At 36.3% G+C, this 72,089-nt stretch overlaps 2 protein-coding genes and 1 pseudogene across 8 annotated transcripts; 2 read left to right on the plus strand and 1 right to left on the minus strand.

The window, feature by feature from the left end:
- Window positions 1–22,455: 22,455 nt before the first annotated feature.
- On the plus strand, window positions 22,456–24,769 carry LOC127118554 (pentatricopeptide repeat-containing protein At4g33990-like; annotated as a pseudogene).
- Window positions 24,770–32,764: 7,995 nt separating this feature from the next.
- Window positions 32,765–42,164, plus strand: LOC127118572 (pentatricopeptide repeat-containing protein At1g31430). 7 transcript variants are annotated; one of them, XM_051048795.1, is made up of 7 exons: window positions 32,765–34,649; window positions 36,863–36,956; window positions 37,030–37,152; window positions 37,289–37,338; window positions 39,094–39,305; window positions 40,145–40,270; window positions 41,589–42,164. In XM_051048795.1, the coding sequence occupies exons 1-3, from the start codon at window positions 32,836–32,838 to the stop codon at window positions 37,096–37,098; spliced, it is 1,977 nt and encodes a 658-aa protein (XP_050904752.1). In that variant the 5' UTR covers window positions 32,765–32,835; the 3' UTR covers window positions 37,099–37,152; window positions 37,289–37,338; window positions 39,094–39,305; window positions 40,145–40,270; window positions 41,589–42,164. The 7 variants fall into 7 exon arrangements, with proteins under 7 accessions (XP_050904752.1, XP_050904745.1, XP_050904769.1 ...); XM_051048788.1 differs by having other exon boundaries at window positions 39,222–39,305; XM_051048812.1 differs by lacking the exon at window positions 40,145–40,270.
- Window positions 37,980–44,103, minus strand: LOC127118562 (lupeol synthase). The gene is made up of 15 exons (XM_051048778.1): window positions 43,791–44,103; window positions 42,187–42,372; window positions 42,017–42,106; window positions 40,953–41,150; window positions 40,785–40,869; window positions 40,533–40,699; window positions 40,133–40,435; window positions 39,763–40,005; window positions 39,521–39,676; window positions 39,372–39,418; window positions 39,130–39,273; window positions 38,788–38,965; window positions 38,625–38,705; window positions 38,442–38,525; window positions 37,980–38,350 (listed from the first exon to the last, which is right to left on the minus strand). Exons 1-15 carry the CDS (start codon window positions 43,983–43,985, stop codon window positions 38,219–38,221), a joined length of 2,289 nt encoding a protein of 762 aa, XP_050904735.1. The 5' UTR covers window positions 43,986–44,103; the 3' UTR covers window positions 37,980–38,218.
- Between the last annotated feature and the right edge of the window lie 27,986 nt (window positions 44,104–72,089).

Raw genomic sequence — 72,089 nt, forward strand, 5'->3', positions numbered from 1 at the left:
CAGAATTGGTGGCCTGTGAACAGATCCTCTATCTCTCTCCATAGTACCAGAAAGTATCGTCCCTAGATCTCACCCAGAACCAGAGCAGGATGCCTGCTCTGATACTAATTGAAATTCTGGTATCAAATATGAGATGTTGAAGGTAATGTCACGACACTAATATCTGAATAATACAAACAGAATAAAGATAAAGAACAGTAATGCAAGAGACACAAGCAATTGTTAACCCAGTTCGGTGCAACTCACCTACGTATGGGGGCTATCAAGCCAGGAAGGAAATCCACTAAAATAGAATCAGTTCAAAGACTCTCAGTAAACAACACAAGTTACAGTCTTTTCACCTAATCTCTACCCGTGTGACTTCTACCTAAGAACTCTTAGATATGAGATCCCATCTCACTCCCCCTCAATCACACCAGTGATATTAAACAAGAATTACTTATGAAAAGAAGACACTCTTCAAAGACACACACTTGATCTTACTTAGCATCTTCAATCAAGTAGACACACACTCATGCTTAAAAGCTTTGAGTGACAAATTACAACTCACAAATTAGACCAATTCAATCATCAATGGATGAATTGAATGGCTTACAAGTCACACGACCACACAAGACTTAAACCCTTATTCTCTCTCAATATTTCGCTTTGTATTTCTTGTGTGTCAAATCAGGTTTTCCATGTCCTTTTTATAGAAGCATTTGGCTGGGCTTGAACATCATAAAACCCTAAAACTATGTTCCTTTTAAATCTTCTCACGGCAGTTGGTTAGATCTCTTTGGAAAATAAGTTAAATCTTGTTGTAATCATTGATTGATTGCGTTTGCAATTAACTCATCAATCAAACATAGATTGCCATTAAAAGCGCAATCACATAACACATAACATTCAGACTGAATGTTCTGTGTACAGATGTCATGACATCGGGTCTGACATCCTAGAACAATCCTGCATAATTCCATTTTAAATATCCAGCAGGTACATAATATCTTATGTTAAGACATTACATGTAACATCTTGTGAACATTCTTTGTTTTACCAAAATTACTGCCAACACTTAGAACCAACATATTACATCATTATTCCATACATACATTACATCATTATTACATGCATATATTACATCATTATTCCCTATTTAATTAAAAAAGTTTCTAGAAGACACTCACACTCTTCGCATAATTCTTAAACTATAATTTCTAGAGCCTATAAAGAAACCTCATTTCATTCACAAATGACATCAATAATCACTCACAAGAACAAGTCAATGTTTTGCACAAATTTCTCTCAATTTTCAAGTCACTTTTTCATTCTTCTTTATTTAGGCAGACTTTTAATTTTTGTGTATTTAATTTTCTTTGCATTATTAATCTTGCTACACTTAATTAGTACCTTAATCATCACCATTTTGCATAAAAATTCCATTGATTCAAAATCAAGAGTTTAAAGTTTTCTTGAACCTCCATGAGCAAAAGTGATTAAATGTGGTTTAATTTTCGTTTATTTAATTTTCTTTGATTTATTATTCTTGCTACACTTAATTGGTACCTTAATCATCAACAATTTGCATGGAAACTCCATTGATTCAAAATCAAGAGTTTAAAGTGTTATTGAACCTCCATGAACAAAAATGGTAAAATGCAAATTGATGCTTGTTTTATATAAGTAATGTATCAGATAACTTCCCAACATCACCCAAAGCATGAATCCATGATTTGTTTGTCATGATGGTGGATAAAATGACTGAATCAAGCAAATATATGTTGTTGTATTTTGTTATTATTTATTTGTTGATTTTAAACATGTTATTGTGTACGTGAGATCACATAGATAAATTTTCATTATTTATTTGCTTAATTCCATGAGAAATTGTGAAAGCTATGATGTTTTTACGATTTCGTTGAAATTTTTTTTCTTTTATTTTTGTTGCTACGAGAATAGTAACTAAAAGCGGGGTTAGGAAAAATGAAGTCTCCCCACACCCCCTGATTGCTCAGCGTACCCTGTTGGAGCCCCTTCCCTTGGGCCTAAAGCATGTTCCTAGTTATATCCCTAATTTTCAGTTTGTTTTTGTCTTTTGTCTTTTTATTTTATTTTTTTATTTTTTTATTATTGCTTTATTTGTTTATTTTTGTATTTTCTTTTTATATTTCCTTTTATTTTCTTTAGTTTTTTTAATTATTTTACCTCTTGTATTGATAATGTGTCATCTCCCTTTTATTATTATTTTTATTTCTTTTATTATTATTGCTTTATTTTAGTTTACTTTATTTCTTTTAATTAATGCATGATTGTTAATTCAAAAAGATAAAATTATCTTTAAAATTAACCTTTCAAAAATACTAAAATCAAATGTGCTTGATCAACATCAAGTGCATTTTTCAAAATCACACAAAAACATTTTCAAACCAAAATCAATCGCTTAACATCCATTAGCCTTCACAAATAAAATAAAATCAACTCATTCCACAATCATTTTCAAAATCAACTTGGTCATCCTTTTTTCTCGCCGTCGCACGATGATCATCAAACTTTTTTTTAAATGAAAGGTATTTAGTCTCGAGACGATGTAAGACAACACTTTGTCCACCTGAATGTGTGAGTAAGCTAGCGACGTTTTCCGCGAATGTTGATTTATAAATCCATTCTGTCATGATGTAAACGTTCCCTTCTCCACTTGTTTTGGGTATTAAGCAATGTTGTTTTGTCGATTGATACAAAGTAGCTTTCGCTAAAATCGACCAACAAATAAATATTTTCTATCTAAAACTATGTAGCCTTGAGTTCTCCATCGCATCTGGAGATACGTAGGAGCAAGACCCGTAATCTTGTCAGACACATTAATAAAATACTTTTTTGCGACCCCTTTTCTTTTCCTTTAAACTTTTCTATCACTCGAAGAAAACAAATGACATAAGCTAACATTAAATCACATGTTTAACTAAAAGGTTCCCGTTGAGTACAACAGACGTGAGGGGTATTAATACCCCTCCCTTATGTAGTCGACTCCCAAACTCAAATATGGTTGCGACGACCATGTTCTTTTCGAATGTTTAATCGATATTTTCCTTTTCCTTTATTGGATTAAATAAATTTCAGTGGCGACTCTATTCGAACACATTTTCCGTGAGCTTGCGATGCTCTTCGCAAAGGATCATATTTTTGAGGTACGACACCGACTAATTTATAGAATTTGGTGATGTGGGTCTAAGCATCTTCATGATCAAGACTGGCTAAATAATCGGAAGTAGTCTTATCTTCATCTTTGCTTGCCCATCATTTGTAGGAGTTAAGGCCATGTGAGCTAGTCGCCTTGGATTGTTATGACATGACATACTTCCAACTAATGGAGAATTTTCGTTGACGGTATTTATGTTGTTTTCTTCACCCTCGACCATGACTTTCTTTTATTGTTGAGAAGAGTTTAAGGTAGAAGTTCCTTTTTGTTGCTTGGATAATTGTTAGCGTCTTCTGTTCTTAATGATGTTCCTTCAGATCGTCCTCTCAATCTCTGGATCAAAAAGAAGTTGATCTTCTAGAGTTTTACCTCGAATACACAAAATTCAAAACCTAACCACACAAGTGACCAACAAGATAGGTAGAAATATATGTATAATATGAAATGTGAAAAATTGCTTAAACGAATAAAAATTGTCGCAATGCTTTTAGTATCTAAACTCCAGTCCTCGACAACGGTTCCATTTTGATGCTTGCAGTATTCAACATCAAAAGAAAGTATTTGTTTTATCGTATCCACATGGACTAATGCGATATTAAATGTCGTTCAATAGTTGATAAGGTTTAAGTGAGAAGTTGTCAAATTGTTTGTTTTCATAAAGTATGTAATGTAAAAATGATAAATAAAAAGTGATGTTTCAAATATGAGAAAGCTTGTTGAGATTTCGATTCATCCACCAATAACACATGTATTCTTCCAATCAATTATATAGAGATTAGTCGTTTAATTAATATTATCACGTATCGCTCGTCGACAACATTTATGTTTAAACTCCTGATGAGAGTTCAACCGTATTATTTAATCGACGATCTCTCAGCCTTATAAACAATACAATAGCATTAAGATTCAATAGTCTTGTGAATGTTAAACTTAAATATATGTCTAGAGTTTAACATCTAACTGATGGTTATCCTAGATCGAGAAGAGTATTTCTCAATAACAGTTTGAATCTAGAAGTAAAACAAGTAAACAAGGATAACATCAATATCAATAACTGACAATATCATATATAATGCCATGATAATAATAAATACATATGGTATCGATAAATTACATCCAATCCCAACAAGAAAGAGATTTAGCAACTTATAGTAGCTTTGATTACAAATGATAAGAAAGGAATATGGATGAGCATCAATGACGATTGATGCGTATCCAACTTGCATTCTTCAAGTCTACTTTTCTCTCTGTCTCTTTCTCTCTTGTTGATCTATTTCAATCTAAAAAATGTCCAACTCCCTAAAATGAAATGTTTCTGAAATATATATAATGGTCTTACCATACTGCTCACGCCTGGAAAGTTGTGGCTTCGCCTAGAGAGCCACATTTCTTCACTTTGAAGTCTTTACCAGATCAGCATCTCAAACCTTCATTTCTTGCTAGGCGAGCTTCCTCGTTGCAACCTCGCTTGTCGATAATGGAGCATTTTACTACTGGAAAGTTTCTGACTTGTCTTGCCTTGCTCTCGTTGTTGCTTCGTTGGGCTAGATGGCTCACTTAAGGCTCGCCTGACGAGAATACTGATGTTTTGATTATGTTTCTCCATGCATGAGACTTGCTAGATGCTTGCTCGGGGAGATCTTGCCTTGGCCTTGCTAGAATGCTCGCCTTGTGTCATACGGTGAACTGGACCTTATTGGATTTGTAATCGCAATGTCGCGGTTAGCAAGAGTCGCCACCGACTTTTCTTTTATCCCATAAGGAAAGGCGGAAAAGAACAGGAAAGACCTTAATTTTAAATTCTTAGGTTCGGGAGGTACTTTATACAAAGGGAAGGTATTAGCACCCTTTGTATCCATGGTTATCCATGGGCTCTTAATTGCTCAATCATTTATGTTTTCTAGTTTGAAAAAGGTGGTTGAGAAAGGTGTGAAAAATGTTTTGCAAAATGAGAATTTAACTTTGTAATGATTCTTGCATGAATGTATACAAAGTGGTTATCTCGTTTTAATTTAGAAAATAGTTTAGAAAAATATAACTCGGCAATGATCCTAGTGCGGATGTATGCTAAGTGGTGATTTTCCAAAAAGATGTTTGAAAGGTGTGAGGTGAAAAGTATATTTTTTGGTTATGAATGAGCAATTAAGGTTATACCTGTCCGAGGTCTTTCCGGGCGTTTCCTATCCTTATGAGGGTAAAACTGTCCTTACTATTGAGAAGTAAGTAGTTTTATCCTTGGGATGTAGAAGGGTCATCGTAGGGTCATCGATTGGTCATTGAAGGCAACAGTTGTGAGGATACCTTAGCATTCGAAGGGACTATCATCATTTAACCGTAGGCTACACCGAAGGGTCATCGAGGGACAAAGTCGTATTTCCGAAGGCAACATCCGAGGGACTATGATGATTTAACCGAAGGGTCTTTGCTAAGGATATCCCACATTCGCGGGGCATGACCGTAATATTGTAATCGTGGGGTAATAAAGAGAGGTCCGATATCATTTATTTAAAGTCCATGTTTTACGTTCATTAGGTAATTATGGTGATACCGCATTAAATCGATACATTAAAATCAACCCATTAAGGATCACTACATTGAAATTAATTAGGCAATCAATATGAATCTTCACATTAAAGTGAAACAATTTAGAATCCATCTCCATGAAAGCTTCCCATGCATAAAGCGGAGTACCTAGCCGGTTATTTCTTCGGAAGTATGCTAGCCTTTACACCATGAACACACGGATTAAAGCATCGAGATAAAATATAATTGGAAATTGCACCATAAGATAAATATAACAGCCAGGAATTTAAGCCAAATAATGCAGAATCATCATTAGGTAAACATAAAATGGGCAGCAAGAAGGCAAAGCAGCCCCTGGCCCGGTCGCCTCTGCTTCGCCTAGCGAAGGCTCAGCGAAGGCTCGCTGCGGGCTCGCCTAGCGAGGAGCTAGCGAGCGGCCACGGATTTGAAATTTGAGAACATTAGGACCTCAACCTGCAGCATGGCTTATGGCATCCAACACATAATTAGATGGTTCAGTTTCACAATATTCAAGCACATTTAAATTCTCATGCAAAACTCCAAAATATTTATGAATTCAATTATAATATCCTCCACGAATTAAGAACATGAAGTGATACCATATGCCAAGTGAGAGTACAAAACGATATCACATGCAAATTAAGACACTAAAGTGGTACCACATGCAAAATAAGGACACAAAGTGATAATCATATGCCAATTAAGAAACTAAAGCGATAATAGTGAGGCAAACCTGTTTGCAAATCGAGTTGCAACCTTGAATTGGCGAGCCGGATTGAGTTGGGCGACGGTAGCTTCGGAGCGGGTAAGCGGCCTTCAGGGTTTCCGCCTTCTGAACTCTTTGGACCAGCAGGGTTTCGGTGCTAGGGTTTTCTCGGGATCTCTGTGTGAGTGTCTCCGGGTGAGTGAGTCCGTCTCTGTGTCTCTTTTTCGTGGCAGAGGAGCATGTATTTATAGTAGTGGTAATGGTGACCTAATGGGCTTAAAATGAGGTCCAAATTTTCAAATTCTCGCAAGCTTCGCTAGGCGAAGGAATCACTCGCCTAGCGAGCAAACTAGTTCTGGGCTTTTTTGCTGGATCTGGTGCTTCGCTGGGCGAGTGGCATGATGAAATGCTCGCTAGGCGAAGGAGTTGCTCGCTTAGCGAGCAAGCTGTTTTGGGCCGCCTGTGGGTTGGGCCTGTTATGAGTGAGCTTTTGTCCATTTGATATCAGTGCCTTGCAGAACAAGTCAGAGGGTCTTGGAAAATGCTTTGTAATGTCAACGGGCAAATTTTGGGGTATGACAGCTGCCCCTGTTCAATATTCTTGAACCGAGAGAGTTAGAATGGCATGTGCCGTTCGTGGTCTGGAGGTGAAAGATTATTGAACACTAGAATGCCCCGAAAATTTGCGCTTGTCCATTAGTCTTGATGGAGATGGGCTTAGAGATGCCATCCAGGAAACTTGATGAGGAGATTTCCCGATTGTGTCGTACGTTAGACGATATCTGGAGACATGGGTGTCACACCGGGTCGTACATAGACCGTATAGTGAATCATCCATCATGCTGTTGACTTCGCTGGGGAGTCAGAGTACGTTATACACTGCTGGGGATAAGGGATCAGAATGGATCGTATATTAGACCGTGTCCGAATACCAGAGTGAGCTGTTCATTAGGCGGATGACTTTGCTGGGGATGAAAGATCAGAATGGATCGTACGCTAGATCGTATCTGAGTTGCAGAATGAGCCGTACGTTAGGCTGAAGCTGCTGAAAAGGGAGTAGTCGTATACTAGACTACCATTCAGGAATGTACCTGTCCGAAGGTAGCACCTGAGAAAGGGAGTAGCCGTATACTCGACTACCATTCAGGAATGTACCTGTCCGAAGGTAGCACCTGAGAAAGGGAGTAGCCGTATACTCGACTACCATTCAGGAATGTATCTGTCCGAAGGTAGCACCTGAGAAAGGGAGTAGCCGTATACTCGACTACCATTCAGGAATGTACCTGTCCGAAGGTAGCACCTGAGAAAGGGAGTAGCCGTATACTCGACTACCATTCAGGAATGTACCTGTCCGAAGGTAGCACCTGAGAAAGGGAGTAGCCGTATACTCGACTACCATTCAGGAATGTACCTGTCCGAAGGTAGCACCTGAGAAAGGGAGTAGCCGTATACCAGACTACCATTCAGGAATGTACCTGTCCGAAGGTAGCACCTGAGCAAGGGGAGTAGCCGTATACTAGACTACCATTCAGAAATGTACCTGTCCGAAGGTAGCATCTGAGGAGATAAAGGTCTAACTTGGTCGTACATTAGACTGTATTTGCAGAATCTGACTTGAAGGTCTAACTTGGTCGTACATTAGACTGTATTTGCAGAATCTGACTTGAAGGTCTAACTTGGTCGTACATTAGACTGTATTTGAGTGGTATTTGAAGATTTGAAGGTCTAACTTGGTCGTACATTAGACTGTATCTGAGTTAATGAAGGTCAGAATGGATCGTACGCTAGATCGTATCTGAGTTGAAGGAGCCATGTGTTGAGATGAATCAGGGTGGACCATATGCTAGGCAGTACCTGAGAAGTGAAGGTCCAACTGGGTCGTACATTAGACCGTGTTGGAGTAGTTGAAGATCAGAATGGATCGTCCGTTAGATCGTATCTGAGTGGAAGGAGTTATATGTTGAGCTGAATCAGAATGAACCGTATGCTAGGCTATATCTGATAGTATTTGTATATGTTGTATTTGCAATGAATATTTGGGATGGGCTTATAGATGCCATCGTTAGGAGGATGTCAGAATGGATGTTGACATGGAGCAGATCTGGAAGATGTATCTGAAGAAGAAAGTAGTCGTACGCTAGGCTACACCTCGGAATGTACCATATGCTAGGCAGTATCTGAGGGATATAGTTGAATCTTGAATGTAATTGATAAAGATGTCCGTCTGAATGGACCTTTGTGTTGGTCGTATCAAGAGGATAATTAACCTGAAAAATAAAGTTAGCTTCATGCCATGTCATGATGCATGAGAGGCAAATGTTGTATGCATGCGTGTGCCGTGAAATGATGTGATGGGTGAATTATGCATCTGGAATAAATGCGAGCATTGTATGCATATATATGTTATGAAATGATGTAATGTATATGATGCGGAACGAAAATTGTATGTAGGTATGTGATGTGAAATGACGTAATGAATGCACTATGCGTCTGAAACGTTCTTCCAGGGGACACTGGTCGGAGACATTGGTATTGATGGCCCTTTCTTAGCTGGGGGATGTGTTCCGTCCAACGGGGCCTGGCTGGGGATAGACGGGATGACCTTCCGGTATGGCGGTGTCGACCTCTTCTGGGGAATAATTGGCGTTGCCGGGGAATCGAATTAGTAACAGCCTCCTTGGAAAGCGTGGTTAGACCTTCTCCTCGATCCTGAAGTCGTGTAGTAATTGCTATTGCTATTTTAGGCATGCATTTTTGTAAACATTGGTCATATTCAAGTGCATAAGTCAATTCAAGTTAAATCTATGGACGTTTACGCAAACAAAACAGAAAAGGTAAAAACAAAAGCATCTTTTTGGAAATGAAATTGTATTGATGTTGAAAGAGGGCCTATAAACAGGCAATTTGTGTACAAGGAGACAGAAATCCTAGTAAGAGGAAATTGTCAAGACAACAAAAAGAAAGCTATGCAGAAAAAGTCCTATCGATTCTAATTCCACCACTGTCATTATGTCTTCAAGCATCTCATCTCCTGCTGTCGGATAGAAGTGATTGGCTTGTTCAGTCCCTGGAACTTGGTTGAAGCTGACAGAGAACGGGACATAGTCATACGCTTTTACCCCTAATTTTGCCTGGACCGCCTTTTCAGGTTTTCAGTCCACCGGGATACCCCTTTTTGCCCAAGCCGCCTTCTCAGGTTTTCGACTTGCCGGGTATACGTCTTTATATATTTATCCCTAATTTTTGCCCGAACCCTTTTGGTTCGCCGGGATGCCCTTACTTTTGCCTAGGTACGTCGACCTACCGGGTCTCTTTTATGCGTAGTATTTTTTAACTATGTCCGCGTTTACAGGATGCGGGAAGTCTTCGCCATCCATTGTAGCAAGTATCATGGCTCCACCAGAGAATACCTTCTTAACTACAAATGGCCCTTCGTATGTGGGAGTCCACTTGCCTCTGGGGTCACCTTGTGGTAGAATGATACGTTTGATCACCAAGTCGCCTACTTGATACACCTGTCTCTTGACTCTTTTGTTAAATGCCCGGGTCATGCGCTTCTGATATATCTGCCCGTGACAAACAGCCGCAAGTCTCTTCTCGTCAATCAAGTTTATTTGATCAAGTCGAGTCTGAATCCATTCATCTTCGTCTAAGCCCGCCTCTTTCATGATTCTTAGAGAAGGAATCTGGACTTCCACTGGTAAAACAACTTCCGCTCCGTAGACTAAAGAGAAAGGAGTTGCCCCTGTCGAAGTGCGTACTGAAGTGCGATAACCATGGAGAGCAAATGGTAACATCTCATGCCAGTCTTTGTACGTTACTGTCATCTTTTGTATGATCTTCTTGATGTTCTTATTAGCAGCCTCCACGGCGCCATTCATCTTTGGCCGGTACGGAGAAGAATTATGATGCTTTATTTTGAACTGCGTGCAGAGCTCAGTAACCATCTTGTTATTCAAATTAGTACCATTGTCAGTGATAATTCTCTCAGGGATGCCATACCGACAAATAAGACTATTCTTGATGAACCGTGCCACTACATTCTTGGTGACAGAAGCGAAGGAGGCTGCCTCTACCCACTTTGTGAAGTAATCAATAGCGACGAGAATGAAGCGATGTCCATTAGAAGCCGTAGGTTTAATCTCTCCAATCATATCGATGCCCCACATTGCAAAGGGCCAAGGAGCTGTTAACACGTTCAATGGAGCAGGAGGCATATGTACTTTGTCCGCATAGATCTGACACTTATGACAGGTTCTGGAATGATGGTGGCAATCAGCTTCCATGGTAGACCAATAATACCCTGATCTCAGAATCTTCTTGGCCATTGTATGTCCATTAGAATGAGTCCCAAAAATACCGTCATGCATGTCTTCCATAATCTTTTCTGCTTCCTTTTTATCCACACAGCGAAGCAGAGTCGAGTCATGATTACGTTTGTATAACACTCCATTACTCAGAAAGAATTTAGCGGAGAACTTCCTCAGGAATTTCCTGTCATTGATGGATGCCCCTTCAGGGTATTCCTGAGCTTCTAAATATCTTTTTACTTCGTGGAACCAAGGTTTTTCCTGTACTCCCTCGGTGTTAAGTTCATAACAGTATGCTGGTTCATCTAGTCGCTCAATGGTGATCCTGGGAGCTTCATTGTCCCATCTGACTCTGAACATAGATGACATGGTAGCTAATGCGTCTGCCAACTGGTTCTCCTCTCGTGGAATATGTTCAAATGTTATCTCTTCAAAGTATGGGATTAATGTCATCACCCGCTCTCGATAAGGGATGAGATTTGGATGTTTAGTCTCCCATTCTCCGTTGATCTGACTGATTACCAAGGCCGAATCTCCGTACACACTCAAAAACTTGATTCGCCGATCTATAGCAGCTTTGAGTCCAAAAATACATGCTTCATACTCAGCCATATTATTGGTACAATGAAAACATAGTCTAGCAGTGAGAGGTGTATGGTAACCTCCGGGAGAAATGATTACAACCCCAACACCATGGCCCAATGCATTAGAAGATCCATCAAAGACCATAGTCCATCGGGATCCCCATTCGGGTCCTTCATCTGGTTTAGGTTTTCCATTATCAGTAACAAGCATGACATCCTCATCTGGGAACTCAAAATTCATAGATTGGTAATCGTCCACCGCTTGATGAGCCAAATGATCAGCTAGCACGCTTCCTTTGATTGCTTTCTGGGTAGTGTACTGGATATCGTACTCTGTTAAGATCATCTGCCATCTCGCTATTCTTCCGGAGAGGGCAGGCTTCTCGAACATGTATTTGATGGGATCCATCCTAGAAATCAACAAAGTGGTATGATTCAACATATACTGTCTTAGTCGGCGAGCAGCCCAGGCCAAAGCACAGCAAGTTCTCTCGAGCAGTGAGTATCTTGTTTCACAGTCGGTAAACTTTTTGCTCAGGTAGTATATGGCATGCTCTTTTCGACCAGACTCGTCATGTTGCCCCAATACGCACCCCATTGAATTTTCTAACACGGTCAAATACATGATTAGAGGTCTTCCTTCAACTGGTGGTATCAGAATCGGAGGTTCCTGGAGGTAGTTCTTGATTTTGTCAAAAGCTTCTTGGCATTCGTCATTCCATATCATTTCTTGATTTTTCCTCAGCAATTTGAAGATGGGTTTGCAGGTAGCGGTCAAGTGGGAGATAAATCGAGCAATGTAGTTCAAGCGTCCCAAGAAACCTCTGACCTCCTTCTCCGTACGGGGAACTGGCATTTCTTGAATAGCTCTTACTTTAGCTGGGTCAACCTCAATTCCTTTACCACTGACAATAAAGCCCAAGAGTTTACCGGATCTTACCCCAAAGGTGCATTTGTTCGGATTCAATCTCAACTTGTACTTCTTCAACCTCTCGAACAGTTTGTATAAATGATCGAGATGTTCCTCTTCAGTATGAGATCTGGCTATCATGTCATCCACATATACTTCTATCTCATGATGAATCATGTCATGGAACAAAACCACCATAGCACGCTGGTACGTTGCCCCGGCGTTCTTTAGACCGAATGGCATTACTTTGTAACAGAAAGTGCCCCATTGCGTCACAAACGTAGTTTTCTCCATGTCCTCAGGTGCCATCTTAATCTGATTATAACCCGAGAATCCATCCATGAATGAGAATACTTTGTGTTGAGCGGTGTTATCTACCAGAACATCAATGTGCGGGAGTAGAAAGTCGTCTTTGGGACTTGCTTTATTCAGGTCTCGGTAATCTACGCACATTCGCACCTTACCATCCTTCTTTGGCACTGGCACCACATTAGCAACCCATTGAGGATAGGAAGTAACGGCTAGGAAACCGACATTGAATTGTTTCATAACCTCGGCTTTGATTTTCTCAGACATTTCGGGACGCATGCGGCGAACCTTTTGCTTGACAGGACGGCAGTCTTCCTTCGTAGGCAGCCGATGCACCACTATATTAGTATCCAACCCAGGCATGTCTTCATAAGACCAGGCGAAAACCTCTACATAGTCATGCAACATCCGAACCAATCTTTCCTTGACACTGCTTTCCAATCCTGCTCCTATTTTGACTTCTTTTCTGTCTACCTCAGTACCCAGATTTACAATTTCGAGGGACTCTTCATGCGGCTGTATAGTCCTTTCCTCTTGCAGTAACCTGGCAAGCTCTCCAGGGACTTCACAATCTTCCTCACTTCCATCTTCGGCTTGGTAGATTGGATTTTCAAAGTCATAATGAACAGTAGCGGAATTATTGTCAATAGGATCCAGAGTGGATACGGATCTGCGATTTGTGACGTGAGTGTGTGTAAGAATGTATAGCTTGTTTGAAAGACGACAGGAAAAATAAAGAGCGCAACATTTGAATGCGAAAATGTCCATTGATTTATTGAATATGAAAATATGCTTATGAAATGACAAAACCCTTAACAAATTAGCTATTGTGCCCCGGGTATAGACACAATGCTTTAAGAAGTTCAATTAAAATTTGCAATGCTAAATAGACAATAACAATTACTCCTGACTAAAGGAGATCGGGATAGTGTCTTCAGCCTTCCAATTATTGAGTCCGTCGCCAATTGTTGGGTAGATCCAGCTATCCAGGTCGCAATCACTGTCAGCATCCTCTACAGCATTGATTTGATCTTTGACCATCTTTTCAGAGCTAAATCCCAGACCAGATTTATCAGACTTGTAGGGTATGTTGATCAGTTGACCCCAGCCAGTACAGCCACCATCTTCAACCGCAGCTTGAGCGTCCTTCAGGGAAACCATGGCAGGAGAAGCTCGAATAACCTCAGGCACAAGGGGAGTCGGCTTAAGGACAGGATTGGGCGGAGGAACCACTTCAAATGACTGATACGGAGTCTCGAAGAATTCACCATCCATCTCGACATATCTGAAGGTATGCACACTACTGACAATGTATTCTTCTTCCCCACACACAGTGACAATCTTTCCCTCTATTGGATATCTCAGCTTTTGATGGAGAGACGAAGCTACAGCCCCTGCCCCATGAATCCAGGGGCGTCCCAGCAAGCAGGAATAGGCGGGGCGAATGTTCATTACATGAAAGGTAGTGTTGAAGACTTGAGGTCCTATCTTGATAGGGAGAACAACTTCACCGTGGACAACACTCTTCGCACCATCATAAGCCCGCACCACAATGTCACTAGGTTTCAGCTCAACGCCCTTGCAGTCAAGTTTCTCGAGCACGGCTTTCGGTAACACATTCAAAGAAGAGCCATTATCGATCAACACATGAGACAAAGTGATTCCCCTACACTCAATGGAGATATGCAGGGCTTTATTGTGATTCTTTCCCGCTGGTGTCAGGTCAGCATTGGAAAAACCTAGGCCACCGTCGACAGTCAGATTAGCAACATAATTTTCGAACTGATCGACGGAGGTCTCCTGAGGTACATGGGCAGTCTTCAGGAATTTTATCAAGGCATTGGCATGAGATTCAGAAGACAACAACAAGGACAACATCGAGATTTTGGAAGGAGTGTGCCCCAACTGCTCTACCACATCAAAATCACTCTTGCGGATGATTTTCAACACTTCTTCCATTTCTCGTTTGGCAACGTCTTCAGTAGTATCTTCGACAGGTGTCTCTGACTGAGAAGGGTTGACTGGTTCCTTTCCTCGGTTTTCGGGAACCGGAGGTGAGATCTCTGGAGAGAAGATCCTTCCGCTTCGAGTAACTTTACTAGTCCCAACAATGTCATTAGGATTAGCAGGATCACCAACTTGCTTTACGCCATGGACATAAACATCACCTCCATAATTCCACGGAATAGCTTTGCTTGAGGAATACGGGATCGGGCCAGGTGCAGTAATGATCAGGGGAGCTACTCTGGGCTCAGCAATAATCTTCACAAGGTATTCTGGGAGCTGGAACCTTGGACCTTGCAATCACAGATACTTCTTCAACAGGGTTTTCCGTCTTAGAAACCCTTTCAAAGAGAATTGTACGATCGTCCATCAGCTGTTGAATACCATTCCTCAACTTCAGACAGTCCTCGGGCCGGAGTATGCAGAGATTGCAATCTTCAGTACAACCTGGAAATAAACCAGCTCGCAATAAATTCCTCTTTATGATCGGGAGAGGAGATGTTAAGTCCGCTATAGTAGTGATGAGAGAATCGTCATCGAGAGCATTAACGGCCTTGTCATGATTAGGCATAGGAGCAGTGATGACATTAGGAGTCTCCGGAGGCTCGAACTCAATTTCCCCAGCATCGATCATGTCCTGAATCTTATTCTTCAACAGCCAACAATCGTTTGTATCATGCCCGGGGCTATCGGAGTGATACGCACACCTGGCATTGGGATTATAACGAGGCGAAGCAGTGTTGACATTTGCAGGAGGACCTCTGAGAGTGATTAGGTTTACCTTCAGCATACTTTGCAGTGCTTGTGCTAAAGTCATATTGAGCTTGGTGAACTGCCTTCTTGGTCTGTCTTGTCTTTGCTGGAAGTTTTGAGCTGGCGGGGCTGCGATCGTCACTGCTCCAATGGCATGGTCACCGATTTTCTTATTATGATGCTTTTGACCATACACAGCATTCGATTCATTCTTCCCATGGTAGGACTTTTTACTGCTTGTAGAAGTAGCTGCCTGTAATTTTCCACTTCGAATGCCGCTTTCCACCCGTTCACCTGTCAGTATAAGTTCAGTGAAACCTGATGAAGAACTCCCCAGTAGGTGGCTGTAGAATGGGCCAGTCAGGGTACCCATGAACAGGTCTACTAATTCTCGGTCAGTCATAGGGGGTTTGACTCTGCCGGCCAAATCTCTCCATTTCTGAGCGTATTCTTTGAAGCTTTCTTTAGATCCCATGGCCATATTCTGCAACTGCAGCCGAGTAGGTGCTAATTCAGAATTGTACTGGTACTGCTTGTAGAAAGCCGTTGCTAAATCAGTCCAGGTGCGGATGTCAGAGCTCTCGAGCTGATAATACCATTCCAACTGAGTGCCAGATAGACTCTCTTGGAAGAAATGGATCCACAGTTTCTTATCAGTGGTATGCGGCTGGATCTTTCTCACATAAGCCCTTAGATGCATCTGAGGACAAGACGCACCATCGTACTTAGTGAAAGTGGGGATTTTGAATTTGCGAGGAATGGTCACATCGGAGACCAGACCCAAACTTTCGAAATCCAGACCAGGTGTCTTCTGACCCTCCATGGCTAGCATGCGTTCTTCCAGCAATTTGTACTTATCATCTCTTGGAGAGTACTGTTCATTTTCATACTCCTCATCGTCATCCTCAGGGTTAGAGAAATCAACATTCTCCTCCTCTGAATCATTTTCCGCCCCCTCTTCTGGACCATTCGGGATTCCAAATTTGATTCCCGTAGCCTGTCCTTTACGCCTTCTGCCCGGGTTAATGAAGCTCACAGCTTTCTTGTCCTTCTTCTTTTCAGCCAAAAGAGCCTTCAGCTCCTCCTGCCCCTTGGACAAGCTCAGCATCATCTCCTTGAATTGAGCATTCTGAGTCTGGAGATCTTTGACAGTCTGTTCGAGATCCATTTTTCTGTTTAAGAGGCAGACCGTGAGAATATGGTCCTTTAGAACACCTGTTATGCGATGTTATGTTATGCGATGCAATGTATGAAATGTTTTCAAGGACTTTTGGAATTTAACTCCGCATAAATCCCCAACAAGAGGGAAATGTTTTATTGCTACTTTTTTTTTTGATCAATGTTCATTACAAAAGGAATAATAGTAAAAATACAAAGCTCAAGTCTCCCAGGGGCGACTTCTTTTCGGGCGAAGATATGCATTGAGTCTTCGTTCCTCATTAAGCTGACTAACACTTTCTTCCTTTCTGCATTGAACTGAGCTTCGAAAGTATCTCTCTCTTCTCTCAACTGGGTCCAGGATCTTTTCAATTCCTCAACATCAGTAGGCATATCTGGATAAGGAATGATCTGGGAAGTAGCTCCTTCGGCCTCTGATTCAACAGTCAATGGTCCGACTGCAAGATATGGCATGACAAGTTCGCGAGCTCTGGCGCGCACCCATCTGAGATAAGGCTCCATAGGAATAGAATTTTCTTTCCTAAATTGCTTCTTTTCACCATGCCCCACGCTCGTACAAACCTTTGGCGGAGACCTTGAGAGTCATTGTCATAGTCAAACACTGTACCTTGAATAATCATTTCATGTGGACCATCTCTTCGAGCATGCCCAAACTGACGTAGGGCTAAGACAGGATTATAAGTAATACCTCCCCTTATCCCCAGGAGTGGTACATTAGGGAATTCTCCACAACGGTCGATGAGGGTGACGTTTTCTCTGAGATTGGAACACCAACGGATGTCTGAATGGGAGAGTGCCATTGTCCTTTGAGACCATTTCAGATTTTGATCATTCTTCAAGACTGATTGAGGGAGGTGCGAAATAAACCACCTGGACAACAAAGGTACGCAGCACATGAGAGTCCCTTGCCTCCTCATAGTACGAGTGTGAAGGGAATGCAAGACATCTCCAAGCAAGGTAGGCACAGGATTATGTGTGAGGAATATCTTAATAGCATTCACATCTATGAATTTGTCCGGATTAGGGAATAGCACCAAACCATAGATTAGCGATGCTAAAACATCTTCAAAAGCATGGACATTCACAACTTTTAGGAATTCTCGGGCCTTACTTATCAGAAATTTGGCAAGTAAACCTTTCGTTCCACTCCTTGTTACCCAATTGGTCTCAATGTCAGATTTTGTCATGCATAAAGCTGCGGCAACTTCTTCAGACTTTGGCATCTTTTCTAAACCACTGAAAGGTATTTGGTCCAGGATAGGTATCCCGAGCAGCTGGGAGAATTCTTCTAATGTGGGTACCAACTGATAATCTGGGAAAGTGAAGCAATGATGTTTAGGATCGAAGAACTGGAATAGGACTCTCATCATATCTTCTTTGAAACCAGTGGTAACTAAGTTGAGAAGATGACCATGTTTCTTGTTGAACTGAGCATGATCGGGAAGTTCTAACACCAAATCCTTGAGTTGAGGAGAGATCGTTACAAGATTGATCCGGATAGTCTTCCTGGAAGCCATAACCTGTTCAACAGAGCAAAGCTAAAATCCTAAGTCCTTGAAATGGTTAGTATGATGCCATGATGTTATGATGTTATGATGTTATGATGTTATGATGTTATGCAAACGCAAGCATGTCACACAACAATTATTCCTAGGTTTTAAGGCTTGCATGAGTTCCATAGGTAAGTACCCTCCCCACTGAAGTTTGGTTGGTTCAACCTGTCCTAGAATAGTAACCGGGTTCTAGAAGGATCTCAGATCATCGACCTTTCTTTAAGTCCACTTCAGTGCAACGCCAAGTGGTTGACCGAAGCTTCCCTAAAGTCCAATCTCAAAGAGCGTAATATCGAGTATCAACCAACCTCAGTCGGAACCGAAGCCAGTTATCTCACTACTTTCTAATGGCTAGGATGAGTCAATTAGGGTTCTAAAGGTCTGGTTAATGCTTTGATGACACCACGCGGAAGCCAAATTTTTCCTCAAGTAACATGAGGAACATCAGGACAACCAAAGTGTCACATTAACCGTAGCTATCATTTTAACCATTCCAGTATACGCCGGATAGTCGCGATGATCTATTGCTACTTACCTAAGGTACACTAGATCCGGGTGTAGGATCTTTCACTCAAAGCCCCCTTAAAAGAAGGAACAATAAAACATAAATGATTTTTTTTTTTTTTTTTTTTATTTTTAAGATGGACCTCTCTTTTTATTGTCCCCAGCAGAGTCGCCAGTTCTGTCATACGGTGAACTGGACCTTATTGGATTTGTAATCGCAATGTCGCGGTTAGCAAGAGTCGCCACCGACTTTTCTTTTATCCCATAAGGAAAGGCGGAAAAGAACAGGAAAGACCTTAATTTTAAATTCTTAGGTTCGGGAGGTACTTTATACAAAGGGAAGGTATTAGCACCCTTTGTATCCATGGTTATCCATGGGCTCTTAATTGCTCAATCATTTATGTTTTCTAGTTTGAAAAAGGTGGTTGAGAAAGGTGTGAAAAATGTTTTGCAAAATGAGAATTTAACTTTGTAATGATTCTTGCATGAATGTATACAAAGTGGTTATCTCGTTTTAATTTAGAAAATAGTTTAGAAAAATATAACTCGGCAATGATCCTAGTGCGGATGTATGCTAAGTGGTGATTTTCCAAAAAGATGTTTGAAAGGTGTGAGGTGAAAAGTATATTTTTTGGTTATGAATGAGCAATTAAGGTTATACCTGTCCGAGGTCTTTCCGGGCGTTTCCTATCCTTATGAGGGTAAAACTGTCCTTACTATTGAGAAGTAAGTAGTTTTATCCTTGGGATGTAGAAGGGTCATCGTAGGGTCATCGATTGGTCATTGAAGGCAACAGTTGTGAGGATACCTTAGCATTCGAAGGGACTATCATCATTTAACCGTAGGCTACACCGAAGGGTCATCGAGGGACAAAGTCGTATTTCCGAAGGCAACATCCGAGGGACTATGATGATTTAACCGAAGGGTCTTTGCTAAGGATATCCCACATTCGCGGGGCATGACCGTAATATTGTAATCGTGGGGTAATAAAGAGAGGTCCGATATCATTTATTTAAAGTCCATGTTTTACGTTCATTAGGTAATTATGGTGATACCGCATTAAATCGATACATTAAAATCAACCCATTAAGGATCACTACATTGAAATTAATTAGGCAATCAATATGAATCTTCACATTAAAGTGAAACAATTTAGAATCCATCTCCATGAAAGCTTCCCATGCATAAAGCGGAGTACCTAGCCGGTTATTTCTTCGGAAGTATGCTAGCCTTTACACCATGAACACACGGATTAAAGCATCGAGATAAAATATAATTGGAAATTGCACCATAAGATAAATATAACAGCCAGGAATTTAAGCCAAATAATGCAGAATCATCATTAGGTAAACATAAAATGGGCAGCAAGAAGGCAAAGCAGCCCCTGGCCCGGTCGCCTCTGCTTCGCCTAGCGAAGGCTCAGCGAAGGCTCGCTGCGGGCTCGCCTAGCGAGGAGCTAGCGAGCGGCCACGGATTTGAAATTTGAGAACATTAGGACCTCAACCTGCAGCATGGCTTATGGCATCCAACACATAATTAGATGGTTCAGTTTCACAATATTCAAGCACATTTAAATTCTCATGCAAAACTCCAAAATATTTATGAATTCAATTATAATATCCTCCACGAATTAAGAACATGAAGTGATACCATATGCCAAGTGAGAGTACAAAACGATATCACATGCAAATTAAGACACTAAAGTGGTACCACATGCAAAATAAGGACACAAAGTGATAATCATATGCCAATTAAGAAACTAAAGCGATAATAGTGAGGCAAACCTGTTTGCAAATCGAGTTGCAACCTTGAATTGGCGAGCCGGATTGAGTTGGGCGACGGTAGCTTCGGAGCGGGTAAGCGGCCTTCAGGGTTTCCGCCTTCTGAACTCTTTGGACCAGCAGGGTTTCGGTGCTAGGGTTTTCTCGGGATCTCTGTGTGAGTGTCTCCGGGTGAGTGAGTCCGTCTCTGTGTCTCTTTTTCGTGGCAGAGGAGCATGTATTTATAGTAGTGGTAATGGTGACCTAATGGGCTTAAAATGAGGTCCAAATTTTCAAATTCTCGCAAGCTTCGCTAGGCGAAGGAATCACTCGCCTAGCGAGCAAACTAGGTCTGGGCTTTTTTGCTGGATCTGGTGCTTCGCTGGGCGAGTGGCATGATGAAATGCTCGCTAGGCGAAGGAGCTGCTCGCTTAGCGAGCAAGCTGTTTTGGGCCGCCTGTGGGTTGGGCCTGTTATGAGTGAGCTTTTGTCCATTTGATATCAGTGCCTTGCAGAACAAGTCAGAGGGTCTTGGAAAATGCTTTGTAATGTCAACGGGCAAATTTTGGGGTATGACACCTTGCAACCATGCAAAAGCTCTTATTTTTTGCTTTGTGTTTCTATTTTGGTGACTTGTGTGAATTTTTACATAATAACAAAGAGATCAAAAGGCACCACACATATATGCATCAAAAACTTAATTTTATGCAATACTTGGGGAATTCAATGATAAAACACGTTAGTTTGAGCCTATAAGTGTCAAGTTTTCATGTGGATAAATACTATCTTTTGGCACTTATCAATACCTGATGTGTTGGAACTTAAGAAGATGATTTTGGAGGAGAGTCACAGAAGCAGTTTGAGTATTCATCATGGGGCTACTAAAATATACCAAGATCTCAAGAAGATATTTTGGCGGTTAGGGATGAAGAGAGATATTGCGCAGTTTGGGTACTAGACTGAGGTTGAGTTCTGCCTATCATCCGCAGATAATGGTCAGACTGAAGGATTATCTAGTCTTTGAAGGACTTATTAAGGGTTATGTCTTAGATCAATGTGGTGCTTGGGACAATTATTTTCCATTGGTTGAATTTACGTACAATAAAATCTACCATTATAGTATTGGAATGACACCATTTAAAACTTTGTATGGTATTAGGTGTATGACTCATCTGTCTTGGTATGAGCATAGAAATAATGTTCTACTTGGACTAGAGATTGTTCAGCAGACTACTAAAAAGGTGGCGATTATCCAAGTGAAGATGACGGCATCGTTGAGTAGACAAAAGAGTTAGCACGATAAGTGGAGGAAGGATATTGAGTTTCAAGAAGGTAATCATGTATTTCTGAGAGTCACTCTTGTGACTGGTGTTGGACGTGCAATGAAGTCTAAGAAGCTTACTCCTTGTTTCATTAGTATGTATTAAATTACCCAACGAGTTGGATATTTTACCTACATAGCGGCCTTGCCCCCATCTCTTTCGAATCTGGATGATGTTTTTCATTCATCCCAGCTTAGGAAGTGTATTCCCAATCCATCTCATATAATTCAAATGGATGATGTGCAAGTGAATGATAACCTAACTATCGAGGCATCACCTATAAGGATTTATGATTGAGAAGTGAAACAACTGTCATACCCCGATTTTGGCCCTGAAAAGTTTTCCCCATCAATCACTCGTTTGCATTCTTTCTTCATTCACCTTCATATCCTTCATTCACGTTCATGTTTACTATTTCATTTTTTTTTCTTTCCACGTTTTTCACATTCCAAATTTACATTCATATTTTCTTCATTCACATTGAAAAAAAATTCCATTTCATATTCAAGAATTTCCACATACTCATTCATAGTTTGATTACTTCGTTCATTCATTCAATCATAATCATCCATGTACATGGCATATGAATAACTTATAATAAAAAAAAACATCTCATCACATGAATACATGAAGTTTCTAAGATGCAAAGAGAGATCCTTGTCTTGCTAAAAGAAACACCAATTTTCATTCATTGCAAATCATAGATTATCCAAAAATACATAATTTACAAAACTGGCACTAGTTTCACAGCACAAGTTTATGAACTGTCTTCCAGTTTTCTTCACAAGTTTATGAACTGTCTTCCAGTTTTCTTCACAAAAAATACATAATTTACATTGATCATAGGTTATATTCAAAATGGTCTTGCAAGTGAAGCAATTGATGCTTACAACATGACGAAAGAGTGTATAAATATAATCCCAAACCAAGGGACTTGGGTGAGCATTATACCAGCATATTCTCATGTTGGAGCTTTGCAACAAGGAACGAAAATTCATGGGAGGCTAATAAAAAACTCTCTCTACTTGGATGTCTTTGTGGCTACCTGCCTAATTGACATGTATGGAAAATGTGGGAAGTTGGAAGATGCAATGTCTTTATTTTATGAAATTCCACGGGAAACTTCAGTTCCTTGGAATGCCGTAATATCTTCTCTAGGGGTTCGCGGCCATGGAGAAGAAGCTCTGCAACTTTTCAAAGACATGCTAGCTGAAGGTGTGGAGGCAGATCATATTACCTTTGTATCTTTGTTGTCGGCTTGTAGTCATTCGGGTTTAGTTGATGAGGGCCAATAATGTTTTGATATTATGCAGAAAGAGTATGGGATCGAGCCTAGTTTGAAACATTATGGTTGTATGGTTGATTTGCTTGGCAGAGCTGGATATTTGAAAAAAGCTTATGATTTAGTGAGAAGTATGCATGTACAACCAGATGCATCCATCTGGGGTGCTCTTCTCTCTGCTTGTAGAATACATGGAAATGCAGAATTAGGTACATTAGCTTCAGAACGCTTATTGGAAGTTGATTCGGAGAACGTTGGCTATTATGTTTTGTTGTCAAACATCTATGCAAATACCGGAAAATGGGAAGCAGTAGTTAAAGTAAGATCCTTGGCCAGAGATCAAGGATTGAGGAAAACACCTGGTTGGAGCTCTGTTGTAGCTGGCAGTAAAGTTGAAGTCTTTTATACTGGGAACCAAACTCATCCAAAATATGCTGAGACATACAGAGAATTAAGGGTTTTGAGTACTAAAATGAAGAATCTTGGCTCTATTCAAGACTATAGTTTTGTCTTACAAGATGTTGAGGAGGATGAAAAGGAACAGATTTTGAATAGTCATAGTGAGAGATTGGCCATTGCATTTGGAATTATCAGTACCCCACCAAGAAGTCCAATTAGGATATTTAAAAACTTGCGTGTTTGTGGCGATTGTCATAACACAACTAAGTATATATCTAGAATTACTGAGAGAGAAATAATTGTGAGGGACTTAAACCGTTTCCATCATTTTAAAGATGGGATTTACTCATGCGGTGATTACTGGTAAAAGACGTTAATTTATAGAAATATGAAATGATTTTGTCGTAGTACACCAGATATGCATTAATCAAAAACTTTCTGAGGCAATCTCAAACACTTTTTTCAACAACTTTCGGCTGCTTCATAGCTACATTGAGTTCAAAGCAAGATAACTCAATCTGTTCTTCATCTCATGTTGCCACCTTTATCTCTCCTTCTCCTGAACCACTTCCTCTCCTCACTCAATTCCCCATTTTTTTCCACTATTTTCTTCTCCACCAAGGTCTCGTTGTTATGTCAAAAATGGAGCAGCAACGTCTTAAGAAACAACACAACAACAACAACAGGACCAAGAAACCGAAGAGATTCAACATGGTCCTTTACCCGTAGAACAACTTCAGACATCTGGTATAGTTACAATTGATGTTAAGAAGCTTGAAGATGTGGGTATTTGTGCTGTCGAGTCTGTTGTTTATACTCCCAGGAAGGAGCAGTTCAAATCAAACTCACGAAAATCAGAATCGGCTTATCATGTTGTCACAGACGTGGCTATACTGAGGTTTATGGTGGAAGTATGTTGGGGTCCTATGCTGGCTGCATTCAGTGTAACGCTTGACCAGAGTGATGACAGGGTAGCTACTTCTCAATCCTTACAGGGATTTCGACATGCTGTGCATATTACTGTTGTGATGGGCATGCAGACTCAAAGAGATGCTTTTGTTACATCTGTTGCCAAATTTACTTATCTCCATTGTGCTGGAGATATGAAACAGAAAAATGTTGATGCTGTCAAGGCAATAATATCAATCGCCATTGAAGATGGTGATCATCTACATTGAAGCATGTTTTACGATTAACCGTTCTTCAATATGCTCCACACCATCCAGTGTTATCCCAGCTACACTTTGTAAAGCCATTGAGTGTACAGACGGCAAAGTTGAATCTGTCAAAAGCCTTGAACCTATGTCAACCCCATTGGGATATGTGTCAACTCCATCCAGGCTGATGTCTGCCACACCTGCCTTGAAGCCACCTAAAAGGCATTTAATGACCCCTGAAGAAAATTTTGCAAGCTCACCGGACAAGTTGGTTGAGCGCCCACCTTCATCGAGGTCATCAAGGTCATCATGATTGTTGAAATTTGACACTCCAATGGAAAATGGAAATGATGCTAGCAGATACTCTTCTCCATTCGATTAGGGAAAAAGAAAGAATGGCAATAGAGGAAAGGGATCCAGCCATTTCACAAGCTAAGAAACGCAAGAAAATTATTGCCAGTCTTCCCAAGCTCTTCAACATGATTCACATGATGTTTCATTCTAGAAACCGTTCTGTCATCACAAAAGAGGAGCTGGTCAACACATTAATCTCAAGCCACTGTGATATTGTTGATAGAAGAGAAGTTGAAGGACAACTCCATCTGTTGTTAGAATTAGTTCCTGAATGGATTTCTGAGAAATTGGCTTCCAGTGGAGATAAGCTGTTGGTCTCTGTAAATAAAATGTTGAGCCCTGAATCCATAAGAGCATCACTTGAAGAAGCAAAATGAGCAGGAGAAACCCCTATCACTGAAGGATATCAGTAGCCTCATCATTCTGTTGAAGCAGGCTTTATGGTAGCTACTGTGGTTGCTGCTCGACGATATGATGCAGTTGTCACTGTTTTGATTTGTAATTCTCCTGCAAGCATCAAAAACAATTGAAATTGACACGACCACGTATTCATTAATTCAAAAAAACACATATTCAAGTGAGTTACAGTGGTGAATTGTTTCTTACCAACAGTGAAATTTTGGAAGTGAAGAGAATTGAGAAGGGGACCACAAGCTGAATATGGACAAAAACTTCCCAACCTCCGTACAGACACTTCCCACTACTCTGAGACTACACAGCAGGAAACACAGCAGAGGAAAGAGATTAATGGCATATAAAAGGAGGATCACTGTTCACAAAAAACCCTAGAGAGGATTGGCGGCTACCATTCAGAAAAGAAAAGGAGAGAATTGAAGGCAACGCTTGTCTACATTCACCTGTCGAGCTCGCCGCAACCGGTTAGCTTCCGTTCCGAGTTTTATTTCTATGTTTCGATTCTGCTTTGCATCCTTCCGAGGAAACCATGGTTGTTTTCTAATTCGGTTTCATCGAAGCCTCCATGTTTGATTTAACAATACCGTCGCCATGTTTGTTTGTGATGTTATCTGGCTGTTAAAATTGATGTTTCAAACTAGAAAGAAAAATATCGCTGGATGAAGATGAAAATGTTTATAAGAACCTGCTACTTTTTTTTAACTTTGTGCTTTATTTAAGAGTTTGGTTCATTTTTATCTTATGTATTAGTGCTTGAGTTTATACAACAAGGATGCTTGTATGGCTGAGTTGGTAAAGGGATGCATTGGCAAGCCTTTGGTCTCGGGTTTGATACCTTTGTGCTTCACTTTGGTTTTAGTTTTTTTCACTTTACTCAATTTTTAATCTTTGATTGATTTACGATCTATTTTATTATTAATCATTTGTTTTATTTTATTCTCCCTTTTCAACTTTAGTTTTTATTCTCTCGCCGTTATTTTATTTTTATTTGTTAAACATCGATTTTAATTTATGGATTCAACAATTTCCATGTTGTTTATCCATGATTATTTTTATCGATACATCGATAGTATTTCGCCGCGTTTTGATTAATCACATATGACATTTCAATTATTGTCAATATGAGCAAACCGGCTTTGAGCACATTATCTAGATTTCCTGTTTGCTTTTTTTTTAATCTCCATCTGCCTTGCACGTCGTTGCATTATGCGATTTTGATTCGCATCCTCGCATCCCGATTTTTATCCGTGCACGTCCCAATGTTGTTTCTTTCAACTTAATTTTTAAGTGTTTTGTAAATATAACTTTTTGTGTTATTTATTTTCTTCATATGGCTTACTCTTGGGCCTTCTTACAATGAGACAGTTCTCTTGCACTTACACTCATACATTGCATTATTTGTTGCTTGGGCCCGATTTAATTATTCCAATACTTTGAATCCCCATTTGACAAAATGTACCCCATTCCCCCGATGTGTAATAATTTTACTGTCTTATTTCTTTATTGCTTGACTGTTTAGTTAGCTACTAACACAAGAATAAAATCAACCATTTCCAAAAAAATCAAAAAAATAATGACTCGATCCAATGTCGAGTATTTTCTCAATAAACAAATCAATCCATTTCTTCCCCCCATTCTATTCCATTTCTTTCAAAAACTTCATCAAATGCTTGATCCAACGTCAAACCATTTTCATAATAAAAAATCAAAAAAATATTAATTCATATTCAAGACCTTTTCAATAAAGATGGAAATGGAACGTGGTGTATACCGCGCACTCCTGAGACTAGGATTCGAGACGGATGTCTCGCTCATCCTAATTCTCGCCATCATCCAGATTTATCTACTTTGTTTTCTCTCAAACACTCATTCAAATATTTCTCTTAAACGTCCATCAATGCTTGATCTAGTGTCAAGTCATTTTCACAACAAAAACTCAAAATACTTAATTCCTATCCAAACACTTTTCAATAAATATGGAAATGGAACATGGTGTATACCATGCACTCCTGAGATTAAGATTCGAGGCGGATGCCTCGCCTATCTTAGCTCTCGCCATCATTTTAAATTGTCAATGCGATTTCTTCAAACCCTTTCTCAATCAAACCTCAAAAACACTTAATTCTTATTAAACATTTTTGCAAATAAGATGAAAATGGAACGTGGTGTATACCACGCACTTCTGAGACTAGGATTCGAGATGGATATCTCGCTCATCCAAGTTCTCGCCATTACTCAAAACACATCAAACCAATCAATTTCTTTTTCTCGCCGTCGTGCGATTAACCCTTCAAACCTTTTCTCAAACGAAAGGTACTTTGTTTCAAAACAATGGAAGGCAATGTTTTTCCACCTGTTTTGGGTAGTCCAACAATGTTTTCGTCGATTTGACACAAAGTAGCTTTCGCTAAAATCGACCAACAGACAAACATTTTTCTACCCAGAACTACGTAAGCCTTGATTTCTCTGTTGAGATACGTAGGAGCAGGATTTGTAAATCTTGTCAGGCCCACTAATAAAAAAACTTAGATTTAGTCCTTCGTCAAAAATCCAAAAACATTCTCCTCTCTTCCATTCTTTCTTTCCCACCTAATAAATTGAAAAGCCTAACATTTCAAACTAACACTAACGCACACAACTGACCTAATGGTTCCCGTTGAATACAACGGACGTGATGGGTGCTAATACCTTCCCCTCGCGTAATTGACTCCCGAACCCTGATTTGGTTGCGACGACCAATAATCATTGTCGTTTTTGTCTTGGGTTTTATTGATATTTCCCCTTTCCTTTTTAGGAATAAATAAAGTTCGGTGGCGACTATGTTCAGTCCATCATCGCGAGCGTGCGATCGCGTTTCGCTAGGTCGTATTCCCATTTTTTTCAATGAGGTACGACAACAACTAAGAGGTAAAAAGATTGATTTGGTAAAGGTTGTTTGGGAAGGATATGCTAGATGGAGCATGATGTAGGAGCTAGAGAGCTGGATGAAGGAATCTTATCCAGATATATTTTCGCCAGCTAATTTTCGAGGGTGAAAATCTTCCTAAGTTGGGAAGAGTTGTAACACCTCAACTTTAAGTTATTAATCTTATTTAATTATTTGAGTATTTTTATGTGTGTTGCTTGATTTATTTAAATTTATTATAAATTATTTTAATTATTTTGGTATTTTGTGCGATTTAGGGTATTTTAGTAATTTAATAATTATTGAGAATATAGAGTATTTGAAGACGGAGAAATAAAATTGAATTATTAGAATAATTTAAAATATTTGGAATAATTAGTTGAATAAAATAAAATGGTTATTTTATAATTATTAACTAAATTAGATTTTTATTAAATAATTATTTTGTAAAGTTTTTATTTAATAGAATAAAAGTGGTGCATTCTTTAGAAAATAAAATAATTATTGAGATTATTTTATTAATTATTAGAATTATTAGTAATATTGTTGTTGATAAACACTTATAGTTAATTTCTTAAAGGGATGTATGAGTGAAAAGGTGTAGAGACCAATTGAAGTTTTAGGGTTATATTTAAACTATTGTGAAGGGATTTGAGGGTACGGAGAAAAAAGTTTACAATTTGGGAAAACGATTGACCGTGAAATGGGGTTTTGGAACAAAGCTTTGAGAGCGACCGTGAGGAACGTGAAGAAATTTGTCAAAACTTCAAATTTCGAGGTAAATGGGATATTTGTTTTACTTATAGGATGATCCTAAGCAGTCAGGATAATGAGGGGTCATTAACCTCATATATCTGTATTTCGTATTATACGACCTTTGTCCTTATTGGTGACCCAAGGGGGTTGGCCAAAACCCCTAAAGCCACTTATTGATGTTTTACTATATAATTTTGTTGTTACAATGGAATTACGAATGAATATGTGATTGTTGTGATGCCCTTTTGAGGATTTTCTGATAATTTGTGAGTTACATGATTACTATGATATTGTTGTTATGATTTCTGAACTTTTGGGATTTTAGCAAAATTTGGAAATTTTATTGCTCTATCTGTTCTGGTGCTATCTTGTTATTTTGGTATGTATCCTAATGCGTAAGTACTAAGTATATTCAAACATGTCAGAAAAACATAATTTTCTTAAAAAAAAACTTAACAAAAAATCGGAAAAGTTGATTATATACTACACAACGAGGTTGTACGGCAGGGTGGGGGTGGGGAGGGGGGGGGGGTGTATGGGGGGTGTATGGAGGTCCAGTGAGGTCAGGTTCATAGAGGAACCATGACGGTATCATGTCTAGAGAGGGACACAATTTAGAGAGGAACCGAAGACAGGGACAATCAGTAACATACATTTGATTCCAAAACTCCGGTACAACATGCATAATTAGAGGAGAAGTTATTGCATTCACATTTGCATTGTTAATTGTTTGGTTGATGTTATGTGAAATTATATTACTATCCTGCTGTCTATTTTTGCCGCAAACCAAAATCTTGCCAATTTGCAAGATAAATTAACTATTTAGGTCTATTTAAAAATACTAACTTTTTTATTTAAAAATATTATTTTCATTCGTCTCAAAATAAATGTCTCATTTAAAAAAATTATTTGTCCTAAAGTTCTAATTACTTTAGCTTATTAATCCAATTTTAATTTTTGTTTTTATATCGTACCTTCTAATTAATACTCTTAATTAATTATTTTTAAGATTACATTAATATTAACTTGAATATACCAATGATTGGAGATAATTTAATAAAATTACTATTCTTTATTTTATTTATTATATTTTTGTTAAATCTATATGTGAAAGTATCAAATATTATATTTATTTTGAAAAAGGACGGAGTAATATAAAGGCGAAAGTATAAATTTATTTACTTATTTTTTATTTTGAAATGTTGTACAAATATCCAGTAGGAATAGTTGCTATTGTAAGTTGGAAGATGACTCTATAGTTCTCTTTCTTATTTATTTATCTTTTGTTATTAGATGAACATTGCTCTGATTCTGTAACATCAGAGAATGAGACGTTATTCGCTTTGAGTTGATGTTAGATTTTGTTTATTTCTTTGAGTATTTTAATTGAACAAAATATTTGAAGTTATGCCATCATTTGAATTCCATTGCGAATATGTTGACGTTATCTATATAAGGTATGTATGTTTGTTATAGTAACATCCAAAAATGTGATTTTCTCTTTTATAATTAAGAGATGGGGTTTAGGATGTTACACCCTCCATCTCAATCTTGATTACTTCCCAACATTGCACCTCTTGTCCATCTCTTAAGTATATAGTGTTCTAAAATTAATTTTATGTTCATGACATCTAGAGCTTTCAAAGTATGATTACATAAAATGCCACATGTCTCAAATTTAGGATAAGCATAATAATTTTTTTACTCCACATAACCCCATACTACTATCCTTTCTTTTGTATTGTCATAATTTGTGACATCATAGAAACCTCCTTTCAAATCCTTTACGTAAGGGTCTTGATATTCTTCGTACTCCTTTTAGAATTCCTCAAAAAATCTTGGAATGTAAACATTTCTGCCTTGTATGAGCATACAAGTCTTCTTTATTTTCAGTTTAGACAATTTATGTATCGACTCGTATTCAACTTCTAACTCATTGTTCCGTTTATCATTGATAATCCTTTTAAAGTGAGTAAAAAACTATACCAAATTTAAATCTCACTTCAAATAGTTTTTCAAATCAACATTAAAGCTTTCACTAAATTAAATAGATCTCATACCTGTCGTGTATGTTTTTCGAACATAAATCCATGCCTATTTTTCCTGTAATTGAAAAATTGTATGCAACCACAAATCTTCCAAAATATTATTTTCAACAAGTAAAGAATTTCACGTATTCAAAAGTTCACATTCCTCTTCGTGTAGATCTATGCATACTTTAAAATCCAAACCGAATTGTGAACTATTTTGATATAGGTGACTCATGTGCCTTAAAACGTTATGTCTTATATGCCAAGTGCACAATCCATGAAATGATTTTGACATAATCAAGGAAATAGCCTTAGCTACTGTTAAAGTTCTTAACTTCTTTTTTCCTTCCGAATCATTTGTTAAAATTGATTCCACTTCAATTAATATGTATGAAAATGAAATAAAAAAACATGGATAATTTTGAACAAACAAGGAGTCCATCGCATGATAATATATAACAAAGATCAAGATCATTCATTTATAATAAGTGGTTGGAGTGCTATTGTTAAATACTACTCTCTCTCTACCGTTCATTTATAAGTTTCACTTTCTTGAAAAAAAATTATTATTTTTAAATTTTCATTTGCAATGTTCAAAGTAATATTAATTGCTTTTTTATCAAAATTACCCTTAAGTAATTATTACAGAGAGAGAGAAAAAGTAAAATGAATGTAATAAATAATTAATGATATTATAGATAAAAGAATAATTATTATTTGAAAAGTAATAATAATAATTAACTTTATTGATATTTATAAAAAATAAAAAAATGACACTTAAAAAGGAACGGAAGGAGTACAATTTACTAGATATTGTCGTTTTTCAAGTAGGATATTATGGTGACAATAATTTTGGAATACAAGATGTTAATCTGGTATCTTCTCACGTTGAATTATCATAGTTTCATAGTCGATATCTCTACCATCACAACATATATTCATTTGATATTTCGCTAACCCCTATTAATATTTTATTACCAAAATTAGTTTAGTACATACTATTTAGTTTTTCTTCAATTTATTGAATAAATATATTTAATTCTTACATAAATTTAATTAGTTTAGTACATACTATTTATCATTTTCTTCAAATGTAAATGTATGAGTGTATTTAATTCTTACATTTTTCTATTTTGTCCCTATTTTATTGTTTTGGAAATCGTTATAAACATACAAATATAAATAAAGTAGGGGTATATTTGGAATAGTGACAACAAATATAATAATCATAGATGACTTTTGTTTATATTTAAGATTATTAAATTCTTTTTGTTTCTAATATTTAAGACCAGAGAAAGTATGTTTTAATCGTTATAGTTTTATTCTTAATAATATATTCGTCTTTAAATTATGATTTCCATGTTAATTTCAAATGGCCTTTCATACATCACGTATTTTACAGCCAATTTGTTTTCTTTTTTAATGAAATCGTTTACTTTTACATTTAACTTAAACATTCAAGAAACAATAAATACCGATAACACGCGAGCTCGTAAGCATACACAAATCAATTACTAGTAGAAACGAACACCAATATCTCGCCAATTTACAACATAAACTAACTATTAAAGGGTCCGTTTGTTTTGACTTTTTTAAAAATAATTTTTATAATGTTATATATTTTAGTGTAAAAAAAATTTACAAAAGAAACTTTTTATAAAAGATTCAAATAAAAATTTTGTTTGAATAGTTATTCTTAAAATATTATTATTTTTAGTTGATTCAATAGTTTATAAAAAATTACTATTCTCTATTTCATTTATTATTATTTTTTTAAATATGTATGAAAGTGTTAAATATAAAAAGGAAGGAGTAATATAAAGGCGAAAGCATAAATTTATTTAGTTATTTTTTATTTATTCTGAATGAGTATTGAGAAAGTGTGAATCTCAAGTCCATTTCCAGTGACTGTGCCGTTTGTGATGAAGGGAACTTGTATTTCTCTTCTCAAAACCTGCAAATCATTGCGGCAGCTGAAGCAGATTCACTCTCTCATATTCTCCAATGGTCTCCAACAAGACAGAGACACCCTCAACAAGCTCATGGCTGTTTCCATTCAACACTTTCACTATGCACTTTCAATCTTCAATCACACCCAACACCCATCTTTGTTCACCTACAATCTCTTCATCAAAGCCTTCTTCAAAAGGGGCAGTTTCACCACATCCCTTTCTCTTTTCTACCAACTAAGACAACACGGCCTCTGGCCTGATAATTACACCTACCCTTATGTTTTAAAGGCCATTGGGTGCACGGGAGACGCTGCTCAAGGGGAAAAGCTTCATGCTTTTGTCATCAAGACTGGTCTTGACTTTGATGCTTATGTTTGTAATTCCTTGATGGAAATGTATGCTCAATTGGGTCGTCTTCCTTGTCTCCGACAACTGTTTGAGGAAATGCCTCACAGAGATAATGTATCTTGGAACATCATGATTTCAGGTTCTGTTAGGTGTATGAGATTCCAGGAGGCTGTTGAAGTTTTTCAGCGGATGCGGATGGAAAGCAATGAGAAGCCTAGTGAAGCTACTGTTGTGAGCACTCTAACCGCGTGTGCAGCGTTGAGGAATGTGGAGGTTGGCAAGGAGATTCATAGTTATATTGAAAAGGAATTGGATTTTACAATCATAATGGGGAACGCATTGTTGGACATGTATTGTAAGTGTGGATATGTGAGAGTGGCCCGCGAGGTTTTTGATGGGATGGCCGAGAAGAATGTGAATTGTTGGACAAGTATGGTAACTGGGTATGTGAATTGCGGTCAGTTGGATCAAGCCAGAGATTTGTTTGACAAGAGTCCAACAAGGGATGTGGTTCTTTGGACGGCTATGATTAATGGGTATGTTCAGTTTAAATGTTTTGACGAGGCAATTGCATTATTTGGGGAGATGCAAGTCAGAGGAGTGAAGCCTGACAAGTTCATTGTGGTTGCTCTCCTTACATGTTGTGCTCAGTTGGGAACTCTAGAGCATGGCAGATGGATTCATGATTATGTACTTGAAAACCAAATCATGGTGGATGCTGTGGTTGGTACTTCCCTTATTGAAATGTACGCCAAATGTGGTTGCATAGAGAAATCTTTGGAGGTTTTTAATGGATTAAAGGAAAAGGATACTGCCTCGTGGACTTCGATTATTTGTGGACTGGCCATGAATGGTAAGACAAACAAAGCACTGGAGTTGTTTGAAGAAATGAAAACATTTGGGGCAAAACCTGATGATGTTACGTTTATTGTTCTTTTGAATGCGTGTAGTCATGCAGGATTGGTAGAAGAAGGACGCAAGTTATTTCATTCCATGTCATGTATATATGGTATTGAGCCAAATTTAGAACACTATGGCTGTTTCATTGATCTTCTTGGTCGAGCTGGACAGTTACATGAGGCGGAGGAGTTGATAAGGAAGTTGCCAGACCAAAAAAATGAGATAATAGCTGCAATTTATGGGTCTTTGCTAAGTGCCTGCAGAACTTATGGTAATATTGATATGGGTGAAAGGCTTGCTACAACACTGGCAAAAGTGAAATCCACTGATTCAAGTCTTCATTCACTCCTTGCTAGCATTTATGCTTCTGCTGACAGATGGGAAGATGCGAGCAAGACGAGAAGTCAGATGAAAGATTTGCATATCAAAAAGGTGCCGGGATGTAGTGCCATTGAGGTGGATGGTACTGGCAATAGAGGAGGAGTTGAGGACCTTTCCCACTTCCAAATCAAAATTGGTCTGCCTACACGGGATAGGTAATCAACAATTTAAAGTTTGAATCATTGAGCTTTTTTTACTGGAAAACCTAATAAGGCAGTTTCACATTGAATATTTTATTTGGGCCATAAAACTTCAGAACCATATAAACTATGTCTGCAACCCTTTAATGATGGGAAGTTGGGTGAATAGAGGAGAACTCAAATGTTGCTTAATGTCCCACTTCTACGAGAATTTGGTTGTATGGACGAAAGTGCCAGATTTGAATACGAACATCCATTGATTTATTCTTCACCCTTCCAACTTCGGATGATGCTTATCTTGAAATATAAGCTCATGAACTCAGCAAATCACATCCTTTGGCTCTTTGCCGATATCACATACTACCTTAGGTATTTTCACTCAGAATTTCAGGTTGTTTCAATACTGTGTGATGTATCTTTTCCTCATATGTTTTCGCTATGGATGTGCATAATTCAGCCAACTTAATGGATTTAAATATAACAAGCAGATGATCAAATTTAGTTGAAATTAGAATAATTTCATTCCCATATTTTTTTATGAAATTTAACAAAGTATAAATTGATGAAGTTGTGGGAGTTTTGACAAAAGAAGACACTGAAATTTTGCGTAACTTGGCTGATTGTTTTACTTCGTTGTGTGTAAAAGGGAATGCTGATGTTACGATTAGAGGCTTGTGCTATTATGCTTTATAAAGTAATCTATTGAATTAGTGTAATTTTGATAATTTTGTTAATACTCCCTCCCTGTCCCTGATCTTTGATCCTTTTAGTATTATAGTTTGTAGATGTTTGATTGGCTGCATTTTGTGTTAAAACACTAACTGTACTCTGATGTCTTGACTGATGTCATGACATGCCTTGGAGATGTTTAATTGGCTGTATTTTGTGTTAAAACACTAACTGTACTCTGATGTCTTGACTGATGTCATGACATGCTTGAGTAGTATGCTGCAGGTTTAGCTAATACAGGATTTACTGAATGTCAAACTAGATGTTATGACATTCATCTCTGACAGCAGATACTGAGGTTTAGAATAGTTGGTTGTCTGTTATAACTCAGTATTCATCTCAGTCTGTTTATTCAGGAGAATGACAGACCTGGCGTAAGGCCATTGTGTAAATGTCAAACTGGATGTTTTGACATTTATAACTGTAAGCTGATATTGAAGTGTAGACTGGTTGGTCTGCTACAGTACAACATTTAGCACAGTCTGTTTTCAGGAAAATAACAGACTTAGCATATGGTATATGTTCTGGTCGTCAAACTGAATGTTGTGACATTCATCCCTGACAGCATATGCTAAATTGTAGGATGGTTAGTTTTTCTGTTTCAGTATTTTTCTCAGGCTATTCTTCAGGAGTCCAACAGCTGAGCTAAAATCCAGGAAACTAACAACTGAGCTACAATTAATGAACCTAACAAATAGCCTATTTGTTAGTACCCTAATATGTGGAAATTAGGTTAACTTGCTTAACCTTAATTTTAGGAAATACAAGTACAAGACCCAAGTGCTGCAATATAAAAGGATGACAATCCTTCTTTCAGAACTCGTGGGTTTTAGGCGTGAAGATTTTATTGGTCCATCATACTTCACTGCTGTATTTTTGTGTGTGTCTTGTATTAGTTGTATTTTGTGAGCCAAACAATTATCACCTAGATGATTGCATTGGACTAGGGTGTTCATTGAGTTGTAAGTGTTGTGTCGCTCTAAGCTTTTAAGCGTGAGTGCTGTGTATCTTGATTAAAGCTGTTAAGCACAATCAAGAGTTGTTTGAAGTGTGACTTCACCATTAACTTTAATCTAATTAAAGGTTGTAATCACTAAGGTGATTGAGGGGGAGTGAGTAGGAACTCTGATCTTAGTGTAAGATTGAAATTGCATTGGGTAGGTATTAAGTGATAGGATTAAACAGTTGGTTTAAGGTCTGAATTAATACTACTAATAGTGGATTTCCTCCCTGGCTTGGTAGCCCCCAGACGTAGGTGTGTGTGACACCGAACTGGGTAAACAATTCCTTGTGTTATTTACTGCACTTACTTTTTAAGTTCTGCATAATTCTTGTCTGCGCAGAATTGGATGTCATAACATCCCGTGTGACATCGAAAGTCTGTTAACTAGAATTTCAGTTTTGTCCCAAATATTTGTTTCTTTTAAGAAACCAAGGTACAATTAATGATGTTTTACCATTTGTACACTTTGTGATTCTTTTTTGTTTATTAAACGTAGTTGCTCCACGTGTGGGGACCATAATGGGCTCTCAGATTTGCCTGATATGAAAAGTTCTACTGAAATCATGGAGGTGTTTGGTGTGCATCATGAGGTAATATTGTTTTAATTTCCCTAGTAGAGGAGCTGTATTGTATGAAGTTGTTTATCCTTGTATAAAATTTTAGGTGAGAATAGTTTCAGCATACCGAACTCCAGAAACAATGTTCTCATATGCATTGCCTGCTCATGCGTGAGGTACACTTGTTTGTAGTTATGCTGCTGGTGGTGGTGCACAGCTCACATGCCTGGTAAGTTCCTTCAGTTGTGCTTTCTATTAATCTCCTTAAAAGACCAATTGTCTTATTAACATTAATTATTGATTAGTTTTACAATTCTCTGGTATGGCGGCTGCTCTTACTCCCTTGCCTGTTTTTGGTGTTTCAGTGCGTGGTTCTTCCGTAGATGGACTTCATTCACTCTTGTTGATTGTTCAGGTATATTTTTAAATAATATTTAAATATTCAATATTTACTTTTTGTACTCTACATAATTGCTTTTGATATTTCTAGGATTGCATTTATAATGATGAGTTAATACTTAATTATCATGTAATATGCCCGTATTTTAGTACTATTGCTTTTTCTTTAAAAAGCTTAAGATCAATATAAGAATCCTTGATAAGGTTTTTAATAAGTCTGTTGGTCAATCATTTTGGTTTGCATTGTTGTTACCATTGGGTTTTGGCCAAGCGTTTTCTTTTTTCTTTTTACTTTTAATAATATTTAGTTAGAGTTGAGCAATTTGGGTGTAGGTGTAGGGGTGCCAACTTATAGTAGGGATGTCCGTGCCTTCATCTTTTGCTTCACTTTAACTTTTTACTTCAAAACAATAAAATAAGAATCCTTGAAAATGAAAAATGTCATGTCCATGCCATTTTTTAGTTAGCAAAAGGAATATGAATGCATTTTGTACTATTTCTAAAGGCATATCGAATTGAAAATATAACTGCTATTTAGAATTGAAAATGATTACAATTACAGTACAATTTTACAAAATAAATATCTTAAACGAATGGGCTTACAGTTACAGATGGGTTATATAATATAAGTCCAAGATCTTAAAATGCACATAGAAGTTAAAATATAACTGCCACTTTGAACTGAAAATGATTAAATTACAAAATAAATGTCTTAAGCAAATATGCTTACAGTTTTACAGATGACATTCTTGAAGAAAAACTTGTTGTAAAAAGAACCACATTGACATATTTATAAATTGCAGGAAAATATACATTCAGAAAAATAGTAATCAAATTATGGCATCATAACTTAATGTGTACATCCAATTGGCACTTGGGTAGTGAGTAGTCACAATTCAAGCTGCTGCATTTGGAGTTTGTCCAGACAAGACTCGGCGCCGATACTCTCCTAGAGCCCATATAGGAAAGATGTTTCGAAATGAGGAGTAGTTTAGGGTACAATTTCTCATAAATACTCCTGTTATCTCCTGGATAGTTGCATGTTTTTATTTGTTGTCATTAATTAATAAAAATACAGTACATAAATTGACGAGACGTGAGAAGTGATAAACTAATTACCTGCTGTGGGAAGTCTCCATCTTCCATTTGTGAATTGATTATTAACTTCATTCCATGGTGTATGGGTGTTGGATCTATCTCAGCCTTTTTGTAACAAAAACATTCATCCAGATTTAGAAAAGCACATTAATTCCTAATTACTAGGAGGCAGGAACTAAGCTAGCTTTATTATTTATTACTAACCTGCCCTGCACCGATAAGGGACAACAAAGCCCATGAAGTTTGAACTAAATTTGCACGGTTGTCTTCTATGTTTGTATATACCTATTTAATTTAACAAGGAAAAACAAGTGAGTTTTTCTCATACATTGGAGCTCAAAGTAAAATCAACTTACAATATATATACCTTGTTTTGACTTGACAAGTAACTTTCTCCCCACCCCCCATTAGGAAGTTGCTTTGACAACAAAAATTGACAAGCTTTTCGCAAGGAAGGACTATTATGGTAATTCTTTCCACATGCTGTTAGTCCCTCTACTGCAAACCAGGTACCATATGTATAGCAAATTCCCCAACACCCGTACCTGTGTTTCATTAAAAGTACTAATAATATCTATCTCTCTATCTATAATAAATTATGAACCATATGTAGCTGCAACTTATTAGTTAAACTTAAAGAAAATCTGTCATGTTTAACACCCTAAATTATTAGGCGGTGTATTATCAGAGAGAATAGAAGATAAAATACCAGGAGCCATCAGGATTTTGTGTGTTTTCAATGTAATGAATTGCTTTGGCAAGGCAGTGATGTATTTCCTTTGTTCTATGATACGGGTGTAGCTTTGTGAAGAGTACCAGGGCTTGCATTGCAGAACCAGTGCACTCAACATACCTATTAATTTCACAACAAGGAACACATATGCAGTAAGTGAGAAATTTATATATGCATTGACAATGTTTGTTTATGATTGATGTTGCTATATGTCTTACTCCCTCTCAATCAGTGTGTCTTCAAAGAATTCAGTTGGATTGAATTTCTGCAGCAGGCAGTCATGCATATAATTAGTTGTTATCATTTCTATAAGTTTTTCTTTTATATATTAATTTGTTTGATGAATAAGAGTAACTTCATAACATACCTCTAGCCAACTGTAAGCATTTTGAGGCTCCCAAGCAGGGAACCCACCATTACTGCTCTGTAGAGAGAGGATGACATTAACAGCATCATTGAATCGCTCTGTTTCTAATTTTTCTCCAACAAGAGCACTTGGCATTTTTGACAGTAACAGTGCAGCCTGCATGTGTTTTGTGTATGTTGTCATGAATATCATGTTATGCATGCATGTATATTTTGAAAATCCAATAAGATAATTAATAGAACCTTGAGTCCTTCTGCGGTGCAGTCCGAGACCTGCCAGCCTTGGTCATGCATTGAGAATGTCCACGATCCTTTGCATATGTGTCTGTACATTGCTCTGAACTCACCAGATGGATTTTCAACTACCTGTGAGGCCTTCAGGAAATCATGTGCTTTCCGAAGCGTAGGACCATACTCGTCACTCACGTTACAAGCAAGTATTGCTTGTATAGCAAATGCTGCATCCCACATTTGACATCCAAAACTCTGCATCCATTATTATTTATACATTTATTTAACAACTGTTACTTTTAGTGAAGTGCTGGCTCAACTACATACTATTAAATGAAATGTTGCATGCCTTAGTTGGTTAAGTAATAAATACAATACAAACCTGGATTTTCAGGCCATCTTCTGCGAGCCAGAAGTAATCCGGGATTCGGGCTAAATGAAGTTTGTATGCCTCTGAGTTTGGGTCTTCAACCCAACGTGCTATCAAACATAATACTTTCTCTACACTTCCAATGCAAAGGTATCTACTGTTCTCATCCTCGTAACGCACATGATTAATTGCGATTTCTAATGCCTTCTGTCTAAGCTTGGAAAATGGCCAGCAATTCAGAATAGGCTCTCCCACGTGATAAAGAAATCCCCATAATATATCTTGAATCATAGGATGTGGGTAGTACAGATCCTCCTGGAATTGCATGCTATTGTCAGTTTCATATTTATATATGCACGCTTGATGCATCAAATCAAATACTATATATAGATTGGTTCCACACAGTACAAACCTTAGCAATAGTGTTCCGGGCTTTGTTCCAGTTAATTTGATCATAAGGCTGGTTGTACATCTCTTCTCTTAGTGATCTTATTAGGTCAGTGATAGGGCCCACAAACTTCTTCCCATATAAATATGACATGGGCATGTAAACTAACCGACAGTAACAAAGCATTTTCCCTGCATGCATATTTAAATTGACCAAGGAATTAGACAAGATAATGGTTGCATATGTAAATAAGGATTAACCAACTCAAACGCGCACCTGGATGAATAGGGGTGAATTTTGGTAGAAACCAGAACTCTGGTGGAAGTGGATTGCAGCCTTGCCACTCATAAACTCCAAGGACCTATATATAGTGTGATTTGATTGCTTATTTTTATGCATGCTTGTCTAGAATAGAATGCACTACTATAATTATAATTAATTTACCGTGACCCAAAACTTTCCCCATGATGGAATAGCCACTAAACCACCATGGTCGAGGATCCATTTTCTGCATCTGTCCATTGCCCTGTCTTCGCCGTCTTCAGGTCCTTCTCCAAGCAACCTCAAAGCAATATAGCTCAATGCAGATCCAAACATCGTGCTATGTCCCTCTATATGGAATCCCCATCCACCATCTTCATTCTGTCACCCCATCACATATCACCAACCATACAGTTCACATATAAGTTATTACTGGATAATAAAATGGAGACTATCGTTTATTCTTTAACATGTGCAGAATGATGACAATAAAGATTGAATTTTTCACCTTTATAGACTATCCAAATCTCTCACTATTAGCTTAGTTCTAGATTGAATCTTTCACCTATATAGACTATCCAAACCTCTTACTATTAGCTTAGTTCTAAACTTAAATGGATCATAGGCTACATTGGAAGAAACACATCATTTGTTTTGTTTACGAGGTTTATCTTTTTCTATTTCAGTAACAAGTGAAGCCAAAACTCTAACTTTCACTGGGAAAAAGTTTTTTTCTGCTTGCATTATCTGCACACAATTTTTATATCATAGATTGAATAATATTGAAATGTAAGATAAAAGCGCTTCCGATTCATGCAGGTTCTTTGGGAGGAAATAGATGGAGTTTTGGACGAAGACACAGCTTTGGGGAGGAAACTGGAGCATATATTCTAGTGCAGAGGCTACATGTTTGATTCTGAGCAGGGGACAGGGTCCTCATCTAAAGGAAGGTTTGCCTCAATGAAGTGATCAAAATGCGAATAATGTGATGATGACAAGGCGTGATGTTTCAACAAGAACACATTCTCACTTCATTTAAGGTATGGAAGGGCTATGCGAAGTTGGTTGGACGATGATTACGAGCTTGGTGTAGTTTTCTAAGATAGATGCTGTACATTCTGAAAACTAGTTTTTGAAAGATAGTTTTGAATACAAATACTTGACTATGTGGGAATCCACCAAATGAAATTATTTCAGTCTTATATTAATGTATAGTTATTTAGAATAGAAGTAAATGTATAGTAGACCTGATGATTATATAAGTAGCGAATAATTTCCTTTTTATGTTGAGGCCCTAAAACCTGATGAAGGGATCCTGTAATATAGAGGGCCATCACCTGCATGGATAGTAAAGGTTGTTAGTTAGTTAGAAATATGAATGAATGTGAATATGTATATGAGTATTAGGGTGACTGACCAACGGTTGAAGGAAAAACAAAGGTCCAGCAGATTCAGCAGGCCAATGACCATCATGGGCCTGAATTGAAGAAAAGTAACTGATAGCCCTCCTAATAGTAGTAATCAATGCAAACTCTGTTATCTCATCTTCCTCACTCACTCTAACTCCTTCTGGAATGGGGCCACATTCATTCTCTCTTCTTAGCTGCATTTATATTGTTAGTCAATATTCAACTACCATTTTTAGAAATCTCTGCGCCTTTCTTACAAACTGCAGCAAACTTTTTTTTTTACATAATTATAAATGGTACTTAAGATATGATTAAAAAAAAAGTTAAAAATTTATAAAAGTTTAACTATTATAATTAATTGATAGTGTAAATTTACCTGACAATATATTAATTAAACTCTTAAGCTAAAATAAAAATAGAATTTTTTATTTAAATGACATATTTTTAAAAACAAATATCCAAACTAATTCACTTTCCCACTTATTTTTCAAACTAATTCACTTTCAAAAAAAAAATTCAACACAAAGGAGATGCCCATACAATTGACGACACTATAAAACACATAAGAAAAGACGTTAATCTAATTAATGACAGTGTACAAATGTATAGGAGAAAGTGCATTCTCTCTCTCTCTCTGTTTTTACACTGTCGTAAATTGGATTAACGTTATATCTTATGTGTTGTACACCACATAAGATAAAACGTTAATCCAATTAAATTGACGTTTTCTTTATATTAATTTTTTTTTGTTTGAAAATGAATTAGTTTGAAAAATACACGAGAAAATGAATTAGTTTAGATATTTATTTGAAAAAGTTATTTATTTGAATAAAATTTCCAAAAAAAATATTATAACTGAAATATTTACAATAAGGCCAAAGGAGAATAAACAAAAAAAAGAAAATTACACGGTAAGCAAGTGGAAACTTTAAAGGGAAAATATTATCGATAATGTTTGTGTTATCTTCATTTATAATTTTCATAAACCAACTCTTTACTTGATTCCAACCAAACAACTTACCATAATTATATTACAATATTTACGTGTTTCAAGTGATTTTTTTTCTTTAAAATAATTAATTTTTTAAATTTAAATTCTCAAATAACTAATATTTTAAATTATTTATCAAAATAATTAAATAATTATGTTTCAAATAAAAAAATTGGCATAAAAAAAAACATCATCGATAATTACGTATACACTAAAAAAATATACGTTATAACCTCTATGGCATACACGGAGACACCGGATAAATGGCGCTTGCATGCATTATATATTCTAATTTCTCAAAATTGAAGCATGATGATGAGCTTGCTTGAGTGGTTTTTCAAGGGTAATGTCTTCTTATGCATTACAGTTTCAACGTGATAACTTCTTTTGCGGTGGAGTGATCAAGTTGATTCTTTTGTTATGCTACAATCTAATACTAATCTTCACAAAAAAAAAACTTTAACTTGAATTTGTGCTTTGGTTTTGGTATTAAAAATGGTTTTAAGTTACTATATTATTACTTTATGAAGTCCTATAAATTTAAGACTTGTACTTAAATTCTGATTTTTTAATTTTGAATGTGAATATATGAATAAAAGAAAAGAAAGTATAAGGAGTTACCTGCATTCTCATGAGGAGATCAGCACTTTGTTTGATGGAAAATCGATTTTGTGTGAAGTGACTGCGTAGTTTGTCAATCTGATGGTGTTCTTGCGGTGTTCCTGCATTTGGATCAAATTCCCAGTGTTGACGTCCTATGAAGTTATTCACCGAAATCAACCCTGCTCCTCCTTCTGCTATCTTCAACTTCCACATGATCTTTTCTTTTCTACTATTAATACTAGAAATGATAATGAACACCACAGCAAACACCTTTATTAGCTTCTGCCAGTTGCTGTTATGGCTCAAGAGTTGTGTATATATATACTATTGAGTCACACACATGTGAATCAGAGAACCAAAAACGACTGCATGAAGTAATAATTAGTTAAAAACAACCACGCCACCAAATAGTACTACTACTATTTTTTAATAGGACATTTTACTACTATAGTACTCGTTTCCTTAATAAATATGAAATATTAAAAAAAAAATCCTATGAATTGTTATGGAGGGAGTATATAATTTATAAGAAAAAAAACAATTATGTTTCTTAATAAATGGTTTGCTTTTCTCTCTCTCACTCACACATTTTTTACATTTTAAACTTATATTTATCATCTATAAAATTTTATATAAGGATCTTATAAGATGATTTGCCACGTTTTACAAATGACATGACATTTAAAAATGAAAACATCATCGATTTTAAGGAGAAAAACTAAAATTATTTGAATTTAAAATAGAAAGATTAAATTCGTAAATTAAGATAAATAGAGAATTAGAATTGTAATTAATATTGTGATATAATTCAAGTTGTAGCACAAACTCAAGATAGTTAGGGTTATAGTTTGTTACTTAGTAGTCAAGTCACTTAGTTGTATACAAATAGATATTTTATAATTCAGCTTTCAATATAGCTTTTCACATATTCAATAATAACAATCTTTATTATTCTTTCTCTCTCTTTCTCTCCTCACTAAAAGTGCCTCACGCACTAACAAATTAGTATATAAAGCTCCAGTTAGTTTCTTGATCGTGTTTTCAAGAATCACACGTTGGTGATCGTGTTTCCGGGATCGTGGATTGTTAATCGCATTTGCTGCAAAGATGAATGGTAACAATGACATTATGAATTCTCTTCCAATTCTTGACGACAAGAATTGGATCCGATGGAGAAAACAAATGCAATCTTTGTTTGGCTTTCATGAAACCCTAAAAATGGTTACCAATGGCGTCCCCGAGCTTACTGAGAACGCAACTGATGCTCAGCGTGTTGCGAACAAGGCGGCTAAGAAGAAAGATTGCAAGGTTGTGTTTTATATTCAATTGGCGGTAGACGTGGCGAACTTTGATTGGATTTCTCATGCTGAATCGATGAAGGAGACATGGGATATTCTTGTCAAGTATTACGAAGGAGGTGAGAAGGTTAAAGTCATTAAATTGCAGACGTTGCGAAGGAAATATGAATTACTGCATATGGGAGAAGAAGAAAAGATTGAAGGTTATGTCTCGAAGGTGCAAAAACTTGTTTATCTCATGAAAGGTTGTGGTGAAACCCTAACTAATAAGATGATAATTGAGAAGGTAATGCGTATGTTGGCTCTCACTTTAATCACGTTATCGGAGCCGCTCAAGAATCCAACAATATTGAGACCATTAAATTAGAAGATTTGGTTGGTAAGTTGGAGGTACATGAGACGAGGATTGTCGAAAGGAAAGGTGTTCAAGATTCAATACAAGTACTATAGGCTCAGACATGGAAGAAACACGGTGGTTCCAACATGTTCAAGGGCAAAGGAGACAAGACTCAGAGCAAGAATTTTTGGTCAACCCTCAAAAGCATAAGGTTGATGATAGGGCTTATGAATCCTAAAAAAAAGGAGAAGGAAACTTCTATAAGAAAGACAAAAAAGAGAAAAAAAAAAGGTGTGCAGTGCTATAATTGTGAAAAATGGGGTCACTTGGTCAAGAGTTGTTGGTACAATAAAGGCAAGAATGAAGGAGCAAACCTTGCATAACAAGATTCAGATGATTCTGAAGACATGATAGTTATGGCTGCAGTTGCAGATGAGCATGTCGACACCAAAATCTGGTTCCTCGACACAGGCTGTTCGAATCACATGACTGGTCAATAAGTGTGGTTAGTATATTTCGGCGAGTCGAAGAAGAGCAAAGTCAAATTTGTTGATAATAGCTAGTTGCAAGAACAAGGTAATGGCGACATAGTTATTCAAATGAGAAATAAAGTAAAAGCTATGATAAACATTGTACTTTATGTACCTGGAATGAAGTGAAATCCGCTAAGTGTTGGACAACTGGTCGAAAAAGGTTTCTCAGTGGTTATGAAAGATGGAGCTTTTGACACTCAGAATAATATGGTCTTAAAATATACTATGTCGAAGAATAGGACATTTAAGAACATGATTAATTCAACTGAGGTACAACGCCAAAAAATAGTTGTCGACCACAAGAACAGTTGGTTGTGGCATTTAAGATTTGGCCATCTGAATTTTAGGTCACTCAATCAACTAATTACTCAATATATGGTAACAACTATACCAAGTCTTGAGATGCCCTACAAACTCTTGAAGGTTGCTTAGTAGGGAAGCAATCCAGAAAATCTTTTGTTTCGACTATGCCAAAGAGGCCCTCTTGCATATTAGAAGTAGTACATTCATATGTATGTGGACCATTTGAGAATCATACCATTGGTGGAAACAAGTATTTTGTCTCATTTGTCGATGAGTACAGTTGAAAGATTTGGATCTATGTGATCAGGCGCATAAACAAAGTATTTTCAATCGTTAAGAGATTCAAGACGCTTGTCAAAAACTAGAGTGAAAAGAAGATCAAGGTTCTACGAACAGATGGACGTGGCGAATACACGTCCAATATGTTTGAAGAGTTATGTGCATAATATGGTATCGATCATGAGGTAACTACTCCTACACACCTCAACATAATGGAATGACATAAAGAAGAAAGATGTCCATATTGGATATGGCAAGATGCATGTTGAAGCAAAATAATTGGCCAAAATCCTTATAGAGTGAAACTGTCACCACTGCTATTTATATTCTCAACAGGTGCCCTACCAAGAAACTGAAGAACAAGGTTCCTAAAGAAATATGGAGTGGAAAATGATCATCAGTTATTCATTTGAAGGTGTTTGGCTCTATTTGCTACAAACATGTTCCTTATGTAAGAAGAAGGAAACTTGTTGATAAAAGTGAACCTATGATTCTGGTAATACATCATAAGACTGGAGCATACATGTTATTCAATCCAATGAACAATACGACCGTGATGAGTTGAGACATTGTGATTGATGAGAACTCTGCCTGAGATTAGAATTCAGGTGATGCAACTAAAACGTCATTGATGAGCTATGGTGTTGATGAAGAAAGTAGTGAGCACGATGAAATTCCAATTAATGATATTCCAGCAACATTTGAAGTCAAAGATGATAATCAAGACGAAGTTGAAGAAGATGACCGAGAGAGTGTGGCTAGACAAGCCAAAGACCTCAAAGAACCAGAGTACTCCTAATAAGGCTTCAAGAGTATGAAGTGGTTGGTGATGATGAAGTCACAACAGATGGAGAATTAGTTCATTTTACTCTACTTGCAAGTATTAAACCAATCAACTATAGGAGGCCTTAAAAGATAAACAATGGAAGGAAGCTATGGTCAAAGTGTTACAAGCGATAAAAAGAAAGAATACATGGGAGTTAGTCGAATTGCCAACACATACAAAAGATATCGAGGTGAAATGAGTGTTTAGGTTGAAGCATAATGTTGATGGGTCGATAGCAAGACATAAGGAAAGATTAGTAGCTCAAAGTTTTCTTAAGAGAGAAAGACTAGACTAATATAAAGTATATGTACCAGTAGAAATATTGGAGACTGTCCGATTGGTGGTAACCTTGGTATACAAGCGAGACTGGTCGATATTTCACTTAGATGTGAAATCAACATTTATGAATGGTTCTCTAGATGAAAAGGTATATGTCACACAACCTTCTGGGTTTGTGATACAGGAGCATACGAGGAAAGTGTACAAGTTGCACAAAGCCCTATATGGTCTCAAGCAGGCATCTATGGTATGGAACAAGAAGATCGAATCATACTTGGTCGAGTTGAGATTCATCAAATGCAAATATGATTATGATGTCTATGTTCAAGTTATAGCACAAGATATAACAATCATATGCTTATATGTTGATGACTTGTTAGTAACTGGAAATAGCTTGGAGAACTTGTTGAAGTTCAAAGAGCTGATGAAGAAGAATTTTAAATGTCGGATCTGGGATAGTTGTCGAACTTCCTAGGAATGGAATTTCAAATGTCGAAGCAAGGTATGATGTTACATCAAAGAAAGTATATTAAAGATATACTCAAGAGATTCGGGATGGAAGACTCGAATCATGCATCCTCACATGTAGAACCAAATTTGAAGCTAGAGAAGCATGGAGAGGAAGACAAAGTTGATGTCACTTTGTTCAAACAAATTGTCGGATCTCTGAGATATGTGTGCAATAGTCGACCTAATATAGATTTCTCAGTCATATTAGTGAGCAGATACATGAGTGAACCAAGGGTGTCACACATGAAGGCTACAAGAAGAATCCTGAGATACTTAAAAGAATCAACAAACTATGGAATTCTATTTCTATACGATTCTGAAAACAAAGAAACTGAGACTACTTGATATTCAGATGATGATTGGTATAGAGACAAGGAAGATCGAAGAAGCGCAACTGGTTATTTCTTTCAAGTATTTGGTGCCCCAATCTCATGGTGCTCGAGAAAGAAATCTATGATGGAATTATCATCATGTGAGTATGAATATATAGTAGGATCCTATACTACTTGTCAAGAAATTTGGATCATATATGTATTGGAAGAGATGAAGGTCAAAGTGAATAAACCTCTGGTGCTGCAGATCGACAACAAGTCAACCATTAATCTTGCAAAGAATCCAGTTATGTATGAAAGGAGTAAGCACATTGAGGCTAAGTTTCATTTTCTAAGGGAGAAGGTAAATCAGGGTGAACTAGAAGTGAGGCATTGCTCGAGCGAAGCACAGTTGGCCGACATTTTTATCAAAGGACTGAAGATCGACATATTCCAAATCTTGAGAAAGAAATTAGGAATAGTTCAGATCGACTATGATTAGTTTGTATTTAACAACTTGGATTATAAGAAGGTATGTTGTGATATAATCTAAGTTGTAGCTCAAACTCACGATAGTTAGGGTTATGGTTTGTTACATAGTAGTCGAGTCACTTAGTTGTATATATAAATTAGTACTTTGTAATTCAACTTTCAATATAACTTTTCATATATTCAATATGACAATCCTTATTCTTCATTCTCTCTCTTTCTCTCCTCACTAAAAGTATCTCACACACTAACAATTAAGACTAAAAATTAACTTTTAAAAATATATGATATGAATAATTAAATAAAAATAGCCAATAAAAGCACTAAAAAAAAATTATTTAAAGACATATGGTATAAGTAAAAATACTTATATATTTAAATATGTAAAAGTCATGTGAAATCTAGTTTATAATTTAATAAGACAATAGCGAGTTTTTGCATGCAGTGCCTCTATTTTGAAACAAAATTTTCTAAATCCACCAATCGTTAGTTGGTTCAGTGGTGATTGGGTTGGATTTGGTAGAGAGGACCACTGTTCGATCCCCCGCAAATGCGATAGGAAGGAGGCTGAAATCACTTGTTGCTTGAACTGACCCCTGAACCGAAATAATTAGTCCAGTAGACCAAATACTGGTGGTGAAATTTTGTGTGTGTACGGATGTTCTTGTAAGAGAAATCTATAGCTTAATGAAGATTATTGTTTCTTTGATTTTCATTCTAATTGGATGAAACATATTACGAATGCAGATTTGGTGGGAACTTCGGTCCCACGACTTGTTGCATGTAATTTCCTTGTTTTAGACTTTTTTGTATCCAAAAAAAAGATCACACTTTTTTTGTTTATAATTTTTTAATACATTAAATCATTTTTTAAAATATATAATAGTACATTTTTTTTAATATTTTTTTTTCAAATTTCTATTTTGAATTTTTTATCAATTATTTTTTTCATCTTTAAAAGAAATAATATTCTAAAAAAGTATAGAATATTTAAAATAGATAAAAACACTACTAATAATCATGATGAAATTTATATTTATATATGATCAACTAGTTAGAGTAAAAAAGTTTAATCAACGATGTTGTTGAAATAGGTGTGCCTCGAAATTCATTCACAAAGATAAGACAGAGATCTTGGATGGTGTTTGGAGGAGCTGCTTCACAACATTGAACTCACTCTTCTTAATCAATCGGAGAACCCATTATCATCATCCTTAACCTTCAACCTGTTGGATTCACCAGACCGACAAGTTGGAGTGTTAATAGGATTAACCACAGGAACATCTGCCATCTTACCGACTATAACATCTTCCACAACCTTCGGAGATACTGGGCCAAATACACGACCGCTTCGGGTCACTTTCACAACATCTGTAATGCTTACTACTGAATTTGCTGCGGGAAGAGGAACCTCTTGCCCATTCTTAATCATAATAGCATTATATTTGTAAGGTACAACTTTATCGGATGCATAAGGGACGACGCCCGCTAACCGTATTACCAACGGTGGTACTGATCTATTATCCCTTTTGCCGCTGTTAAACTGGATTACTATTTGCTCAGGAGTCTTGAATACTAGCACAATTATATTCACATCATTACCCATATCTCTAGATTGTTGAATTTGAATAACACCTTCATCTATCAACTTCTGAATGTCCCTGTTGAGAATCATAGATTCTCGTGGATTAATAGTGTAGATAACACAACTATCATGGTCATGTTCACAATCACTAATCAAACACAGGGTTCTATGCATCTCCACCAAAGACCTTCAAATACGACGAACATCAAACACCCTGAAATTACCAGGACAACCATCTACCATATTGACAGAAGAGTTGCCATGGGAGGGGCAAAGGATTAACTTTGACATTTGGCGTGCGGTCCTCGAAGGACATCATCCCACTTTTGATCAACTTTTGGACCTCATACTTGAATAGATATCAATTCTCTATGTCATGGTCGGGCGCCCCTTAATGAAAAGCACAATGCAGATCGGACTTGTACCACCATGGCAAAGGTTCAAGTGTATGCGGAGGATCCTCAGCTGGATCAAATTCTTGACGACAAGAGAAGGATACAGTTCGGCATAAGTCAAATGAATAGGGTCAAAAGTGACCTTTTTCCTCTCAAAATTATTATGTAGATTGTTGTAATTGTTGTTGTGATTGTTGTGAGTACGTTATTATTGTTATTGTTGCTGAACTGATACTGATTGAATTGTTGAGTTGTTGGTAAATACTGGAATAACTGATGATACTTGATGATGCTGCTGAGACCTGGAATTCTTCCTCACATGAGGCCTTCTTTGCCTCCCCACAAATACTGAATTGGTTTCTCCTTCCTTCTTCTTAAAGAAACTTCCCCCATACTTCTTGCTCGTAGATGCTTCTTCTTTAGACAAACGACCCTCTTGGACACGTTCTTCTAAATGCATCCCCATGTTCACCATTTCAGTGAAGTCATTGGGAGCACTGGCAATCATGTGCTCGTAATAGAATGAACTCAGAGTCTTCAAAAAGATCTTCGTCATCTCCTTCTCTTCCAATGGGGGACTAATCTAGCAGCAAGCTCTCTCCACCTCTAGGCATACTCTTTTAATGTCTCTTTATCCTTCTGAGACATGGACCTCAACTGATCACAATTGGGAGCCATATTTACGTTGTACTCGTATTGCTTGATGAAGGCCTCTCCTAAGTCGTTGAAAGTGCAAATACTAGCACCGTCTAAACCCATATACCACCGAAGCGCGTCACCTGTTAAATTGTCAAAAATAATGGATAAGCAGCTGATCAGTATTTTTCTGAGTCGACATCTTGTGTGCATACATCACAAGATGGCTCAAAGGATAAGTATTCCCTTTATACTTCTCAAAGTCTAGGACCTTGAATTTGACAAGGATTTTCACGCTTGGCACTAGGCAAAGTTCATCAACACTTTTCTCAAACAGATCTTTACCTCCTAGTGTCTTTAATTCCTTGTTTATCTCTTGAAATTAGTCTTTCATCTCATCCATTTTCTCATACATATCAGGGCCCTCAGACGGCTCATAATGATAAATGGTTTCCTCAACCCGAGGCAAAGCATGCACAATAGGAAGAGGTGTTGACATGACCAGGAGAGATGCCGGTATAGGAGCAACAATTGGAGCATAACCTTCAGGCATAAAATTCGCAGGCATTCCCCACGGGAATCTGGCAAGCATAACTGGTACTGGCTGGCTGGCAGGAAACACAAACACTGGTGTTGCAATTATCTTAGAGACGGTAGTCCTTTGAGGAGGAGTTACAGGAGTTCGAGCCGGTTGATTCTGAGCAGCAACGAATGACTCCATAACAGCGATGAGTCTGGCAACTGCTTCCTTTATCTCTCGGTTCTCTTGTTCCATCTGATCCATTCTTCGTTAACGATTAGCGTGAGTATCATAGCAATGAGTCAGCTTGTCTGATACAAAGACGAAGGACAATAAGACATTTGGCCAAAGGGTTGGAAGGCAAGAAACCTGTTCTGTAAATGATGCATGAAATGCAATATTTTATTTTATTTTATTATTTCAAGGAACATATAAGTCCTTACTTGCAAATATTTCAATAATAATAATAATAATCAATAATAACAATTGGATTAACCATAAAATCTCTTTTTCATTCATAAATTTTTGGAAGGATTACACTAAGTACAATTTTAGAAACCAAAAATACAAAATACAAGAGAAAAGGAAAGTATCATCTAAAGGATCCCTAGCAACTGAATCAGCTAAACTAGCCAAGGGCGTGTACTTCCTTCGGATGCGTCTGATCTCCGACTCATAAGTAGTCTTCATCTGATTTTTCTCAATGACAAGTTGATCGACGATCTTCTTCCAAGCACTAGAAGGCTGAGGAATACTAGAGGAAAATAAATCCTCTGGCTCTCTCTCTTCACCGCACGCTCTTCAAGAATCCCAATGAGTGCATCTTTGTCTTTCAACTCAAGTTGCAACTCTACTTGCTTTTGGTGCAAAGCAAGGAACCATTATTACTAAAGGTTTCTCTCTTGCTTCATCTTATCTAGTGCGTCTTTCAACTCCTCTACATCTTGGTTAGGGAGAGTTGATGGCTCAGCCATAACCATAAACATATGTCTTTCGCAGGTGTACGACATCTTTAGCTCCAAATCTCTCTTCTTCACCTAACTAGTATAAGATTCCAAAGCTATACAATTGCATGGTCCAAGTTCGGCTCTTCCTTTCCTATGGAAATTGTGCCAAGCACACACCATCCCACTCTTCAAATTTTGGGGGTCTTTATCCTCTTGATAGAACAAATCCTCTAACTGAATATTATTATGTTTATCTTTCAAGGGGAACCCAAGCTGACGACAGGCCAAAGCAGGGTTGTAGTTAATTCCTCCTTGTTTCCTAATGAGGGGTACATTATAGAATTCACCACAACTATCAATAATCTCCAAGCCATCCAATGCAGAATCATACCAAGTAATGTCATCATTAGTCAGAGACATAAGTGCCTGAGACCACCGTAGACATTTCTTGTTCTCCAAGAAGACTGGTGTCTGAGGCAAGTGAGAAATAAACCACTTGTATAGAAGAGGAATGCGGCATACAATGTAACACCCTTCTAAAATACCCCAAAAGATTATTTAAAATAATAAACATATAATCAGAGTAATAGTGCACCAAGGGTGTCACACAAACATTCCACACCATTCAACCAATATAACAGTCATGCTCTTTTATTTAATTTAAATATAAAGTATTTGCACAGTTACGCAGCAGATAGAGATCAACTCAATCATGCAAACATATAATATCACATGTAATTTAGTTCAACAACAACTACAATAATAATCAAAGTATTCCCGCCCGATGTTACATCTATCAGAGCATGACCCATAAGAACTACTCTAGACTCCAAGCATTAGCTTCTACTCGACTCATTTCTCGTTACCTGAAAAATAGGTTGTAAGGGTGAGTTCCTCAATCAATATAATAAGCATTATAGAACAACATGTAATGCTAAGTAAATAACACATCAATTCACCCTAACCAGACTACGCATTCAGCAACGGCAATATCCGTCCAAACATCGTATTCAACAATAATATATATCATATGTAAAATCCTCAAACCATATTCAACACCAACAACACAACACAACGATTTACTCACTAACTCCTCACAATGGGAATTAGCTACAGCCCCTCAGGCTATGCCATGCATTCATTATGCAATGAGACTCCATGAAATGCGGTACCGACTCTTCTCGAACATATAGTTCAAGCTCACCGATCCCTCCAGATACGGCTACTAAGCTCACTAGTCCCACTCATTTGAGATCTAATGACTCACTCACCAATTCCTCACCATGGGAATTAGCTACAGCCCCGAAGGCTAGACTATGCACACTAATCATCTAGTATGCAAACATCAACAACAAATCCACAACTCACTGATTCCTCACCATGGGAATCAGCTACAGCCCCAAAGGCTAAACTACGCATGCTAATCACCTAGCAATACAACATCAACAACGATTCAAGAATAGACACATGCTCGCACTCTAAGCCATACAACAGTCCATTCACACATACATGCATAATATATACATTCACAGCATCATGTACCTCATTATACATCATCAATCTTTCATCACATAAGCATGTCAGATTATGCCAAACAACAACCACAATATTTGTACATTTCAATATTTCATATACTGCTCAAAACCGCGGGAATTTATCCCTATTACACCATAGGTCAACATAGACCAACCCTCAAATAGGTACACAACATTTAAACAACAATTTTTCCATTCTGCTACAGCGTTAACCGGTTAACGCCCTGGGTTAACCGGTTAACGCAGCACAACACGCCTTCTGTCTCAATTTTTAACAGTGTTAACCGGTTAACGCCCTGGGTTAACCGGTTAACGCAGCACAAACAGCCAAATATCAGAAATGACAACAGTGTTAACCGGTTAACACCCTGGGTTAACCGGTTAACGCAGACAAAACAACACATATTCATAATCCAACACAGTGTTAACCGGTTAACACCCTGGGTTAACCGGTTAACGCAAGACAGAAGCTGTTCCTGCGCTAACTCAAGGCAGAATGCAGAATTCTCCGCATTTTCCGCCATTGGAGGACTTCCGGACCTCCGAATCCGATTCCGTAAAAAGCTATACGATCGGAAAATTACAACAGACTCAATTACCGATTTAATTTCAACTTCTACACGGTTCATCTAACAAATTTTCAGCATTCACAATTCCCAATTAGGGTCGAATTAACAGCTTATTACTACCCATCACATATTCTCCCATAATACCCATTAATCGAGATAAACCCCCCTTACCTGATTAATCGACGAATCTCAAGCTTCAAGCTCTTCTCTCTTCACCCTTCAGCCCTTGCTCTGCCTCTTTCACGATCGCTTCTTCTGTTTCTCTTTCGCTCTTTTCCACGTTCTGTCTCCTTTTTCCTTTTCACGTGAAAAACCTTTTTCCAAAAATTGGGACTTTTCATTATTCCAACTTATATATATTTTCCAAATAATAATAATTCAAGAAAATAATAATAATAATAAAATTTCCAATTATTTAATTAAATTAATAATTAAATTATTAACTCAATTCAAATAATTATTTTATTATTATCGGGGTGTTACAACTCTCCCCCACTAAAAGAGTTTTCGTCCTCGAAAACATACCTCAAGCGAACAACTCTGGATAAGACTCCTTCATCTTACTCTCCAGTTCCCAAGTCACGTTGCCACCTGCTGGTCCTCCCCAAGCTACCTTCACCAAGGCAATCTCTTTACCCCGCAACTGCTTCAACTCTCGATCCTCGATCCTCATAGGCGATGTTTCAACAGTCAGGTTATCTCTCACCTGTACATCATCTACTTGGACTATATGCGACGGATCATGAATGTATCTCCTCAACTGAGACACATGAAAAACCTCATGCAGATTCGCAAGCGACGGCGGTAAAGCGATACGATAGGCTACCTCTCCTATCCTCTCCAAAATCTGATAAGGACCAATGAATCGAGGTGTCAACTTCTTCGACTTCAAAGCTCGACCAACACCAGTTATTGGAGTGACACGAAGAAACACATGATCTCCCTCTTGGAACTCAAGTGACTTCCTCCTCTTGTCATGATAACTCTTCTGGCGACTCTGAGCAATTCTCATCTTATCCTGAATCATCTTAATCTTTTCCGTAGTTTGTTGAACAATCTCCGGTCCAACCACAACACTCTCACCGGACTCATACCAACATAAAGGTGTCCGACATCTCCTACCATACAAAGCTTCAAACGGTGCCATACCAATGCTCGAATGAAAACTATTGTTGTAGGTAAACTCAATCAAAGGCAAATAACAATCCCAAGCACCTCCTTTTTCCAGAACACAAGCTCTCAAAAGGTCCTCTAACGACTGAATCGTCCTCTCAGTCTGACCATCAGTCTGCGGATGATATGCAGAACTCAATCTCAGTTTAGTTCCCAAAGCCTTCTGCAAACCTTCCCAGAACTTCGATGTAAATCTAGGATCTCTGTCCGAAACAATACTCGACGGAATACCATGCAAACTTACAATCTTCTCAATATACAACTCGGCTAATCTCTCTAACGGATAATCCATTCTAATCGGAATGAAATGAGCCGACTTTGTCAACCTGTCCACAATCACCCAAATGGCTTCAAAATTCTTACTTGTCCTCGGTAACCCAGAAACAAAATCCATACTGATACTATCCCACTTCCACTCTGGAATAGCCAACGGTTGCATTAGCCCAGACGGCTTCTGATGCTCAATCTTCGACTTCTGACAAGTCAAACAGGAATACACAAAACTTGCAATTTCTTTCTTCATTCCCGGCCACCAAAATAACCTTTTCAAATCATGATACATCTTCGTAGCTCCAGGATGAATACTCAAGCCACTACGATGTCCTTCTTCCAGAATACTCTTCTTAAGCTCAGCAACATCCGGAATACACACCCGGTCACCAAATCTCAAAACACCATTCTCATCAACTCTGAATTCACCACCTTGGCCTTGATTCACTAAAGTCAGCTTATCAACCAAAAGCATATCAGATTTCTGACCCTCTCTGATCTCCTCCAGAATACCACTTGTTAATTTCAACGTTCCCAATTTAACACTATTGTGAGTACTCTCACACACCAAACTCAAGTCTCTAAACTGCTCAATCAGATCCAATTCCCTAACCATTAACATAGACATATGCAATGATTTCCGACTCAATGCGTCAGCCACAACGTTTGCTTTACCCGGATGGTAATTCAAACCAAAATCATAATCCTTCAGAAATTCTAACCATCTCCTCTGTCTCATATTCAGCTCTTTCTGATCAAACAAATACTTTAAACTCTTATGGTCACTGAAAACCTCAAATCTTGATCCATACAAATAATGCCTCCACAACTTCAGAACAAATACCACAGCTGCCAACTCTAAATCGTGAGTAGGATAGTTCCTCTCATGAACCCTCAGCTGTCTCGAAGCATAAGCTATAACCTGCTTATTCTGCATCAACACACCACCTAAACCCAACAATGAAGCATCACAGTAAACCTCAAATGGTTCCGACGAACTCGGTAATATCAGAATAGGAGCAGTAGTCAACCTTCTCTTCAACTCTTGGAAACCTTCTTCACATTTTGAGTCCCAAACAAATGCTTGCCCCTTTCTAGTCAACATCGTCAATGGTAACGCCAACCTAGAAAATCCCTCAATGAACTTCCTATAATAACCAGCCAAACCAAGGAAACTTCGAATCTCAGCAACAGACTTCGGAGCTTCCCACTTAGATACCGCTTCTATCTTAGAAGGATCAACAGCAACACCACCTCTTGAAATCACATGCCCAAGAAAACTAACTTCTTCTAACCAAAATTCACACTTAGACAGTTTAGCAAATAACTGCTTTTCTCGCAGCACTCCTAAAACCACTCTCAAATGCTCGGCATGCTCTTCTTCAGATTTCGAATACACCAAAATGTCATCGATAAACACCACAACAAACTGATCCAAGTACGGATGGAAAATCCTATTCATGTACTCCATAAATACTCCAGGCGCATTAGTCACACCAAAAGGCATTACAGAATACTCATAATGTCCATACCTCGTTCTGAAAGCAGTCTTCTGAATATCCTCAGTTTTCACACGTATCTGATGATACCCAGATCTCAAATCTATCTTGCTGAACACACTCGCACCAACCAACTGATCCATCAAATCATCAATCCTCGGCAAAGGATACCGATTCTTGATCGTCACTTTATTCAGTTGCCTGTAGTCCACACACAACCTCATAGTACCTTCCTTCTTCTTAACCAACAACACTGGTGCACCCCACGGTGACACACTTGGACGAATAAACTTCTTATCCAACAAATCTTCCAACTGACTTTTCAATTCAGCTAACTCAACAGCAGACATACGGTACGGAGCCATCGATATCGGTCTAGTACCAGGTACCAAATCAATCGAGAACTCAACTTCACGTTCTGGCGGTAACTCATTCACTTCTTCCGGAAACACATCAGGAAAGTCACACACCACTGCTAGATCACGAATCACCAGTTTATCTTTAACCTCTAAAGTTGCCAACAGCATAAACAACTCTGCTCCATCTGCCACTTCCTCATTCACCTGCCTGGCTGATAGAAACAGACTCTGCCCTTCCTCAATCTCAGGAAATATCACCGTCTTATCAAAACAGTTGATATAGACTCGGTTAAACACCAACCAGTTCATACCCAAGATAACGTCAATCTGCACTAATGGAAGACACACAAGGTCTATCCCAAAATCTTTACCAAAAATATTCAAAGGACAACTCAAACAAACCGAAGTAGTAGTCACTGAACCCTTTGCAGGAGTATCAATCACCATACTTCCACGCATCTCAGATATCTCTAACTTAAGTCTCACAGCACAATCCACAGATATAAAAGAATGAGTAGCACCTGTGTCAATAATAGCTATAAGAGGAAAGCCATTAATATAACACGTACCTCTGATCAAACGATCATCTGCAGAAGTCTCAGAACCTGATAGAGCAAAAACCTTGCCTCCCGACTGATTCTCCTTCTTCGGCTTAGGACACTGGGGACTGATATGACCCAACTCTCCACAGTTGAAACAAGTTACAGTCTTCAATCGGCACTCCGCAGCCAAGTGACCACCTTTCCCACACTTGAAACACTTCATCTCAGCACTGGTACACTCATGAACACGATGTCCAGCCCGACCACATCTATAACACTTAACAGGAGCACTAGAGTCTCCCCCACTAGGCCTCTTCATCCCACTCTGCTTCTGAAAACCTTTGCCAGCTGCATACGGTTTTCCACGATCCATCTGATTCTTACCCTTCCTATCAACCCTCTGCTGATAGCTCTCTGCTCTCGCCTTGGAATCCTGTTCAAAAATTCTGCAACAGTCAACCAAATCAGAAAACACTCGAATCCTCTGATATCCAATAGCTTGTTTGATCTCAGGACGCAACCCGTTCTCAAACTTCACACACTTCGAAAATTCTCCAGCAGCCTCATTATAGGGAGTATAGTACTTTGACAGCTCTGTGAACTTCGCAGCATACTCAGTAACAGTCCTGTTACCCTGTTTCAATTCCAAGAATTCTATTTCTTTCTTCCCTCTGACATCCTCTGGAAAATACTTCCTCAGAAATCTCTCCCTGAACACAGCCCAAGTAATCTCAGCATTCCCAGCAGATTCCAACTCAGTGCGGGTAGCAACCCACCAATCATCAGCTTCCTCTGACAGCATATGTGTACCGAACCTGACCTTCTGGTTATCAGCACACTCAGTTACTCTGAAGATCCTCTCGATCTCCTTCAACCACTTCTGAGCACCATCTGGATCGTATGCTCCCTTGAACATTGGAGGATTGTTCTTCTGGAACTCACTCAGTTGACGAGCAGCTCCCATTCCTACAACATTTGGATTTCCTCCAAGCACTCCAGCTAGCATACCCAGAGCCTCAGCAATCGCAGCATCATCTCTACCTCTTCCAGCCATCTCTATTCTGAAAACCCAACAAACTAAAACAATAAGTACTGATAGGGTTACACAACACCTATCCCGTACAGGGAAAACAGAATAATTACGACTCGACACGACCGACTATGCTCTGATACCACTAATGTAACACCCTTCTAAAATACCCCAAAAGATTATTTAAAATAATAAACATATAATCAGAGTAATAGTGCACCAAGGGTGTCACACAAACATTCCACACCATTCAACCAATATAACAGTCATGCTCTTTTATTTAATTTAAATATAAAGTATTTGCACAGTTACGCAGCAGATAGAGATCAACTCAATCATGCAAACATATAATATCACATGTAATTTAGTTCAACAACAACTACAATAATAATCAAAGTATTCCCGCCCGATGTTACATCTATCAGAGCATGACCCATAAGAACTACTCTAGACTCCAAGCATTAGCTTCTACTCGACTCATTTCTCGTTACCTGAAAAATAGGTTGTAAGGGTGAGTTCCTCAATCAATATAATAAGCATTATAGAACAACATGTAATGCTAAGTAAATAACACATCAATTCACCCTAACCAGACTACGCATTCAGCAACGGCAATATCCGTCCAAACATCGTATTCAACAATAATATATATCATATGTAAAATCCTCAAACCATATTCAACACCAACAACACAACACAACGATTTACTCACTAACTCCTCACAATGGGAATTAGCTACAGCCCCTCAGGCTATGCCATGCATTCATTATGCAATGAGACTCCATGAAATGCGGTACCGACTCTTCTCGAACATATAGTTCAAGCTCACCGATCCCTCCAGATACGGCTACTAAGCTCACTAGTCCCACTCATTTGAGATCTAATGACTCACTCACCAATTCCTCACCATGGGAATTAGCTACAGCCCCGAAGGCTAGACTATGCACACTAATCATCTAGTATGCAAACATCAACAACAAATCCACAACTCACTGATTCCTCACCATGGGAATCAGCTACAGCCCCAAAGGCTAAACTACGCATGCTAATCACCTAGCAATACAACATCAACAACGATTCAAGAATAGACACATGCTCGCACTCTAAGCCATACAACAGTCCATTCACACATACATGCATAATATATACATTCACAGCATCATGTACCTCATTATACATCATCAATCTTTCATCACATAAGCATGTCAGATTATGCCAAACAACAACCACAATATTTGTACATTTCAATATTTCATATACTGCTCAAAACCGCGGGAATTTATCCCTATTACACCATAGGTCAACATAGACCAACCCTCAAATAGGTACACAACATTTAAACAACAATTTTTCCATTCTGCTACAGCGTTAACCGGTTAACGCCCTGGGTTAACCGGTTAACGCAGCACAACACGCCTTCTGTCTCAATTTTTAACAGTGTTAACCGGTTAACGCCCTGGGTTAACCGGTTAACGCAGCACAAACAGCCAAATATCAGAAATGACAACAGTGTTAACCGGTTAACACCCTGGGTTAACCGGTTAACGCAGACAAAACAACACATATTCATAATCCAACACAGTGTTAACCGGTTAACACCCTGGGTTAACCGGTTAACGCAAGACAGAAGCTGTTCCTGCGCTAACTCAAGGCAGAATGCAGAATTCTCCGCATTTTCCGCCATTGGAGGACTTCCGGACCTCCGAATCCGATTCCGTAAAAAGCTATACGATCGGAAAATTACAACAGACTCAATTACCGATTTAATTTCAACTTCTACACGGTTCATCTAACAAATTTTCAGCATTCACAATTCCCAATTAGGGTCGAATTAACAGCTTATTACTACCCATCACATATTCTCCCATAATACCCATTAATCGAGATAAACCCCCCTTACCTGATTAATCGACGAATCTCAAGCTTCAAGCTCTTCTCTCTTCACCCTTCAGCCCTTGCTCTGCCTCTTTCACGATCGCTTCTTCTGTTTCTCTTTCGCTCTTTTCCACGTTCTGTCTCCTTTTTCCTTTTCACGTGAAAAACCTTTTTCCAAAAATTGGGACTTTTCATTATTCCAACTTATATATATTTTCCAAATAATAATAATTCAAGAAAATAATAATAATAATAAAATTTCCAATTATTTAATTAAATTAATAATTAAATTATTAACTCAATTCAAATAATTATTTTATTATTATCGGGGTGTTACATACAATGGTTCAACCCGTAGTATTCTCAAGAGAAACTCGTCTGAGTGTAGTATCACGTAACAACTGTTATCAAGTCTACACTTGAATAGTCTCCGCACCACGTCCTAAATAGGCCAAGTTGGTTTAAATGTTCTATGGTCCTCAGCTTCTTGGTCCTTCAAATCAGATAAAGTAATGCATATCCATGACATACTCGTGTGACATCAGTAACTCCAAAAGGGTCTAATCCTTCAAAGCCAACATGACTATACCACCCTTCTATCTTAGATTTCACTCAAGTTCGGGTTAAAACTTATCTCACCACACAGAGATCACCAAGCACAACAGACAGAAAGTATCTCACAAACAATATATACAAATAAACAAACATCAATAATACACACAAAAAGTAGGCTAAACCCACTGAGGACTAGTCCCCAGCAGAGTCGCCACTTTTTTTCTGTAGCGGTAAATTCATGACCACTGAGCTATTGGTTAGCTCAACGTCAATAAAACCGGAGTCGCCACCGTATTTTTATTGTTTCCAAAGGAAAAGGGAAAAGTACGAACAAAACCCAAAGATAAGGAGTTTTCAAATCAAAACTAATACAATGTCAGAGATTACAGGTAATGGGTTGTTTACACAAAGGGAAGGTATTAACACCCAAAGTGTCCTAGGTACTCCTAGGGAGCCCTTTTTGTGTGTAAGTGTTTTAGTTGAAAAAGATGTTTGCTAAAAATAGAATGAGGGGATGATAAAAGAATTCATTATTTACAATTTTGTGTTTGACAAGATCTTCGGTCTTATGCCTACGTACCAACATAAAAACGAGGGATCAAAACCCCGTAGTTCGTGGTAAAAATTTCAAATATGGGTGGATTGATTTTAACAAAAGCTTAAAGATCTTTTGTTATCAAAGGGAGAATACTCAACCAAACATCCACCGATAATGAGAGCTTTACAACATTTAAGAGGGAGGGCTCCAACTTGGATTCAATCAACAAGTATTCCATTAACCCCCGATAAATGGAAAGACTTACAATTAAAATATCATGTAATAGGATAATTATATCTCAACCAAGGATAACTCAAATCTAAATGCTTTCTTTTGAAAAAATTTAAAAGAGAAAAGGCACAAAATAGCCAAAAGGATTAGATGAGGTTATTAGTTTCTTTTTGTCCTTTTGAAAATAAGGTTTATATGATTAAGTTCATTCACAAGTTTGTTTTAAGAAAATATTTTGAAAATCAATGGCATAAGGCCAAGGTTTCTACTCATTAAAGCAAGTCTAAGTTGAAAACACAAGCAAAGAAATTTTTGAAAATGAGGGTGAGATTTTGAAATTAAAGAAGAAAGGGGATATGAATGGACTATCCTATAGGTTGGGAGATCTGTTTGGGAAGCAATGCCATGAATGAAAAAAATGTTTGCTTTAGGGCAAATTTACATAGATAGTCGCAATAAAAGTATCATCGAAGAAGTGCTAAAATTCAACACGCATAATATCATGCAATTTGATTGTGTATGGACAACAATATTCTAATTTTCTTATATTTTTAATTCGACCATCTAACTATCGAAAATTAAAATATGCGCTATAAAATATGACATTTCCATTTAATTGGTGTAACCTATTAAAATTAGAAGCACATGCCAATTGTTTTGATATTTTTTATTTTTAAATATAATATATTAGAATTTTAATTAGAAAGTCGTTACTTTTTGAATTATTTGATAATTTTGGTAAATTGATTAGTACTCAGGAATATGAGTTGTGTATCCATAGTTTTAGTACAAATTATTTTAAAAAAAAAACTAGACATTTAAATCATACAGTATTTGAGTGGTTGAAATTACCGATATTGAATTAAATTGAAGCACATCTGAGTACCTTAAATTTTTAATATACCATGAAAGTATGACATATTGAAAATTTCTTGTAAACCGAAACATTTAAGTTTTGTATATTTCGTGTGTGTAAGTGTGAGTTTTGATGAGGAAACTTCGACGCAACAACTCATTGATTTGTCACATAATTCAGGTAAGAGTAAATCTCACTGAATATCTGTACCTTTTAAATCAGATGTCATTCTCATATTTACACCTCCTTTATTACATTAACAAAATTGTTAATTCATTTATTTAATATATATGTTTTTTGTTGACTTATGTTCAAACACGTGGAATTAAGACGTTTATTAATAAGATTAATGATGAAGTTATCTTTGAAGCACGTTAGAGTAATTTGTTAAGCGTAATTGTAAGGTGTTGATAAAAAGTTATGAGTACTAAATTAAATATTTTCTGAACTTGTTGACGTGTTTAGTGAACTTCCACAACGTACATTCATATGTGTCTTTAGTGAACTTCCACAACGTACATTCACATGTCAGATCAAAAATGAACACTCTTTAACAAAATTATTTATTTCAATTTTTAATATATGTTGTTTAGTTTAGCCATGGGAATGGTTTGTATAGTCAAGTGTTTGAGTATTAACATTATAATAATATAGAAAAAGGTCAATGGATAGATTATATTCTAGTTATTATGTAGTCAACTTATAATAACTGTATATTTTGTTTATCCTCCCCTTTGGTAGGGGTGAGTGCAGTAATCTGCATGTGATATTTTGGTAGCAAACAAAGAAGATATGACTATTAGTTAACATGCTTTGCATCATAAATAATACAATAGGAGCGCGTGCCATGTTCAGCTATGACTTGAGCGCATCATGCAAAGCATGCTGTGTTATTTACGCCCACAATCATAATATATATTGGTGATAAATATTATGTATTGAGTCTTTTCTTAAAATTAGGTTAAAGATAAAATACTATGACTAAACGATTCTAACTAAGTTGGTAAAGAGGTTTTATTATAGCTTTCATGGTCGAGGTCAAAAAGTGTGTTATGGAAAATGTTTGACTTTTTCTATATATATTTCTCAACCAATTTTTTATCTTGGTTATACATAGGTTTAAAGTGAAACCTTTAAAATTAAGCGGTATTCTTCTCTTTTTAGTTATGAAAAAATTATTTTTTATCTTGGTTGGAAGACCAAATTGAGAGGAAAAGTTGCACAGGTCACAGATTCGACTCTCAGTGTTTTCCTTTTATTTTTAAATTAAAAGTGCATAATATTTCTCCTTGATTGCAATTTCCAAACGAGTGGAAAAGTTGAATAAGTAATGGGTTTGTTGGGGATATTTTTGAATTTTATTTATAAAATCGTGTCGCCTTCCATTTTTTTTTAAAAATTAAATGAAGAATAAATTACATTTCTCCCCAATTGGAATTCCTAACCGAGAGAAAAGTCACCCATATTTGTTTTTCCAAAATATATATAACGTTTTACGTTTATTCACTTTTGCATTTTCGTTAACGAAATCCTAGACAAATTTATTTTCCTCTACCTGAAAACTCCATCTTCCGTTAGCCAAACACTACTTTTCCACTAAATCAAACCCGAAAATAACATTTTTTTATAAATGAAACTTAAAAACATCATTTCTTTCATTAGGTTAAAAAAATAATCAAGAATAACGTCATGATAAAAGGTCAATTCTTTTAAATGATTCATTCATGATTAATGTTGTTATTATCTTCAAATTATAACATTGTCCATGAACTAGTTGTTTGTTTTTAAAGTTTAATTTTACCGGTTGGCGAAACAACAATGCTATTCTTACATCCAAATGTTACACCCAATATTTACATCATACACGGTGAGCAGTGTTTTTTATTTTTTTAATAAATAAAAAAAATATTTATAAAAAATATTTTTATTTTTAAAATTATTTTTATAACACAAATATAAAATTTTTCATTAACCAATTTTATTATTGAATTAACCATAATAATATAATTATTAACCACATATTTTACTTATAATTCATTAACCAAGTTTATTATTTCATTAACCAATAAAATACATAATATTAACTAAATTCTGATATTAAAATATATACAAACTTTGATTAAAAATTAATTATTATATTTTATATTTTAATGTCAGAATTTGGTTAATAGTATATATTTTATTGGTTAATTAAATAACAAACTTGGTTAATAAGTTATAAGTAAAATACGTGGTTAATCATTTATATTCTTGTGGTTAATACAATAATAAAGTTGGTTAATGAAAAAATGTATATTTATGTTATAAAAATAATTATAAAAATAAAAATATTTTTTATAAATATTTTTATTTATTTATTAAAAAATAAAAACATTGTTCATCGTATAAATACGGTGAACAGTGTTTGGTGTAAGCATTGGGTGTAATTTTTAGTGTAGGAATAACAATGCTCTTGGCGAAAACATGTCAATGTAATTTAAGAATTATACAAAGCCTAAACCAAGTGAGATAAGTGCATAACTCATGTTTTATATAAATGAATGAAAGTAGACATGCATTCTGCCTATGATGATTTTGCATCATTCTTGTTATCACTTGATGTACGTGAAGTCATGGATATGATTAAAGCATTGTTTGCTTATATAGTGAAAAACTACTTGACCATAAAGCATATCTTGGGAGAGTTCTATCCTTTGATACCCCTTTGAGCCTTAACATGTAACTTTTTTTTTTTGAAAAGTTACAACTCTTAGCCAATTTTAAGAGAAACAAATGTTTATACCTTGTCTGAAACATAGAAGAGCATTAAAAATTCAAGCGTTTACAAAATGATAGAGTTTGAGAGAAGGAAATGTTTCAAAAAAGAACAAAATCCAGTAGTAAAAGGCATATATCATAAAAAAGAAAAAGAATGTACTTTGACAATAAAAAAGAAAAAGAAAGAAAAGAAAAGTAAAAATGTCAAAGAATACCGAAAAGGAAAAGTCACTAAAATAAGAAGTTGTAAGGTGGGAAAGAAAAAATATCTTTTGGAAAAACAAAAAGAAAACATAAATATTGCTCTCTTATCTACTAGGCACATTTGAATTCTAGAAAAACCAAGATTCTTGTAACTCAGACACGTTACAATAAAAAATAAAGACCTAAATTATCCATGACTAAGTATGTATCTTGTGATATTGATTCGATGAAGTGAAAAATATTTCTATAATTGATGCGTTGTCTAATAAATGATGGAAACACAAACTATTTGTGTGATACGCCGTGAGATCATGATTATGATGAAAAATTGAAGGTTGATCTGAACATGTTTTAAAATCATACTTTGTTAACAATAATTTTTTCATATTCATGCTATAGTTTATGGATGCTTATAATTATGAACTTGTATTTAAAAAAAATCATGACATAATTCAAATATATTTCAAAAACTTCTTAGGTCAAGTCTTGAAATCTCACATGAGCTAGACATGTTGATTTTTTTTGAACCGTTTGTATTGATTTTGTTTGAGGACAAACAAAAGATAAGGTGTGGAGATTTGATAACTGACAAAAATACGTAAGATACATAAGCACTTATTAATTTATTTTGCAACTAATCAATGAAAATCCCTCAATTTATCAGTAAAACACGATGGAAGTCATGTATGAAAATTTTAAAACTACATTAATTATGTATGGATAAAGAGAACCAAGAAAAATTCAAAAATTAGTCAAAAAAGCACCAAATCTCACAAAGCTAAAAACATGGCCTCTCTAAGCGAGCAGAAGCAGCAAAAGAAACTCCATAACCAAATAACTTCAAGGCTAAGCAACAAAACTCGCTTAGTGCAATATCAGACGCGTTAAGCGAGGTATGGAAGCTCATGACTATTATGCTATGTTTCTTCATGGGTAAGGAATGGTTTTCTTACTAAGCGATCTTGAATGCGCGCTAAGCGAGGATAGACGACAAAGACAACTTGCATAATGAGTTTGACATTGTATTTGTCATGGGCATCGTTTGACATTATTTTCTCTTCAGCTAGACCAAATGCAATATTTAAATAAATAAATAAAATGATTAAATTGTACAACACACATGTCATGTTTAAATAAAATAAATCATAATATGCATGTTGTATTTAAAAAAAAAAGCAAAAAAAATAACCTAAAGTCTTAATCATAAACCAAATTATTTCATAATAAATAATAAGCCATATTATTATTATTATTATTATTATTATTACTATATTATTATTATTATTATTATTATTATTATTATTATTATTATTATATTATTATTATTATTATTATTAAATTAATAATAATAAAATGAAACCAATTTCCATAATAAACATGACTTACTCGATAAAAATAATAGATAATTGATAATTAATAGTTAATGCTTGATAGTTGATAGTTTATAGCTTATGATTGATAGTTTATAATTGATGACTGATACCTTATAATTAATGTGCGATAGTTGATAAGTTAATTTAAGTATGAGACATATTAGCGGTTACACTATCTCATAAATATAAAATGACATAAAAGAATATTTTTACTTAAAAATGGATGGTCTCATTATCTTGTTATATTATACTATTACATTAATTTTTATTTGATAAAAATAAATGTATCAACATGCAAAATATTTTTAACATACATGTAAAATTAAAGATAATATTAAAAAAAATTAAAAATTTATATATGAATTTTATAATAAAATTTAACAATATAAATACAACAATAACATCGTTATTTTAAATTTAGTTATATTAATCTAAAATAATAATAAAATAAGTTTATTGTCTAGAGTATTGTTGAGGTTTTTTATTTGCGGTTATTCATGTGAAAATAAAATTAATATTACATTCTTAATTTGAATATTCCTTTCACGCAGGTTCTAGGATGACCTACTCGTTTTGTCCTTTTAATTGTAAATTGGGGAAAATTTATTGACTTTGAGTCAGGACCCAACCTAGTTTAATGTACATAATCCCTCAAGCATAAGACACGTAAGGTCAAAATATTTTAAGCGGAAAAATCGTTGGACCGAATAGACTTTTTGAAGGACGAGTTGACCTTCTAATTAAGGTAGCTCGTCTTTGATATTTTAGGGTGAGCATTTTAGATCTACTAAGAAACTTTATAGAGTTCGAGTTAACTTTAGAGAGTGAATCTACTTTACTAATAAGTTTCTTTCTCTAACATATGCTTAAAACATAGACAAACACGGAAGACTGAAATGCTTTGAGTAATAAACCCTGGTATTAACTCCTCTGACTTTGATTGAGGTTGTTCTGAGTCTACCGTTATTTATGTTGCATTCTATAGGTTTTACAATAATTTATGTTTAGAAAGTTGATGTTGAGCGAGTTGTATGGTTATTGATATATCGATACATAAGGGTGGATTCTTGCTACTTTATCAAAGACTCTTTCGTTTTTGCCAAAAGTTGTCTAGAGACTGGACTATTATTTAGGGTGTGTTCCCCGTTGTATTATTAAGCTCCTCTTGAAAAAATTATGCCTAAAAAGTTCAATATAGGAGTCTCTAATAGGTGCAATAAGGATCTGGTGGATTTTCGCATTATGCTTCACTTGGAGTCTTAGATAAGTTAAAGGAAAGTCCGATGGGTTCTTATATTATGCTCTAGTTGGTCTTAGATAAGGGCAAAAAGAGCCCAATGAATTTCCGGATTGTGCTCTAGTTAAAATCTTAGATAAACGCTAAAAAAAAGTATGATGGATTCCTAAATTATGTTCCAGTTAGAATCTTAAATAAACACAAGAAGAGTTTGGTAAATTTTTGCATCATCCTCTCGATGAAGTCTTAAATAAGTGTAAAGAGAGTTCAATTTTTTTTTTCATTGTCTTTCAATTGAAACATTAAATATATGCAATGAGAGTTCGATGAGTTTTTCATTATACTCCACTTAGAATTTTAGATAAGCACAAAAAGAACTCAATAAATTCCTAAATTGTGCTTCGATAGAAATTTTGAAGATGTTAATGAGTCTTGTAACCTCCTCATAACATTTTATTTGGCTTTTTCCTTCTAGTATTATTTTTCCTTCTATTATTGCTAATTGATGACAACTAATCATACTTTTGATCGTTTTCTGCTTCGCCAAATTTAGGAGAATGATTTTTGAGATAGAGAGGCCTCAACATGACAGTGAAGTATACCAATATTGTTAATAGACATGCATGTGAGACTTTCTAATATCATATTCTATATAGAATCACCTTTCCATGCTCAAATAAAAATAATTCATTTTTCTGGTTCTAGATATATAACGTCTTTCTGCCACCAACAACTTGTAAGTATCATCCATATATTTTGGAGTGTCTACTGAAACTCAAGATCCTAATTACCATAAAATAAATAAATTTATTTATCTATACTTAGTTTATAAATATGAAAAATAGTCACACTATAAAACGGCAGAGAGTGGAGACACGGCATGTGTGCGGATGTTGTTTCAATTTTTAAAAAATAATTTTCTTTTATATTTTTAAAAAATAATTTTCTTTTATATTTTTAAAAATAAATTTCGTAAAATTGTTTCTCAAAATATTATAAATTTTTTGTAATTATATATAAAGATTAATTTTAAGATCGATATATATTATTGAAAATGAAAATATAGTCAAAATCATATATATTTTTTAAAAAGTTGTGTCTCAAAAATAATTTTTATAAAAAATTATTTAAAATAATTTTAAAATTAAATATCTTTTAAAATTTTAATATCTACAAAAAAATCAATAAAATAATAGAATATTTAAAATAAATTTTTTATTTGAAATTTTTATGAAACTTTTTTTTTACAAATTTGTGGATCAGCTTGTTTTAATTTTTTTTAAAAAAATATTTTTTTATTTTACAAAAATATTTTTCAAAATATTATAAATTTTTTTAAATTTATTTTTTATAAATTAATAAATTAATTTTGATATTATATAACATAAACATAGTTAAAATATAATTTTTTTTTAAAAGTTATATCGTAAAAATAATTTTTATAAAAGTTATTTGAAATAGTTATAAAATTAAATAATTTTTTAATGTTTAATATAAAAAATAAGATAAAATGATAAAATATATAAAATAAATATATAAAAATAATTACTTAAACTAAATTTTTATTATAAAAATATTATTTTTCTTACATCAAAATATAAAATATTATAAAAAATATTTAAAAATAAACTAACTATATATATATTACATTATAAAAAAAATTAAATAAAGCGAAACCAAAATGGTCTTAGTCGTTTTCAATTAGCGTTTTCCATCGGAAAACTTGTACTACATACGGATATATGTAGACAACATTATTTAATATTTCTGTTCTCGCTCTCCTTCAACGTGAGCCATGTTTTTCTCTGTTTCTATCTGTCATAACTCAATCAACTCTACAATGACGTGACAACTTCATACTTAAACTATAAGTTCACTAATTGCAATCGGAAGGTTTCTGTTTATCCAGGTAGGTTGTTTCTTTAACAAAACAAATAACACTTTCACATCTAATTAATTGAAAGGTTGAATTGAAGAGTTACGTGGACATGATATAAGAAATAAGAGAAATGGTCCCAGATTCAAGAGAGAGTTAAGGAGATATAGACACGGTTTGTTTTATCTTTAAAATAATAAATTTTTCTCTATATTTTTTAAAATAGATTATATAAAAATGTTTTCAAAATATTATAAATTTTTTAAAATTTGTTTTTTATAAATTAAAAGACTAATTTTGACATTGTATAACATAAACATAGCTTATTGAAGATCAAAATATAATTAAAATCATATTTTTTTTTAAAAAATTGTATGTCAAAAATATTCTTTATAAAAAAACTATTTGAAATAATTTCAAAATTAAGTGATTTTTTAAAATTTTGATATCTAAAACAAGTTTCGATAAAATGATGAAATAATTAAAATAATATGTTAAGAATAATTGTTCAAACCCAATTTTCATTTGAAATTTTTATGAAAAATTTGTTTATAAAATTTTTTTACACCAAAACATGTAACACTATAAAA

This window comes from Lathyrus oleraceus, chromosome 1 (genome assembly GCF_024323335.1).
Source record: "Lathyrus oleraceus cultivar Zhongwan6 chromosome 1, CAAS_Psat_ZW6_1.0, whole genome shotgun sequence".
Lineage (NCBI taxonomy): Eukaryota > Viridiplantae > Streptophyta > Magnoliopsida > Fabales > Fabaceae > Lathyrus > Lathyrus oleraceus.

What these genes read in the sequence shown, in the direction of transcription:
- LOC127118562 (XM_051048778.1), bottom strand. Translation starts at nt 43,985, where the DNA reads ATGTGGAAGTTGAAGATAGCAGAAGGAGGAGCAGGGTTGATTTCGGTG. An exon ending in ATCTCCTCATGAGAATGCAG is followed by an intron (nt 42,373 to 43,790) that starts GTAACTCCTTAT and finishes ATATAAATGCAG; the next exon opens with CTAAGAAGAGAGAATGAATG. An exon ending in GGGGAAAGTTTTGGGTCACG is followed by an intron (nt 40,870 to 40,952) that starts GTAAATTAATTA and finishes CACTATATATAG; the next exon opens with GTCCTTGGAGTTTATGAGTG.
- LOC127118572 (XM_051048795.1), top strand. Translation starts at nt 32,836, where the DNA reads ATGAAGGGAACTTGTATTTCTCTTCTCAAAACCTGCAAATCATTGCGG. An exon ending in GGTCTGCCTACACGGGATAG is followed by an intron (nt 34,650 to 36,862) that starts GTAATCAACAAT and finishes TATTAAACGTAG; the next exon opens with TTGCTCCACGTGTGGGGACC. An exon ending in TGTTTGGTGTGCATCATGAG is followed by an intron (nt 36,957 to 37,029) that starts GTAATATTGTTT and finishes ATAAAATTTTAG; the next exon opens with GTGAGAATAGTTTCAGCATA.